Source organism: Hakea prostrata, chromosome 5 (genome assembly GCF_041222555.1).
Source record: "Hakea prostrata isolate BN-2017 chromosome 5, UWA_Hpros_2, whole genome shotgun sequence".
Classification (NCBI taxonomy): domain Eukaryota; kingdom Viridiplantae; phylum Streptophyta; class Magnoliopsida; order Proteales; family Proteaceae; genus Hakea; species Hakea prostrata.
The window spans coordinates 3643998-3700000 of NC_142604.1; the positions used below are offsets into that span (position 1 = coordinate 3643998).

The 56003-nt window shown below is 39.3% G+C and overlaps 2 protein-coding genes, 2 long non-coding RNA genes and 1 pseudogene across 15 annotated transcripts; 1 reads left to right on the forward strand and 4 right to left on the reverse strand.

The window, feature by feature from the left end:
• Positions 1 to 3545: 3545 nt before the first annotated feature.
• On the reverse strand, positions 3546 to 4509 carry LOC149014447 (WD repeat-containing protein 55-like). 2 transcript variants are annotated; one of them, XM_089157283.1, is made up of 4 exons: positions 4231 to 4509; positions 4114 to 4146; positions 3916 to 4003; positions 3546 to 3793 (listed from the first exon to the last, which is right to left on the reverse strand). In XM_089157283.1, exons 1-4 carry the CDS (start codon positions 4313 to 4315, stop codon positions 3706 to 3708), a joined length of 294 nt encoding a protein of 97 aa, XP_089013409.1. In that variant the 5' UTR covers positions 4316 to 4509; the 3' UTR covers positions 3546 to 3705. The 2 variants fall into 2 exon arrangements, 1 of the variants encoding a protein (XP_089013409.1); XR_016173674.1 differs by lacking the exon at positions 4114 to 4146 and having other exon boundaries at positions 3546 to 4003.
• A 1257-nt stretch (positions 4510 to 5766) lies between these two features.
• Positions 5767 to 9279, forward strand: LOC149014448 (uncharacterized). 2 transcript variants are annotated; one of them, XR_016173654.1, is made up of 4 exons: positions 5767 to 6530; positions 6636 to 6855; positions 7150 to 7260; positions 8482 to 9279. It is a non-coding gene; the product is annotated as an uncharacterized LOC149014448 (long non-coding RNA). The 2 variants fall into 2 exon arrangements; XR_016173655.1 differs by having other exon boundaries at positions 5789 to 6530; positions 6793 to 6855.
• A 2118-nt stretch (positions 9280 to 11397) lies between these two features.
• Positions 11398 to 28677, reverse strand: LOC149014449 (mRNA-capping enzyme subunit alpha-like). Of its 10 annotated transcripts, XR_016173383.1 has the most exons (15): positions 27429 to 28655; positions 27274 to 27326; positions 26801 to 27079; positions 21625 to 21945; positions 21472 to 21521; positions 20071 to 20159; positions 16254 to 16416; positions 16028 to 16165; positions 15678 to 15800; positions 15483 to 15581; positions 14706 to 15190; positions 14405 to 14467; positions 13053 to 13168; positions 12453 to 12960; positions 11398 to 12343 (listed from the first exon to the last, which is right to left on the reverse strand). XR_016173383.1 is itself a non-coding variant. In XM_089154908.1 (12 exons), the coding sequence occupies exons 3-6, from the start codon at positions 26926 to 26928 to the stop codon at positions 16070 to 16072; spliced, it is 489 nt and encodes a 162-aa protein (XP_089011034.1). In that variant the 5' UTR covers positions 26929 to 27079; positions 27274 to 27326; positions 27429 to 28677; the 3' UTR covers positions 12639 to 12960; positions 13053 to 13168; positions 14405 to 14620; positions 14706 to 15190; positions 15483 to 15581; positions 15678 to 15800; positions 16028 to 16069. The 10 variants fall into 10 exon arrangements, 4 of the variants coding, with proteins under 4 accessions (XP_089011034.1, XP_089011036.1, XP_089011035.1 ...); XR_016173384.1 differs by lacking the exon at positions 20071 to 20159; XR_016173382.1 differs by lacking the exons at positions 21472 to 21521; positions 21625 to 21945 and adding an exon at positions 23234 to 23332 and having other exon boundaries at positions 11402 to 12343; positions 27429 to 28645.
• A 3498-nt stretch (positions 28678 to 32175) lies between these two features.
• On the reverse strand, positions 32176 to 35951 carry LOC149014450 (uncharacterized). The gene is made up of 5 exons (XR_016173503.1): positions 35813 to 35951; positions 33844 to 34044; positions 33670 to 33754; positions 33416 to 33482; positions 32176 to 33281 (listed from the first exon to the last, which is right to left on the reverse strand). It is a non-coding gene; the product is annotated as an uncharacterized LOC149014450 (long non-coding RNA).
• A 15539-nt stretch (positions 35952 to 51490) lies between these two features.
• LOC149014451 (elongation factor 2 pseudogene) lies at positions 51491 to 52961 on the reverse strand (annotated as a pseudogene).
• Between the last annotated feature and the right edge of the window lie 3042 nt (positions 52962 to 56003).

A 56003-nucleotide genomic window follows, 5' to 3' on the forward strand; every position in this document is an offset into this window, starting at 1 on the left:
AAGGTGGTTTTGGGGTGCCGGCGGTTTGTAGGGTGCCCGAGGGTATGAGGTGGCGTAGGGCTTAGGGTATGAGGTGGCGTAGGGTATGAGGTGGCGTAGGGTATGAGGTGGCTTAGGGTATGAGGTGGCTTAGGGTATGAGGTGGTGTAGGGTATGAGGTGGCGTAGGGTATGAGGTGGCTTAGGGTATGAAGTGGCGTTAGGGTATGTGGTGGCGTTAGGGTATGAGGTGGCGTAGGGTATGAGGTGGCTTAGGGTATGTGGTGGCGTTAGGGTATGTGGTGGCGTAGGGTATGAGGTGGCGTTAGGGTCTGAGGTGGCATATAGTATCATAGTTTCATATGTATTATGTAATTGACTTACTGTAAATACAATTATATGGTTTGAATATGAGATCATGGACTTCACTCAAGTTAACAGTTCATCATTTGAGGTAAAGACTTTTGGTAAATTTTCTGAGTACGTGTGTGAACAGTGGTGTTAAAATTGAAATTCCATTCTAAAACTTAAGAGGTTCTCATATGTATTATGTAATTGACTTACTATAAATACAATTATATGGTTTGAATATGAGATCATAGACTTCACTCAAGTTAACAGTTCATCATTTGATAAGTTTATCCATCTTTGAATCAATTCTAGAGGCAACGGTTAGATAACTTCCAGAGCTTCAGAACCCAAAGCCTCCAAACTAGAGGGTTCATTCATCCACGTTCAGGATTCAGTGATTACTGTCTTTGTTCCTTTTGTCTGAGTAATAAATGGCTTTCTACTTCCTTTGCTGTTCTTTACATGCATGTTGTTAGGTCCATTTGCTCAATTCCTTCATGAACAAGGCATTCCACAATATACCATGCTAAGAATATCACCTGATCAAAACAATGCAGTTGGACGAAGGAATAGAACATCGATGGGCTTGTTATGGTAGAGCTTAGCTCTCATGTGAGTGTTTGGGAATTGAAGTTTTTGTGGTGTAGCTTTTGTGTGAATTTTTTGCTATTAATGCTGGGCAGATTATTAGTCTGTAATGGTTCTCTGAAATCAATGAAGAAGCATTCCCATCTTATTCTGCTCTGAGTGCTGTTTTTGTGTGTGATTGCTACCAGTTATCCAGGGTGTTAACAAGTTCCATCTAAAGCGATGCCTAAACCACCTTTTAAGTTTCACTGATTTCTGCTTTTAGAGTATGGATCACTCTTTTTTTTAATTCTTTAAATTCTTTTAAGTAGTTTGGATCTAGTATAACTTTCCCATGAAGTTTGCATGGTTGAGTCAGAAGCAGCTAACAAAATACAAGAATCATGCATGCTATACTCTTCTCTTAAGCATCTTGACATTAGGTTTCAACTACAAGGTTGGGCAAATACAGAAACAAAATTGTTATGGGAAGGTGACTTTTGAATTGTTTTGGCTGAGCTTTGGGCATGGAAACCTTCCTTCACTCATCCTTATTCCAATTCTTTTAAATCACATGCTTCAATGAAATAAAATATAAAAATAATTTTAAGATTCCAAACCAAACCACCAAGAATGGAAACAAAAGAAAGAGAGACTTAAGTTGAAATAATGGTTGGAGGTGAAAGGAACGTATATCTAGCAATCCATCAGTTGCATTAAATTGCATTGCAAGGTATCCTACATCTAAATGCCTTTTCCATTAAGAAAATTTACTCCACCTTACTATGATCTCATAAGATGATTTCCCTACTCTGTTACAATAATAGAAAATTTACTCCACCTTACTATGATCTCATAAGATGATTTCCACCTTACTTTGTGACCTGAAATGAGTGGCCCTAAATACTTCGTAGCAGATGATAAAGCTGATGAGAGATGGTTTCCTCTTGTAAGCAGATGATAAAGCTGATGATGATGGTAATGAAGGTTATGATAGTGAGAATCTGTAATTATTGTACCAAAAAGTATGAGCTTCTATTGTACTCTAGTTTGATCTACTTGCCTTGTTACTAACTTGTTTGCAGTTCTACTTAATCTTATAGACTTTGGGAGCTCTGATAAGGCTCTAGATTTTGGTATGATGTGCATGTTGTTTGAGTACAGTGAAATTAAATTAATGAGTCTTATGTACATGTAGTAAGTTGCCCTTAATTTCCTTCCCTAATTTAAGCTCTGCTGTGGTGGAAGTTGAGTACTATTTCTGATTGCCTCTCCACCATTGATGGTAATGTTTTGCTCAAATTTCAATATGGTACTCTGGAAACATAATTTGAAAGCCACTTGTTGATGAAGATTATGGGATTAGTGGACAACTTAGCTTTTGGATTAATAGGTATGGGCATCAGTTGGTAGATTCAGGTTTCTAAGTGTGTATAGGAAGCTTGTTTCCAGTTAAGCCGGTGATGGAGGCTGTAATTCATGCAGGGTTTTTGGGGAAAGTTGGCTCTTAAATCTCAAAGTGGGTCTAGCTAGATATAAGATATCTTTTGAAGGGTGTCACACTTTTAAATGTCTGGCTTGATACAGCTTTTCTGATCTGCTGCTATACCAATGTTGAATTTCAACTGCAGTTTTGTGTATTCCCATAGTAATGTTTTTGGGAGAAACCAGAAATTTAACATCTCTTTGGAACGGGGACAAATTGACTCAATGTTTCACATAAATTATACTACCCAGGGATTGAAGGAGATGATAAACGTACATCTAGATCAGTCATGATTCAGGCGACCTACAACTCCTATTCATGTGAAAATCATTATTAGATACATCTTTATCTAGAGACATGTAAGGAAAATAAGGGTTAATGAAAGCAGAAGACCTATGATTTATTCACCCAAAAAAGGAAGCTGAGATTTAAAGAAGCTAAAAGTAATGTTCGTTTATCCCAGAATTATGAATCAAACTGTCACTTATCACTGTGTATCCAAACCTAATCTCCAGAGGGCCTCCTTGCCTTGGTCCATAAATTCTTTGAAGTGTGCAGGTAAGTAGTTTGGAACAATGGATGATCCCAGCATAGTGGGCATTGCCTTATATACTAATGTTGAATTCCTCTTCACATGTTTGTTTATGTAGTAAGATGGACATGCAGACCTCTTAGGCTTATTAGCTTCCCAATCTGCAACTCTACTAGTAAACTAATTGTTGTAAGAATCAATCACAACGTTACTTAAAAAATGAAACAGAAGAATTCATGCTATCTTCTCATACAAACAGAAGAGACTCTCACATGATTTTAGTCCTCAAATTCACTGCAGCTTCTGCTGCTGGGTTCCTGAGACAACCGTGCTGACAGATTGTCCTGAGCACGTTCTCCATTGGTGTTGCACGATTCCAAGCAGAATCTACGTATGTATTCACCACATTTCTAAAGTAAACCAAGATATATTCATAAAACTCCACTGAGCTCAGCTGAGTCAAGCACTGAATGTCTTACTCTGTAGCATGCATTTACTTTTGCTAACATTTGCATCTCATATGACCATGAATAAACCAATAACTGTCTAAGCAAAGGTAGGAAAATGCATACTAATCTAACCCCCCCCCCTTCAATTCCCAATGAACAGCATGATCTTGACCATACCACTTGCTCAATTTTGCCAACCTGAAACTCAGTTAACTATTTAACTAGCTTATCTTTATGTTCCCTCGAAATAAAATAAAAACCCACAGTAGAAGGAAAATACAGATACGAAATAAAAAGGTACCTTAATACTATATCCACAAGAAATGAAAATTTGTGATATAATTAACTGCAAGGCACCTTAATACAATCATCATCATCTCCTGAGGCAATAGTAGTCTCCATCAGGTTGACCAAGCGGTTCACAGCAGCACTGTTCATGAGCAAACACATCAGAGTCAATTTTCAAGCAGCTGAGAAGACAAAAGACAAAATGGAAAGGCCTGAAGAAAGACGAAATTGATTGGGATTTGGTGGGATATAGAAAAAGCATACCCATGCGCATCTTTCAGGCGTGCAATGGTGGAACCAGTTTCTACATCTGTGGCCAGAATGGAACAATCTGGAGATCCGGTCAAAATAGCTGAATGCATATATCCCATCCAAACCAAATTTAAGTAAGTTACAGGCGAAGAAAAAAAATTGTTTTAAAATTTGACTGTTGAGTAAAAATGGAAAGACAAATAGCAATACCACAGCCTCCATTGATGAATCGAACAGCCCTACCTGATTCACATGAATTTCTTGAAAGAATGGGAATAAGGAGCATAAGAAAAATGAAGACGATGTAGATATGCAATCGAAACTCACCAAATCCAACCATTCTTGAAGACGAAGAATCGCCGAGGGCTGCTGACCTTTGAATAGGTGGGAGAATCGTTGGGTGGAACTTCATAAAGGATAAATAAAGATTGTGAAAAACCGAAACGAGATTTGACAGACGGGATACCTCGAACTCAAAAAAACCGAATGAAGTTCTTGGCTTCTTGCAAATATGGCTTCAACGGCGGGCACCGGAGGGCCCTGGTTTCTCGGAATCGTGCTACCAGCAGCGTCGGTGTGAGAAGAAAAAATAAAAAGGGAAAGGGTTTTGGGTATCGGGTGAATGAAGGAGTTGATATTGTAAATTAATAAAAGTTAATCCATTCAAGTGTGAAAAAAAATATCAATATTTACACGCAAGGCCTCGTTGTTTAAATCTCCACCGCTCATTCAAATGTCGAAGAGGTGGCGAAATAATGGCCGTCGGCAGCAGCTGTCAATAGCCGGCGGTCGGAGGAGAGAGAGAGAGCGGAAGAACGGTCTTTGGTGCTGCGTGCTAATCACTTCGTCTCGTTCGTCTGTGAACTGGTGCGGAGTGAAGAGAAGAGGACAACATGCCGGCAGGTCATGGTATGAGATCTCGAACTAGAGATTTGTTTGCTCGTCCCTTCAAGGAAGAAGGGTTACATCTCTTTGACTACTTACCGGAGGACCTTTAGGAATGGTGATTACGTTGATATGAAGGTTGATGGAGTCATTCATAAGGGTTTGCCTCACAAGATCTACCATGGCCGCACTGGCAAGGTCTGGAACGTAACTGGATTTCATTCGCTGTACCACCGCTCATGCCCTTTGATAGCTCTCAGAATCACTATTTGTCTCTGAGGCAATGTCAGTTAAGAGCAGCTCTTTGTTTCTTCTTCTTTCTTCTCCTACTTGTCTATCTTTTCTGTTGTCAAGGTTTTTTACATGCTTTTACCTGCAAGAGAAGTCCCAAAAGGTTTCGATGCGTTTGAGATCAAAACGGATATATTATGGATTCAAAATTTTTGGGGTTTTTTTCATATAAGACGCTTTTTAATCTGTGAGAGAGCTTCTTTCTGGAAACCTACCTTGACTACAGGGGTTCGAATTTTGGTGGTTTAATTTTCAAGGTGGTGTTGGGTTCCGGCGGTCTTGAAGGTGGTTTTGTAGGGTTCCTGCGGTCTTGAAGGTGGTTTTGTAGGAGTTCCGGCGGTGTTGTAGTGGTGCCGGCGGTGTTGAAGGGGTTCCGTCTTCGTCGTCGTTGGGGCTGCCGGCGGTTTGGGGATGCCGGCGGTGTTGTAGGGGTGCCGGCGGTATTGGGGTTTAGGGTATGAGGTGGCGTAGGGTATGAGGTGGCTTAGGGTATGAGGTGGCTTAGGGTGTGAGGTGGCGTAGGGTATGAGGTGGCTTAGGGTATGAGGTGGTATGAGGTGGCTTAGGGTGTGAGGTGGCGTAGGGTATGAGGTGGTATGAGGTGGCTTAGGGTATGAGGTGGCTTAGGGATTAGGGTTTAAGTAAATCTCACCAAATAAAATCTCAACCGTTGAAGATCACATGTGCTCTTGTAACCCATTTAAGTAAGCAAAGCAAACCCAACCCAGCCTAACTCGACCGGACCGAACCCTCTCTCTCAAATTGAGATTTCAAATTCGCAGATGAGAGGGAAAACCCTTTTCGTTCGTGTTCTTCATTCGATTTTGATTTGTGAACGAACGAAAACCTAAAGAGAGAGAGGGGAGACGAAGGGCTTCAGCGACGAACAACAACTTGTTGCTTTCTGGAAAACGAACTATAGCTTTCGTCTTTTTCATTCGACTTCGACTTCTGTGAACGAACGAACAGAGAGAGAGAAAGAGAGGTGGGTTTTGAAGGGGAAGGCAAGGCGAAGGGCTTCAGACGACGAACAAGAGAAACCGTTTCTTGCCTTTCTGGATGTGCTTCCTCTTCCGACCTTCTCAACTTCACCAAATCTCAGGTAAATTTTTATGTGCAATTTCGTTTTTTCTGCTCTGGTTTATCTGAAATTCATGGCCAATTCTTCCTCCGGTGTTGAAATTTCAAGTAAATTTCATGGCCATACTTGGAGACTCTTAGTGCTCTCTGAACTACGTTTGAACGAGAGAAAGAGAGAGAGCTCCGAAAAGGTTCCGACGACGAGGATTCCGACGACAACCGCGAGTTCTTGCTTCAGAAGACGACGAGGATTCTTGCTTCAGATGATGACGAAGGTTCTTGTTTCCAGCTGAAACCTGAAATAGTGCGAAGAACTGCGAAGGAGAGAAAGAGAGAGGTTAGGGACAAATAACAGAGAACTGCCTGCAACGGTAAGGACGAAAACAGAGGTCTTTATCTCATCAAAGTTTGAGGGTTTTGATCTCCCACTGAGTTGTTTTAACGATTTGGTTCCATATTTTTTCTTTTTTTTTTAGTGAAAAAAGAAGAAGAAGAAAGTTTAGGGCTTCCCGCATTTTGCTTCCTTGTCCTAGAAACAGCTGCTGCTCTGATCTTAAATCCTTCAGACCCGTCTCTATTCTGGTCTTAGTTTTTCGGATAAAACCGTGCTGATCTATTGCTTTGAAACTGCAGGTATTCTTGGGTTCCTTAATTTCCTTGTGATGCTTTGTTTCGTTTGGTTGGTACAAAACCCAGGTCTGTTTTGATTATTGATTCCTCTCCATGGTCTACATTTTAATGATAATAATAATAATGTCAAATCCGGTGTCTTCATATTCTACCGATAGATTATTTTTATCCTTTCAACTTGGCATCCATCTTTGAATGTTTTGATGATATACCATTTTGTGTTAAGTACAAGCATACAGGCAAATGTTGATTTAAAATAGTGAGTGAAGCACAATGAAGAACAAAGATCTTGGGTTATCATTTTCCATTATGGGCTAAAATATTAGTATTAATCATATAACAATTGCCTTCTTTTTGTAGGATTCTTTGGTAGTGATCATTGCCCTGTGACCCTCGAGCTTTCGCCTTCAAGTACAAATTCCAACTAATGCTGATTTTGACCTAGTAAGGTTGCATGAGATTTAGGGTGAGGTAGCCATTTTCCTATATATCTATATTTGTCATCTAAATTATTTTGTGAGGAATTGCATTATTTGTTTACTTAATGGGTATTGGGGAGGGATGTTTGCCTCTTCCTGTTGGTATTTACCATAGTTGACATGGCACAGGCAAACCCTAAATTATAGAGTTATATATGTGGATTCTTCAAGTTGGAGCTTTATCCACTAGCTATGGATGTAGTACTACAACTCCTGCTGACCTTGCAGCCCAAGAAGATGGTGTAACTGGGTAGTTTTGTATTAATGTAGTTCTCTGAGTTTCACCTGTTCTTATGAACTTCCTTGCCCTCCCCCAAAAGAAAAGGCTTGGGTGGGGAGGAGAGAGGTTATATTCTATGCATGACCTTATATCAGTCTCTATTGAATACACTATAATAGGACCAATGCGTGTTATAAATGAAAACATGCAATTTAATCATTTTTTGTCAAGGAAAATTGGTCTGATGCGTGAAGACCTATCAACCACAGCCAAGAATCAACATGTTAAATCACTCTAATTCTGTGTTGCTTTCCAGCACCCTAGGTTCCGCAACTTTTACCATATGGAATCAGATTCTGGATTTGAAATACCCCTATTGTCATTGGACTCATCAACTTGTTTCGTCCACTTCAGTTCAGTGGGATACACCAGAACCTTTAGACTACCAGATTAAGCTATCTGCTCTAGATGAATCTAAATCCTCCAAAACCCAGACCAAGTCAATTTGGCTTTCTCTTCTACTTTTATTTTTAAAATTTTTTTTGGTAAGAAAGTTTCTTTTCTGTTCCTTATTAATTGACCTTTATTTTCTTCTTTTGAAATAAAGATATGTTTGTGAATTAGTAAGTGCTCATGATGCATGCGGTGGGTTGTTGTCGAGCACTTGTGAAGGTTTCTAAGATCTGCCATCACTATTTTTTTACTTTTCCATACTTACACTTAACATTAAATTTTTTTGGGTCACTTAAGAAGAGAAGAGAATACCACCATGAGTCTCATAATTAGCTTTCATCCTCTTTGAATGTGGTCTAAAACATCCCTAGTTAATTCCTTGTAAAGGTTGTAATTGCTAAATGTTGGTCTCAGTGTTGGTCGTCTGACATCTGTCACTTTCAATATGGTTTATAGAATCTGGCACTATCTGAACAGAGAATGCTTACCTTGATTTTATTTTTCAGTGAATTTTCTGAAGCTATTGATTTTATGTGCAAGGTATATGAAAAACAATAGAGATGGCAGCAAAGAGTCAAGTATGAGATGATTGCTCGGATGATCTACTGGGTTTCACTAATCATTAGATGAACTTGTTCTACAATTATTCTTCCCTTTGTTATGTATTAGTCCTTATTAACCGTTATGCACTAAGCACACATAATTGAGTCGCTTGACAAATGGTGGAATTGCAATTCAGAGATTTTTCTGTATGCCTGGATAGTAGGCCTACCTGTATTTGGAACAGTTCTCGTAACTCCTTGCATCAATGATAATTACCCTGCTAAGTTGGTTTCATCAATTTTTTGTACAGTAGTATTATCATAACTCTCTCAGCCCCCTCGCTGTCCCACACCTCACTTCTCTGATTATGGTTAGAAGCAGAGGCATGTATATGTAAGGATTTGAACCACTGAGCATTTAGAGAAACTAAGAGATTATCCATATCTAGATTATCAAGATTAGATTTCCATCTAGTAAGACTGGTATATCATATCTATATTATCAAGATTAGGTTTTGATTTAAATCCATAGCAAATGATGCTTGCAATGCAGGAAACGATACTATTTTTCAAACCAACAATTTGCTAAGAAGATATGTGATTCATCCATGGCAAAGGAGGGGGAAATTTTTGAAGAAAAAATGAAAAGAACAAATTTAATTTGCCTTCACCATTTAAATGATGCGCTTACGTAAACCCTTTAGAATTTGAAACGGTATGGTGCACACGAATCTGATGGCATATTTTTAAACCAACACATAATAGAGGAGCGAAATTTTTTTCCCAAATTGAAACAGCATGGTGCCGTTTCACTGTCCTGCAAGACGGTACCATGCCGTTTTAAATTTTAAAGGTAGGTACAGTTCATTTAGTGAAACGACATGGTTACATTTCACGATTTACGTAAACGGCACCATGCTTTGTTTGCAGGACCATGAAACGGCACCACACCGTTTCAAATTTTAAACCGCAAGTCGTTTGATAGCTTTCTTCATGGAGCCAGCACAAGCAGAACACGTTATTCCAACAACAGAAAAGAGAACCTTAGCTTCAGAGCCTTCGATGCTTTCCTGAACAGCAAAACCCTCGGGATATTTTGGCATCTAAGGGTAATGTGGTCGAGGAGACAAATCTTTATTTTAAAAGGGCATGGTGCCGTTTCGCAGGGGTGTGAAACGGCACCATGCCCTTTTAAAAATTAGGCATGTAACCCTTTAAATTTTAAAAGGGCATGGTGCCGTTTCAAACACCTACAAAACGGCACCATGCCTTTTCATCACAGTGAAGAAACGGCGTGGTGCCGTTTCGCAGGGGTTTGAAACGGCACCATGCCCTTTTAAAAATTAGGCAGGGACCCTTTAAATTTTAAAAGGGCATGGTGCCGTTTCAAACACCTGCAAAACGGCACCATGCCTTTTCATCACAGTGACGAAACGGCGTGATGCCGTTTCGTAGGGGTGTGAAACGGCACCATGCCCTTTTAAAAATTAGGCATGGAACCCTTTAAATTTTAAAAGGGCATGGTGCCGTTTCCAACACCTGCAAAACGGCACCATGCCTTTTCATCACAGTGACGAAACGGCGTGGTGCCGTTTCGAAGGGGTTTGAAACGGCACCATGCCCTTTTAAAAATTAGGCATGGAACCCTTTAAATTTTAAAAGGGCATGGTGCCGTTTCCAACACCTGCAAAACGGCACCATGCCTTTTCATCACAGTGACGAAAGGGCGTGGTGCCGTTTCGAAGGGGTTTGAAACAGCACCATGCCCTTTTAAAAATTAGGCATGGAACCCTTTAAATTTTAAAAGGGCATGGTGCCGTTTCCAACACCTGCAAAACGGCACCATGCCTTTTCATCACAGTGACGAAACGGCGTGGTGCCGTTTCGCAGGGGTGTGAAATGGCACCATGCCCTTTTAAAAATTAGGCATGGAACCCTTTAAATTTTAAAAAGGCATGGTGCCGTTTCCAACACCTACAAAACGGTACCATGCCTTTTCATCATAGTGACGAAACGGCATGGTGCCGTTTCGCAGGGGTGTGAAACGGCACCATGCCCTTTTAAAAAATTAAGTATGGAACCCTTTAAATTTTAAAAGGGCATGATGCCATTTCCAACACCTACAAAACGGCACCATGCCGTTTCAAAAAACCCTTTATAATTTAAAACGGCACCATGCCGTTCTGTGCAACTGTGAAACGGCATGGTGCCGTTTGTCTTTGCCCATTAAAATTTGAAACGGCATGGAGCCGTTTCACCATGCCAATGATGAAATGGCATGGTGTCGTTCTGTACAACTGTGAAATGTAACAATACCGTTTCACTAAATGAACTATACCTATCCTTTAAAATTTAAAACGGCAAGGTGTCATTTTGTAGGACCGTGAAATGGCACCACGCCGTTTCGATTTGAAAAAAAAAAAATTTCACTTCTCTTTTATTCATTGGTTTAAAAAATGACACCGGATTCATGTGCACCATGCCGTTTCAAATTCTGAAGGGTTTACGTAAGCACATCATTTAAACGGTGAAGGCAAATTAAATTTGTTCTTTTCATTTTTCCTTCAAAAATTTTCCCCTCCTTTGCCATTGATGAATCACATATCTTCTTAACAAATTGTTGGTTCGAAAAATAGTAGGTCAGTGAAAGCGGCACCATGCGGTTTCACAGGTCCTCGGAAATGGCATCATGAGCACCATGTCTTTTTGCTGGACTGTGAAATGGCACCATGCTATTTTAATTTGAAAATTATTTTTGTTCCTCTAGTATGTGTTGGTTAAAAAAATGGCATCGAATTCATGTGCGCCAGGGTACCTCCATCGAAGGCTTTACTAAGTTGCTTCCAATTCATGTAAATTGAAAGTGTATTTCAAGTACAGCTAAACTATTTACTAAGTGCATAAATCACATAAACTAGGTGCAGTGCATAAATCACATAAACTAGGTGCATAAATCACATGTACATAAAGACCCTGCTTTAATTGGCAAATAATCTCTTTATCAAATACGATATGAATTTTTAATTTACTTGTAGGAAAATGATCTAATCTCACGTGTTACGTACAAATATATTACAAAAGGGATGAAGGGATAGTTGAAATTTATTTAGGGGAAAATTACACATGAATGGAATGAGACAACAACAAATCCTCCAAATTTATAATTCCTGAGCTACTTGTAACAACTACAAAGAATCTATATTTACAGGTTCAAAGTAATGGTATAAGTAATTAGATCTTGTGATGAAGCTCGTCTCTTAGGAGTCTTGCTTTAGCTTCTACTCTTGCTGTGAAACCAACTGTAGTTCAGACTGAACTCTGTCGCACCATATGGGAGTACTCAGGATCTTCATATTGCCCTTCTTTTCTGATCCATTGAAGAATCTCATCATAGGGGAAAGAATTGTCTCTGAACAGCACAGAATGTGAAGTTAGGAAAGAGACTAGAGATGACTACAAAAAGTGTGAGAAGCCAAAAGGTGGGAGCAGTAGCACAGGCTTCAATGAAGACTTTATAAGCAGTGGTGGATGTACCAGGTGAAATGTTTCCATAAACCAAAAGGAAAAGATACCACACAAGGATTGAACCCCCGATGTGAACACCTTGGTTACTGTTAAGGTAACTTACAGAAATAACCATCTGGCAATTCACAACCCAGATTATACAAGTGAACATGGTTGCCCCCCATGATCTCTAATCCAACGACCTCACCTCCCACACGGAAGGCCTAGAGTTCCAAATCTTTTTTGTAGAAGAATAAGATGATTACAGCACTTGAAAATGCATTCAAAATCCAACCCAACATTCGAAGCCAGCTGACGAGGACATTCTGCACACCTTCTTGGTACAATAGAGTGAACTGCACATCATATTAAAGGGAGGTCAGTTTTAGGGTTGAGTGCAACTAACTAAATTGACCATAAGTGAATTTGAAATAACAAATCAATATTCAAATCTAGGAACTTTACCCAACATTAGTTGCAGTCTCCATCTTATCTCCAGTCAAGACCCATATTTTAATTCCAGCCTGAGCAAGCTTGTCAATGCACTCAGGAGCCTTTACAGGAGAGACAAGTGATAAAATCTCGATCAAATCTCTAAACAAAATTCTTCTTGTGTGGCTTTTCACAGATAAGAATTCGTTTTCCCATAAATTAATAGTAGTTTTTTTTTTTTTTGGAGATCATTAACCAACTCAACCCATGTTGCAATTTGTCCTCAACAGCAGTAGCACCAAGAAGAATTAAATCCTTCTCGATCTTCTCTGCCACATGATCAATCCTTGCATCCCTATCTGCAGTGACCCAATTCCTGGCCTTTGTGAACTCCTCTTTGAACTCTTTATTCTTCTTCACTGAGCTCGCAAAAAGCAAGCACCAATGTTCTGAATCCTGCATCAGCATACTCATATTCATATGCTCCTGAGTTTGCTCTTGAAACTCCCTTCCATTATCTGCTAGCCTTTCAAATATAACACTGCAATCATCCATGGAACAATTTTGATATGAGAAAGCTTTTGATATACAAGCATATAAGCTTTCCCTTGAGATGAAGTTTTATTTACAAACCTGTCAGCACCTTTACTTAGTAATAGTAGCTTTCCCTCCTCATTCCTTACAATCACAGACATCCTCTTCCTCTCACTATTAAATTAAACTCTAAAATATTCAGAAGTTTATAAGTCCTGCAAAAGAGAGATTACCAAACTAATTAATGTTGGGGTTCGGTAAAAGTAATGGTCTAAGGACTCGAGCACCCTCTCCTTAATGGCTAGCTTTTGAATACAAGTTTGAGTCAGTAAGTAAAGGAAACCAACCTTTCAAGACCAGCAGAAATCAAAATGCATTAGCCCAATAGACAACAACTGAAATTTGAGCAACCTAAGGTCTCTAAAATTGAAGATCAAGTAGACTCTCAATTTTCGAGCTTACTACAGTAAAGAAGTCCTGTAACTGTGTTTCAAACTCCAAAACATAATATAATATCAACAAATCAATACAACCATTGAATGGATAACTCATGGTCTAAGCCACTGAGGTATCAAACCAACCCCACCCCTCACTCCACACACATAATCCGCAAAACTCAGTTAGTAGCTGAAACTGACATATCAAGCTCCCGAAAAAGAAAAATCAATTTTCAAAATTTTCTTCTCCTGTTTATCCACAACATCCAAAAAGCGTACAGGCCCAGCATTACCATCATTGAAGGAAATGACCAAACTCCTATCTGCAGGAATTCAACCCACACAGCTCAAGAAAGCCCGAAGAAGGATGAAGGCCTACTGGAACACAACACCCCCCATAAGAAAAGAAAAAAGAAAAAGAACCCTTCACAAATCAATTTGAAAGGACGAGGGATTTTAGAACCATCAAAACAAATCCAGCACTATAGGGTGGGGGAAAGATAATCCTTAAGACAGCAAAGCATCAGAACAGAAGAGATATACATTGTCCCAGCAGGACTGATATGAGTGAATTCATTATTTCTCGGATTATCAGCCATTTTAGAGGAAAAAAGTATTTAATAATATTGATTGTGAATCAACCAATTCCAAATTTATCAATAATACTGCCATTCCAGATCAGAGACTAATTATTTCGGGAAAAAAAAAATAGCCATTTGTGTGTACACAAATAAATCAAAGCAAAACAAAAGAAAAGGGACACTCTTGTGGCAATTGATTGATTCATGGTATAAGAAATAAATTCAAATACTTGATTCATCCCAGCATGAAGCCACATAACTGTGCAACAAGCCCTAACAAATGCATACGAAAACATCGTTACAGCTACCATGGTATGTTTCCAAGTTGAAAGGATAAAAATAATCTATCGGTAGAATATGAAGACACCGGATTTGACATTATTATTATTATTAAAATGTAGACCATGGAGAGGAATCAATAATCAAAACAGACCTGGGTTCTGTACCAACCAAACGAAACAACGCATCACAAGGAAATTAAGGAACCCAAGAATACCTGCAGTTTCAAAGCAATAGATCAGCACGGTTTTATCCGAAAACTAAGACCAGAATAGAGACGTGTCTGAAGGATTTAAGATCAGAGCAGCAGCTGTTTCTATGACAAGGAAGCAAAATGCGGGAAGCCCTAAACTTTCTTCTTCTTTTTTCACTAAAAAAAAGAAAAAATATGGAACCAAATCGTTAAAACAACTCAGTGGGAGATCAAAACCCTCAAACTTTGATGAGATAAAGACCTCTGTTTTCGTCCTTATCGTTGCAGGCAGTTCTCTGTTATTTGTCCCTAACCTCTCTCTTTCCTCCTTCGCAGTTCTTCGCACTATTTCAGGCTTCAGCTGGAAACAAGAACCTTCGTCATCGTCTGAAGCAAGAATCCTCGTCGTCTTCTGAAGCAAGAACTCGCGGTTGTCGTCGGAATCCTCGTCGTTGGAACCTTTTCGGAGCTCTCTCTCTTTCTCTCGTTCAAACGCAGTTCAGAGAATGAAGAAGAAGCGGGGTTTTTCTTCGTTTTGAAATTTTCAGTTGCCTCGGTTCGGTCCTTTAAAACTGGTTCGGTTCTTTAAAACCGGTTCAGTCTACCGGTTACTTCACTTAAAACAACTAAAACCTCACATGGCAGAAATCAACGGTTATTATGCAATTAGACTTCGTGGCTGCATCTGGTCCGTTCGCAGCTCAGCGCTGCGCATTTAATGCGCAGCGCTGAAGCAAAACCCCATCCCTGGCAGAGAAGGTCAATCAATAAATAGCAATAAAACCAAACAAAGAGATAAATTTAATAAATTGTCTAGTTATCTTTAGTGTTGAATTAAACTATTAGTCAATAAATAATGAAAAAGCAGGGTCCAGAAATCAGTTTTCATGTAACAAAATGAGCTGGGAGCTATAATTGCTGTGTACAAGAATATATCATGCAGTCTTAGTCCACATCTATGGACCACATATGTGTGTGCATGTATGTATATGTATTTTACACCAAGGTATTGCTTGATGCCGAAATATACGATTAATACCTGAAAGATAAGACCATCTGCATCATGTGATAGCCTTGGGATAAATTCCTTTAAAACCTTGTTAACTGTAGATAGCAACCAAAAGTCCTTTCTCCTCACCTGATTCCATAGGCAGTCAACAATACCCATTAATAACGACAAGGTTGGGATGAAAACCACATCAGTAGGTAGTATAATTTTAGTTCTACAACATACTCTGAACGGTTCCAGGTCATATCTGTAGTAATGATATCTACTATGATGTATATGCTGTCGTTCAACATTTCGAGGTTCAATCACTTCTTTTTCAAGCATCTTCCACCTTTCATGGAAGGGCCGCTGCATGATATTTGAGGATCATTACTTTGTAGTTGAAGAGCAAAAAGCAGCAATAGAAAATAATCACCAAAAAGGAAAGAGAGAAATCTTTGCAAGTCAAAGAACACTTAAATTATATAATACCAAAACTGAAAAAGCCATTTAGTGTTTTAAATCCATTCCAGTGAAAAAGCCTTTGTCAATTTTGAGAATTATTGTCAGAGTAAGTTTATATAGATATATCTAACCTCTACAATAGACACCCCCGTTAATTGCCATCATATCATAGATCAAGTATATTCTCTCCTGGTTCTGGTATTTGGAAGAGTGTCGATTATCATCTCACCATGAAGCAATGTTAAGTCGTGAGTCTTCTCGGCTAGACCCTAAAAAGAAAAATGTTATAAATTAGATTAAGCACAACTCTCCATTACATAACATAAATTTCAATTTCTCAGGGCAGCAATTTACCACCTCGTTTGTGCTTCTTGTTGGAAACCGCATTTGCACCCTTCGGAAACAGAAATTTCTATCAATCAAGTAACATCCATCGTATGTTAAAAGCATCACGTAGCGTGTCCCATCAGCTTTCCATGTTGCATAGTAATAACGTTGCCTTAATAACTGTAAATTGTCCCTGAATAATATAAAACAAAGACATAAATTATATGTAAATCAGTCGAATATACAGATGTCCCTTACATGATTGATTTATAGGGAATCATTAGAACACAAGTATACATCAGAACCTTGAAAACTAACCCCAAACAAATTGTGTAATAAAATGAGCAGTAGAAGAATGTTATACTAGGTAACTGAATTGAGTAGATATTCATAAAAAAATGAAGCTAAATCTTAGCACAAGAGCAACTGTACAAACAACTATTCAGAAGAAACAATATCTGAATAATATCCAAAAGGATTGCTTGTTTGGCAATGACCAACACTTTCAAAGAAGAGGCCATAATTTCAACTATCCTTCGCGCCAAACTACCAAAAATACAAGAGCAATAATTTTGTATACTCAGCAAAATGAAAATTTGTGTCCTGTAACCCAATAAGAAATCTGAACTGGCGCAGCAGCACATAGTTTCTCCATGTTTGAGGCTCTGCTTTTGCCTTTGGTTCAGTACAATTACTACCTACTACCTATCCTTGCCTTCCTGTGAAAAGCTTATGTGCGAACATTGGAGCTACACTTTTTCTCTTCTTCTGGGGACATTGGAGTTGCATGTTTATCTTCTTTTGTGGAAATTCCTACCTAATACTTCCTGTGATGCAACATTTTTGAGACAATTGGTAGTTAATGAGGATGGGGTTCATGTTCACTGCTGCCTATTGTCCTCATTGTTGGGCGGTCCGTTCAACATGAAGAATATTCAGTTGTTGAATATCTCTGGGAGTTCTCTCAGTGCTCTACTACTACTACTTGCGCTCAAGATTAGGAGAGGTCCTTTGATATATGTTCTTGTTGTTCCAAGCCGGAGCATTTGACATGTATACTCCAGCTTGAGGGTGTGTGTTAAGATATGCATGACTTACCATTTTATAAATGGCAACCACATTATGTGGAGTCCACCCTAGATTGGATAAGATCTGATTTTATTCTGATCAGACTTTATTCACTTTCCTTATTGTTATAAAAGTGCATCCAGAATTAGGAAATATCGTTAATCTGGATTGTTTTCAGCAACTAATAAAACAGCACGTGAGAGGTAGAGCTATCAATGTAACTCTCCGACCTCCTTTTCACTTCTCTTCTTCACTTTTTCTTCACCTTCACCTTTGGTTTTGCACTTTCTTCACCTCTAATTTCATGAGACAGCTCCTCCAAAAATTTATATCCTAAATTTAGGTCCACCAAAACTCACACTGTTAAATTTATAGTTAAAAGGTCATTCTGAAATACATATTTATATTCATAATCTTGATATGGGTATTCTTTTACATGTAACCCCCTTGAAAGATGTGTCAAACTTGTGGCACCCCCTCAAAAAACCACACCTTACATTTAGGTTGTCCAACACTCACATTTTGTAAAGTTTCAATTAAGAGTTATTGTCAGATGACCTTAACCTTGCTTGTTATGTGTATAATTGAAATTACAATTTTGCCCTTCAAAAGTTGGGGGGGGGGGGAACCAAATTTTCCTCTTATCATTTATTTTCTTATCCATCCTAGTTTTGCCACTCGTCCATCTTAGCATCCTCATTTCCGCTACACTGACTTTATCTATATGATTCTTTTTAACAACCCAACACTCTACACCGTACATCATAGCTGGTCGGACAACGGTCCCATAAAATTTTTCTTTAAGCTTTAAGAGAACACGCCGATCACACAACACCCCGGATGGTCGTCTCCACTTCTTCCACCCTATTTTAATTCTTTAGGAAACCTCATCCTCTAAATCACCTCTTTTACTATGATTGAACCTAGGTACCTAAAACAATCACTCTGAGGAATCTCCTTATCGTCAAGTATCACCACCTCATCGTCTGCCCGATCATGACTAAAGTTACAAACTAGATATCCTGTCTCCGATCTACGTAGTTTAAAGCCTTTGGATTCCAAAGCTACTCTCCAGGATTCTAAAATGGTATTAATCCCCACTTGGGTCTCATCAATCAATACAATATCATCAGCAAAAAGCATACACCAGGAGACCTCATCTTAAATATCTTTGGTTAATTCATCCATTACCAATGCAAATAGATATGGGCTTAACGTTGATCCTTGATGTAGCCCAACTGTTATTGAGAAATCATTACTTTGTCCCCACTGTTCTCACACTAGTGACCGAACCATCATACAAATCCTTAACAATATTTACTTACAACACTTATTTTCTCTAATACTTGCCAAATTAACACTCTAGGGACTCTATCATAAGCTTTTCTAGGTCAATAAATACCATATGATCCAAGTACAATACTACAATTACAGTAGAAAATTCTGAACCACTAGCATCAATTCAAAAGTGTAATAGTAAAAGCAGATAAACCACTTAGCGATAACGAAGAGCACCAACCAATATCAAAGAAAGAGCCGTTAACCAGTAGTCTAGTAGTATGTCCCAAAGATCCAAAAAGTAGCCATTAACAGAAAATTACTACAAAACTAATGATTATTAATATTTCCTCCAGTAGAAGAATAACAAAATTGCAGTTGATTCTAGTAGACAGAGAAGCAGGGAAAAACGTGGCTGCAGTAATGAAATAAACTCATGCCGAATTCCTATTTACCAGAAGAAAAGAGGTTGTGGTTGATAATGGTGAAAAGGATATTAACCACAAGAACAGCATAAATAACAACTGGGAAGTAGTAACAATTACAATCCAAAAGCATCTTATAAGTATGTAATCCATAGTACATTGCAAGCCGAGAGTCGAGAGAAAAAAGGAATGGTAGCAGGTTCTTTCCTTAATTTTAACAAACAGCTGATACACAATATATCATCACAGAATCCTTCCACAGTAGTAAGAGGGAAAACAAAAAGTTCTTTCCAGAATTTATAGAGTAAATGAAATAGTGGCAGCATTATATGATCCAATCAATGACAGTTTTCTATTTATTAGAAGATACAGGATTGCAGTTGATTATGATAACTAGCAAGCGATACGAAGGGCAGGGCAGGGCGGGGCGGGGGCAGCCGGGGGGGGGGGGAACCAGCAACACTAGTCACAAGTATATGCAAGACATCGCAACAATAGCAAGATGGGACCAGTAGTAATAAGTAAAAAATGTCTCACAGTAGCAATTTGCAGGAAAAGAGCTTCCCTAAAATATGAGTAACTGTCAACGCAGGTTGTGCAGAAGATTCATACTCCATTGGACAAAGTGAAAGACACCCTAGAGACGCAATCAGTTCTCAGAAAAGTGGAATATTTTCCTTGGATCTTGTATCTCTAGTAGATAAAAAACTGAACAAATAATGGCAAGAAGAATTTCAATGGATCTTATGTCTCCAAATCACAAACTGAACATATAATTGCAGAAACAGCTTTCGTCCTATGGGCCTTCAATAGCAATATTAGATAGACAAAGATCATGTCCTACATTGGTAAAGAAGGATCTTAATTACATGGATAGAGGTAGACACAGGAGGAAAGAAAAACTGAATAGTCAAGAGAAGAGAAGAAAAAAAAAATCCCTAGGCTTATTAAACCTGCTGAAATACCATGTTAGAATTGCAATACCTATAGGAAGTGAAAGGATATTTCGAAAGAAGAAGAATAAAAGAAGACTAAAGAAGAAGAGAAGAAGAAGAACCAGCAGGTTAGAACATCACCTTGCAATTCTGGATGAATTTCCGAGAATTATAGGCTCTTTATCTACACACTTCAATTCTCAAATTACAGTCCTGTAAGACAAATAATTCTGTCCTCCCAAAAAAAAAGGAAAAAGACAGAAATATTCAGTCCAAAATAGAAACAACCAGAAATAGAAAGCATGGAAAAAGGAAACTCCAAACTCTAACCATCCAATCCTTGTGCAAATCTAACAACTTTATTTATAGCCTCAAATAAGGAAATAAAAAAGGACTCTATGTTAGAAAACCAATTACAACTCTAGTTGACTAACCAATTCTAACACAACTACTAATTGACTAAGACATTGACTCAAATAAGAAAATAACTAACTCGAGAGGACACCTATCCATATTCTGAGAATAGAAATGGAGTCCTCAAAATAAGGAGGATTATACTAGACCCAAGTTAGGGGATTCCAACATAACTGTTAAACAAGGGCTCTTAAATAACTTGCAAAATGCTGATTAGAAGAAGAAAAAAAAAGTAAAATATATCTGAGGTCCAGACACTACCGTAGACTCTATGGAACCCAAGACTAGTTATCACAAGTTGGGCAAAATTACTAAACAACTCCTGGTTGAATTAGGGGTCCTAAGGTTTGGGGCATAAGCCTAGGACGTATGGAACCCCTGGAAATAATTAACATACTCTTCCCCTCCTTGAAAGCATTCATCTCTTGATTCATGTGCCTATCATATGGCTCTAGATCAGTCCTCTGAAAATTTTCAGTGGGAATACATCCTCGCATCTTGCGCGCTTTTATTTTATTTTTGGTGGGGGGGGGGGGTAGCAGGTGTGTTGCTGATAGCACTACTACTAGGCAAAATATTGAAAAAGTAGGAACAGTAGGGATCAAATCTTCAAGTCTAGGGGCTTAACTTTCAAAGAACTAAGGGGGCATAATGAAGTCAACATGTTGAAGTTCAAAGTCATTAACTATGCCCCGGGAATCTTCTTGTTCCATGAATGCTTTCAGGATTACCGTCTTGGCAATGGCTTTGTGAACTCCTCCATATACTTAATGACCTGGGGAGGATTCTCCGTTATATACTTAATGTCTTAGGGAGGATTCTCCTTGACATACTTAATTTTCCACTCTGGATGAATATATGGCTTAACAGCAAGGGCCCATAATAGATAATAGGTCAACTAGCTACACCACTAAGTTTGATTGAGGCAATTTCTATAGTGAAGAAATCAGCTAAGGACTTTGAATCAGCCACTGACAGATGCAGACCCAGCAGTAATAAACTAGAGACCAGAGGAAGAAGCAATGCAAAGAGATCTAAACCTACAAAGGTTGTCAACAGCCAAGTAAGTAGATGCAAAGTAATGGTAATAGTAAAAGAAGAAACTCGAAAGAGTCAGAAAAAAGGAACCTGATATGCAGATTTCAGACTGCAGAAAAACATCAAAATTTTAGAGTTCCCTACAAAGGTTGTGAACAGCCAAGTAAGTAGATGCAAAGTACCGATAACAGTAAAAGAATAAACCCCAAAGAATACAAACTGATTGAGTCAGAATAATGGCACCTGAAATGCAGATTTCAGACTGCAGAAAAAATCAAAATTTTAGGGGTTCCGCCAGCCATATTGGGGTACTTTTTTAAATGAATCCAGAATGAGGCAGCTTAAATTACGTTTCAAGTTCGGCCAACATCTAGTAGAGTAAGTCTTCAAAAACTCAGCAAATCTCACTACCACGATGAGACTTGAAGACACAGCAGATTTCGAAAATAAAGATTCAGCTGTCTCAGGCATAAGGTAGATACAGAACCAGACCTAGAAGATTCACAGGGAGCATATTTCCTACTGTCTGATTAGAAGTAATCACAGGGAGCATGGCAGCAACTGCTGCAATAGGCAAAAGGAGAAAAACCAAAAGAAGAGTCAAATATTCGGACTGCTATCTTAACACAAGATCAGAGTTCAAAGCTTGGATTCCAAGTAACAGCAGCAATACAGAACCCAAAAAGCAGAGAAAAGATGGAGGGACGAGAGGGAGACTGAAGAAGAATATGTGAGGAGAAGGAAAAGGTGCAGAATTGCACATCTCCCCTACACATCTCATAAATAGTAGTATCAGGTTCAGTTTAGGATAGTTGCACAACCAAATTATATAACAAAATAGAAAGATGTTACTATATCCATGGTTTTTAAACTAATTACATAGGAAATTTAGAAACATGTCACTATATCAGTAACATCTCAGACCTGCGACACCTAGCTTCATGCAATGACACTCAATTAACTGAAGGTAAAACAATAAAAAAGTAGAAAACTACTTTTAGCCTTTTTCACAGTAATATCATTAACACAAACCATCACATTCCTTATTGGTTTCTTAATCCCCCCCCCCTCCAACAACAAAAAAGAAAACACTTGCCATGGGATATAATTTCTTTCTTTTTTATTTTATTTTTTTGTGGCAGAAGCTGGAGGAGTGATAAAACAAAAATCCATTAGCAAGAACTAGCATTCAGACGCAAACATCTAAACTTATATACACAAAATTATCTGCTACACAGAAAATCATTTCTCAAGTTTGAACATGAGTCCCTTTACGAAGTTCCCCAGAATGAATCAACAAATTCATGTTTGCATCTAAAAGGCAGGTGTATCCGTAGATGAATGTTTAGTGAGAAAAAATCTAAATTCAACAGCTGACCAAGAAGTACCACTATGCAAATAAAGGAGAACTGTATATTGTACTGAACAGTACCCAAAATATAAGCAGAGACCAACCATTCTGATTTTGCCTGTAGTAATGCCATATCGACCCAGGCATGAATTTAATTTGCCACGTAAACCAAAATTGGGTAAGTAAATCATGCATGTATGCATGCTGAAGCATGAGTTGCTGCAGCAACACAAGGATTTAAATTACAATATCAGCAGTTGGATAGGCCACTAGTGGGTACTCATATGGATGTTTCAATCCGAACAAACACGATCTAGATAGCAGCTAGAACACGGACCAGTGGTACCAACACAAGTTCGCAATACCCATATGATTTCAATTCTTCAAAACTGGGGGGCAAGTTCTATATAACAGGCCAAGGAAAAAGGGACAAAAAACCTCTAGTACACATAACAGTATATGAGATGACAGCCTACAAAATTGGAAACCCAGAAAACCAACTTGGATGAACCTGTTGGCATCACAATAATACCATGCTTTTCCAAGAATTGGCACAGCCTCTCTAGTGAGATTTTTGAGGCCTCTGAAAAATTAAAAAATCTGACAAAAAAAGGAAAAAGAAAAGGTCAAATCCCCATAATTATTGGACCAAGAGCGCTAGACACAAGAATTTACAGCATACTTTGGTAGAAGTCTAATAAATACGGTACAGCAAAATGCCAAGATTAAGATGAGAATTATAAGCTCTGTAAATATGAAAAACTAAAAATTGGATTAACTCAGAGAGGAAGCCCAACACAGATTGAGATCTATAACAAGAAGAAATTTTGAATTTAAAAATTACAACTCACACTGCACTCTAAATAAGTTACAGCCAAGTCAGCGAAGTTGCAGTTGCAATTGTTTCAAAACTCATAATGGCAAGACAAATCGAGAACATCAATACAGTCTCAAACAATACATTTGTTTGTGAAAGGGACGACTCACAATATTGGTCTCTACCGAATCTATATCCACTTTTATTGGTCTCTACTGAATCTATATCCACTTTTATCCCTTTGATTTGATTCAGTCGTATGTGCAGAAAATCAAAGCCAACGAATTTACGAAACCACATAATTCACCATTAAAAACATAAAGTCATCTTAATACACACACAATAGTTGTTAGGAATAGTTGAAGACAAAACAAAGCATCCATTGGAGTTATGTTTAGCATATTACTTAGAATAAGATCTATACAGACTCACACGCACACAGAGACATCCCCACACTAATTATAGCCTAATTATAGATGATATGAGTGAAAACAGAGGTTTGGAGCAGCTGTTCAGGAGTGCATACTGGAGTGGCAGCCCAAACCTTTCTTCTGCCCCCTTTTGTTTGACATTTTCTATCTCATGCTCTTCCTAAGAAGATGATAGGTGTCATTTCATATTGTTGTTAACCATCAAGATATGGGCCCCACCAGCTAATTCAACCAAATAAAACTGAAACTGAACTGACCATCAGGCAAAGAGCCAGATCTTAGGTTTAACCTGATTGACATTCAGGTTGAGTTTGGGTTCTGCTAGAGGCCTGTTATCTTGGCTGGTTTTGATCAGCCAAAAAACTGTGTTGTTTGAGTAAGTTGGCAATTCCTTGGTTGAGTTAATGTTTATTTATTTATTTATTTATTTTTTAATAATTCCGGCCACGGTTGCGAGGCCCACGGGACCTAATCAGGTAATGAAACTTCCAAGACAACCACCCTATAAACATTGGTCAAATCTTTAGTTTCCTAGCAATCTGACCGAAATTGTGGTCAGCTTTGACTGAGATTAGTTGATGGTGAAAAAGTGATGGTTGCAAGAGACAACTAGTTTAACCAATTCACTGCGTTTGGTTTTTCTGATGCTGAATGACATCTTATGGTTGATGGTGCCTTCCAACATACTGGGTGTCCTGGACAGCATCTGAAAGTCTTTTGGGGTCATACCACATGATGCTGCTGCTCTTTCCTTTGATATTTTATGAGTATTTTATTTGTACTCGTTGGCCTGGTTTCAAACCCAGCCGGTATGCCTCATGCTGGGTCAACTGAGATCCCCTGGCACCTATCTAAGGAAATACAAGGATATTGCCCTGTTGACCCCTGTTTCGCCCTAACTTGGGCAATCTAGGCCCAAACTTGGTTGAGTTGAGTAGGGAACAGATCTGATCAGCATATCCAAGCCATCCTTAGAATTTTGTTAAGGAATCTGGATGATCTTATTTTTCAGTCTACACCAGTGTCTACTAGCAGTTAACATATGTTTCTTGTGTTTTGGTCTCATGCAGCCTCACTTGTTGAATTCAGTTTCATTTCTACTAAAGATGTTTTTATTCTTTATTTTTTATTCTAACCATTAGTTCTTGTGCTTGCAGTCGTTGCCGAGTTATTTTGTCAAAGAATTCCTTCCGAAAAAAACCAGGAAATGATTTTGTGGGACTCAAATGACAAGGCATGGCCTGTGAAATATGTTTATGCCAATACACCAATTCTAAGAGGTGGACTTAGTGGTGGTTGGATCAAATTTTCAATGGCCAATAATCTAGAACTGCATGATGTCTGTGTCTTTGAGCTTATCAAGGCAAAGGAAATGAGACTTGATATTTTCAGGGTAAAAGAAGACGTGACACCACTAATCAGGGCTTAAAATGACAGAATCTTGAACTTGTTTGTTTTATTTGATGGAAGAAATCAGTTAAGTGAATCAGGGCAAGTACTGTCTCAATATACCATCAGGAATTCCAATCTTAAAGAGTTCTTTTCCTATTATAGCATAAAGGATGATTTAAATTAGATTAGGACACTTAATAGCTAAATAAATATTTTCTGCATTTATTTACTTTATTTAGTCTTTTAGAGTTTTGGTTCCGTGGAGCAATGCATATAGGGTATTCACATCCTAAACCTGATTTCCTCTCTTCTCTGTTCTTCCTTCACAAGAACATATTCAGCAATTCAAGCTGCAGTTCAAGAAGATCTGCAGTGGTAAGTTGAATCATCCCTAATCAAGGGTGACATTAATTTTAGGTGCAGAACCCCGCTCCAAAAGAGATTTGAACTGTTGACCTCTTATGAAGAACCAGTTCAATTCACATTCCAACACGGTTGAATAATATTATTGAAATCAATCCTAGTGTTTTTTGTGATAACAAGGAGGGGCTCTTAATCAATAGAATTGAGATATGAACCAAACGAGAGATGAATTCAGAATTTGAAGTGCAAAAACCAAAAGGAAGTTTACAGGGGTCAAGGAGGAGGTTAACAGCCTCTGCTACCACTATCTACCAAACCCAATGAAGAGAAAGAGTGTGCAGTTCCTCTCTTTTTTCTAACCAGTCTTTGAGTCGCTTTCATGGATTCTGGATGGAGCCTTTTGCAATAAATTAGCTTGTGACCTTAAATCATGTATGAAAATGCAACTAACTACTATTTGTAGTGTTTCAATCTTCTATTTTGCATTCCCTGCTATATTTGAAGTACTTTAGTCTTGTACTTTGCATTCCCTGTTATAAGTTTTCGTCCAAACAATGAATGTGTACAAAAAGGAAAGGAATAAGATAAATGAGTGGAAATTCATTCATCCTGCACATACACTACAGATTATATTTTAACTTAAAAAGTTTCAGATTCTAATGTGCAATGAACTCATCTGCCATAATCTGCAACAATGAAGGAGATGGTACAGAGATATACAAAGAGCATTTCCATGAGATGAAAATTCAGATTCTTAATATAATGAAATAATAGATACAATCTGCATATTCCTAGTGAATGGGTCAATGACAACAGCAGAGGTGTATCTAGATCAACGAATCTACAATTCAAAAGGGAGGGGGGGGGGGGAGAAAGAGCATAAGATGAATAAACTACCACAAAAATTCAGGGGACTACCACATATTTATGCACCAAAGACATAGCAAGCATGCAAATAAATACATAAGACACAGACACCACTCCAGGGAGACACAGTACATGCATTGACCTTTTAAAATAAAAAATAAATAGAAGGGATGACTAAAAAGGGAGTGTGATACTTACCTGAAGCAGCCAAGCCCCGCAGCAAGATGACCAGCAAAACCCATAGCAAGTCTAGTCTCAACCATGCCTCCAATCATCAAACTCAAGCCTGATCTTCTCACTACCTCAACGATTTCAAGGGCTCCCATAACCCCAAATTTTGCAAGTTTAATGTTGATGACATCAGCAAGATTTCCTTAGTTTCCTAGCAATCTGACCCAAATTCTGGTCAGCTTTGACTGAGATTAGTTCATGGTGAAAAAGTGATGGTTGCAAGAGACAGGTAGTTTAACCAGTTCACTGTGTTTGGTAGATTTCCAAGTTAGCTTCAACTAGGAAATGCAAAGAATAATAGAAATCGGTAAAGAAACTGAAAATATAAGTCCAGTTAAATAGAAATTCAGAGTAAAATAAGTATAGGATTAGTATACAAAAACATTCAGAAATATTGGGTAAAATTTAGGGATGAGACAAGTTGTTGAATGGAGCCTTACCAAGTAAGCAAAATGTAGGAAGCCCTAAGCTTTCTTCTTTTTTTTTCTTCCCCCTGAAAAGGAAAAAAACGAAAAGATGTGAAACAAAATCGATAGAACAAACCGAATTTTGAGAGATGAAAACAAGAATATTATCCCTCTGTGTTTGTCCTTACCGTTGTAGGAAATCGTTCGCAGCTCTCTCTCATTCGGTTATTTGAGAATGAAGAAGCAGATGCCTAACCTCCTTCGCACGATTTGAGGTTTCAGCAGGAAGCAAGAACCGTCGTCGTCGTCGGAACCTTTATCGGAGCTTTCTCTCTCTTTCTCCCTCGTCACCGTCAGAACCCCACCCGTTGGCAAGGCGGAATGAAGAAGAAGGAACCAAAATAAACGGTTACTTCACTTAAAAAAACAAAAATACCATATGCTCAAAATCAACGGCTATTAGAATTTTGAACGACACGGCTTCATCTCCACCATTCACAGGTCCCGAAAAAACACGCACCAGTGAGAATGAAATTGAACGACTAAATTAAAGATCGAGAAAAGCATACAGAGAGAAGGTGTAGGATTTAAGTTGGGTAATACCAGAACAGCTTCGTCAGTAGCGGCGGTCGGAGGAGAGAGAGAGAGCGGAAGAACGGTGTTTGGATTGCTGCGTGCTAACTTCGTCTCGTTCGTCTGTGAACTGGTGAAGTAAGCGATTCCATTTTTTGTTCGAAGAATTTTTTATTTTCTGTTGAATGTAATGTTGTGGTTTGGTTTTCTTTGGTTTTCGATGTTCTAGGGTTTGATCGTCAAGCTTTTGAACAAGCCTGGAAAGTTATATTGGGTTTCACCGTAGATATAGAGTGGAGAAATGGAAGAAACAGAAGAAGGTCGAGCTGATGTGATGCAGCGACTTCACTCGTCGTCTTCTCTTCCAAAGCAGCCATCCATCAACCGATTCGAGATTCCCCATTTGAATACTTCGTTAGTTCATCCTCCGCTGAGGCATTTCTTGCCGAATTTTATTCCTGATAGCAATAAGAGGCCTGGTATACCTCCCTCACCCTCACTTCCCTCCTGCTTCTCTCTATTCACAGATCCCGGTTTCTCGCCCTGTTAGTTACTTTCAGAATTTTAGCGCAGCTCCATCTCATTCAGCAGTCTTGCCTTCCTTACCTGCTACACCAACACCGCCAGGAGAGATTAGGGTTGGTGGTCAGTTGGTGACTTTGCATTTTCATCGCCTCGCCTGTGTGAGAGAGTAGCGCCGTTTCTTTGCTGGGGTCTTTCACAAATCTTAACCCTTTATTTGGTTATCTTTTTCGTCACTTTTCTTTGAACTTATATGTTTGTTTCTGAGGGCTTCTTAGGATCTGTCTTTGCATTATCCTGGCAAAGCGAAGATTTTGGCAGTGTTGGGTGTTGGGTTTTGTGTTCCGGCGGCCGGCAGCATGGGATGGGGTGTTGGGTTTTGTGTTCCGGCAGCCGGCGGCATGTGATGGGGTGTTGGGTTTTGTGTTCCGGCTGTCTTGGAATGGGGTTCCGGCTGCCGGCGGCGTTGGGGCAGCCGGCAGTGTAGTAGGGGTGCCGGCGGTGTTGGTGCCGCCGGCAGTGTTGTAGGGGAGCCGGCGGTGTTGGGGTTTAGGGTATGAGGTGGCGTAGGGTATGAGGTGGCGTAGGGTATGAGGTGGGGTATGAGGTGGCGTAGGGTATGAGGTGGCGTTAGGGTATGAGGTGGCGTTAGGGTATGAGGTGGCGTAGGGTATGAGGTGGCGTAGGGTATGAGGTGGCGTAGGGTATGAGGTGGCGTAGGGTATGAGGTGGGTTAGGGTATGAGGTGGCGTAGGGTATGAGGTGGCGTAGGGTATGAGGTGGCGTAGGGTATGAGGTGGCTTAGGGTATGAGGTGGCGCATGGTATGAGGTGGCTTAGGGTATGAGGTGGCGCAGGACGGTAAAGCAACGGTCGGATGCACTCTATTCAATCCTAGCCGTTGATCGCAGTTGGAAGGGTTAATGTGTAAACCGTTTGGGTTGTGTCCATAAACCGAACTAGCGCACTGGACCAGACGAACCAAATTGTACGATTTTCAATATGAAAAACACAAAACCGGGGCATATCCTGCTTTCGTCTCGGTAACGTGATTTCGTCTCTAAAGATATGCGGTCGATTCCTCTTCTTCCTAATCTCCCAACTCTTTTTTTGAATATCGTTGAAGGGAAACTTGATTTTGTCCTCTTCCATTTCATGGAGATAAAACGAAGAACACGGAAGTAGTATAATCCTTGCTTGTGAAGAACCAGCGGAAGGTGAAGGATGCTCCTACCTGATTTCGTCTTCTACCCTGATTTCAATAGAAGAAGATCTGAAGAAGAAGAAGCTCTGAATAAGGTATACATAGATTTGTCTTCCACCTTGATCTCTACTCTACGTTTGTCCTCTCTCTCTCTCCTCTCTGTTCTTCCATCGTCCTCATATGTTTCTGCTTTATGTTAGGGTTTTGATAATTTTTTTGGAGATTAGAATCCTATCTGAAGCTCGCTGTATCTTTTTTCTAGTTTCATCCAAAAAATCCCTCAACTAGGTGTTATTTTTCCCTTTCTCGTTTTGCCATAGCAAATCAGTTTTTTCTGACTAAAATGCTGGTTATAGTAGGTGCATTCTTAAATGTATTTACTGTTTTCTCTGGACTTCTGTTTGATGTGTATCAGTGAAGCATTTGATTGTTAGAAGATGATATTTTGAACAATTTATTTTTCCTCTTATTTTATCTTTCTTAATTTTTTTAATTATTAACTGATGGCTGAAAGTTAAGGTGTTTTGTGTAAAAACTGCATCTTTTTCAGTGTTTTCTTCAGATTATGTGGTTTAATCCAAATCGCATTAATCTGTTTTGCAATTTGGTGGGGAGGTTTGGGTGAGATCGGTTGAGTTTCTTGAGACAGGGGAGAGTGTTGTATTTCCTTACCTTAGAATGGCAGGAGATTGCCTGCAAATTCTACGTTCTTTCAAATCTTGGGTTTTCAGAGCCATGCTTGCTTCTCACCCTCATGTTTTCTCTTTGTGCCTCCATGCAGAGGAAGGATTCAAGAACTTTAAGCTAGCAATGGAATGGAAAGACAGCCAATTATGTTCTTCTATATTGTCTTCTAGTGTTTGTCCTTCAGCTCATTGTGGTATTGATTGGGGTTGGGTTCAACAGTGGAAACTTTATTCAGAAGATGCCCCAATCATTTTTAACAACTGTTGTGCACCACGATGATGTTGCCCTTTGCACATACCCTTTACTGAATATTGTTGTTCTTGGGCTTTTTTCCATTCTAGTATCTATTTGTTGTGTCTTGGAAGGCAAATGGCTTATCAGTTAATCAACAAGGGGCTACACAAGAGAGTTTATTGGTTGATCTTCTCTGTTTCAGGTATTTCTGAGGGTTCTTTTGCTTGGTTTATCTGTTCTATCTCAGGTAGAGCATGTTTTGTTTGAAGCTCGTCTTTCTGGCGTTTCTTGTTGTTTTATCTTGTGCTGGCTTGGGTGTCACCATGCTTGCCTACTACCCAGTTGCAAATTCTTTAGCCTTGAGGGTCATGAGGGATTTTGAAGCGGAAGGAAGGTCAGATTACAACAATGAAACTGATCTTATTGCTAGCCAGAGCCTTCTTGAAACTATTTCAGGTAGTGTTATTGGTAGAAACTCAGAATTCCATTAGTTTGGCCTAGCAAAGTGTGTACGTACCTGTAAACATTAACATCATAAACAAGAAAAACATAAGAGAAACTTAAATAGACTAGAATATCTACCTCTGTAGACTATGAAATAACTAAACTAAAATTTAAAGGTATAATATGAACTCACAAGTGAAAAAGAGTTGTTAGATTGGAAAGTTTAGGTAGAATTCTCCCAAAACTGAATTGTTGTTCAAGTGGCTACAAAGAGATTACAAATATTACAAATGACCAGATTAACCACATTGAAAGTACTTAGAAGTCCTTTCAAACAAGAGATGACCATTGGTTCCCTCCCACTTCTGCCATAGCATTCCCCAGCCCTTTCCTTCTTACCTAAATCAACCCCAACCTAGTCACAATTCACCCTAGCATCTTCCCTTCCCGATTCTGCAACTCCAGCCCCTCTCCCTCATCAATCATAGGTCATCCCCTTCCTCCTCTGGTTTCTGTGCAAGCAGCTGCACCTCTCCTTAACTAAGCCCACCTCACCAGCCCTTCTTGAACCCTTGTCTCCTTCCCTAGAGTTGCACCTAGCCATAGAATAGAAACCCCAAGTCAATTGCCCATTCCACCTTGTTTTCCCTAATCTGAAATTTTCTGCAAGTCTTTTTCAACCTTGAGATTCTTTAGTGAAACATTTGTGTTCTGTTGATGGGTTTGTGCAACTCTTTGGGTATGAAAGAAACTATGCTTTTGTGGATTTGTGGTGAAACATTTGTGTTCTGTTGATGGGCTTGTTGCAACTCTTTGGTATTAAAAAGATTGTATGTTATTGTGAATTTGTTAATAAGAAATTTGTGTTCTGTTGTTGGGTTTGGTGCAGGAGGACACATTAACCTGGCTGTAACCTTTGGTTTGTTCTTGGCAAGGAAATTGTCTCAGACTATGGCTCTGTTCTACATGGTGATGCAATGTCTTGGGGCGATCTGTGGTGCTGGTGTTGTCAAGGGTTTCCAGAAATCTGAGTACCAGATGTTTGGTGGTGGAGCCAACGTAGTGAACCATGGATACAGGAAGGGAGATGGTTTGGGTGCTGAGATTGTGGGTACCTTTGTTCTAGTTTACACGCTTTTTCTCTCGCAACCGATGCCAAGAGAAGTGCCCGTGACTCTCATGTTCCTCGTAAGTAGAAACCCAGAAACTAATGATTTTATTTTGTTCTTGAAGACATAATTGTTCATCACAAACTAGCTTCCTGGTTCTGATTGTCTGCTGGTTCTGCTGTTTTGGTTGTGCAGATTTTGGCTCCATTGCCAATAGGGTTCGCAGTGTTGTTGGTGCACTTGGCAACTATTCCAATCACAGGAACTGGAATCAACCCAGCAAGGAGTCTTGGAGCAGCCATCATCTACAACAGAGACCATGCCTGGGATGACCACCGGATCTTCTGGGTGGGTCCTTTCATTGGAGCTGCAGTTGCTGCTGTTTATCACCAGATCATCATCAGGGCTATCCCTTTCAAATCCAGGGGCTAAAGCAGCTGGTTAATTAAAGGAGAGAGAGAGAATCATAATTTAATCTAGGTCGTTTCTTATTGTGAAAAATATTCCCTTTTTCTTTTGTTGCTTTCTCCATCTTTCATAACTATCATGTTCATCTCTTCTTTGCTTTCTTTCTTTGTTTCATGAGTGTTGTAAATTATTATTAATATTATTATCTGTGGATGGTGAAGGGTATCAGTCGGAGTGTGGGGATTGGTGCTTGCTTTTCTGGTTTTGGTATATGGATCAGCTTTGGAATGGCTAACTCTGTTTCTTTAATTCTCCTTTCCAACTCAGTCATTAATTTGACTTGTTTCTCTTTATGTATAAATTTTAAAACAAAAGGAACCTGTGGGCTCTATATCAAAAGGGTGGAGTGTAATGGAGGAGTCAGTTATAATTAGGGGAAGGTGCTGTAGTGGAGGAGTTGATGCTGGGTGTAATAGTGATGGTGTTATAGTGGGTGGTGGGTCGCTATGAATATGAGTGATTGTTTTTCTGTAGCTGTGAATAAAGGAAATTTTGTTACCTGCAAGGCTCTTGGGGCATAACTAGTACTCTACTAGGGTTGCAAGTAGTAGGGTTGTAAGTTTTGAGATTTTTGTCCGCTCCGGTTATGACTCCCTTCAGTTTTTACTAGGTAGAGATTGCTGTTTGGATTCAAGGAAGAGATTGGTGATGAACCTTCCAAGAAAGTATAGTAGCAGGAGTTTACCTTCGATTGATTAAACAATATTATATTTCTTCAGTCCCACATACAGTAACAAGTGATAACAAACACAGGCATGAACCAGTTAACAAGCTTTTGAACAGAGCCAAGAAACATCTGACCTGTAAACACACATGAATAAGAACACATAAAAACTCTACTTATTCTGTTAATTAAAACCACCAAACGATGGATGCAACATGAAACCCCTAATAGCTAATTGTTTTTTATCTTGTTCAGTCGGCTGATGGCTTACCAATAAAATGCATGATAGAATGAGCCAACGCCAATTGAGATCCTGATGGTGTTGATGGGAAATGTGACTGCCAATGGCCATGCCATATCAGCAAATTGTTGCAAGAAAGTTCAAACTCATTAAGAAAACCAAGTGCTACATAGCATCAGCTCTCTCGACTTTGGTTAAGTCCTAGAGAAAGGATGCGAAGAGGGTTGGCCTTAGAGAGACAAGGCTATGATAAAGAAATAAAGTAAAAGAGAAAAGAGAAGTACCATGGGGTGATAAAAATGGTCATGAGTTAGTGATAACAACCACCATCAGAAGTTGTGCTTGAATCAAATCCATGATCATCTAGCCCTAAAAAAATAGATTACCCCACATTACTCTCACTATAAAGGGACAAAAGCTTAAGTTACTCCCAATTTGTTCCCAACCCTATCACTTACTCTTAAAAATCTTCCCTGTCCACTTTGTTGATATGCATGAACTTCTCAAAACCATTGGTTTCCCAATAATCAGACTAGCCTTATAAGAAGACCAAAATAGATGGATTAACCAACATTTCAGCTTAGGCTCTTACTGGTCTTGTAACTCAAACCACCATGTCATTCCTTACAAAAGTCAAGTTTCCAAGATTGGCCATACACCTAAAAATCACAAAACAAATTAGTCATCATCGTCAAATGTAACGATCAAGTTTATTAACTCTCTGCAGCTCGATATTTTCTGCAAAAAGGCAACATATGTTCTACTTGAGGTCTCATTTAATTCTTGTGAAACACAGCTGTCACAACTATCATCTTATTGAAGTGTTTTGAAATATGTGTCGAACCAGTTATGTTAAAAACCAAGAGTGAGTCTGGAAAAGATTACATATTATTGAACTAAACTCTGAATTTCTTAACCTGGGAAAAAGAAAAAGAAGAAGAAAAAAATCCTCTTAAGAAAATTACATACTGACTTGGATCAGTTGCCATAGTATTCTAGATTTCATTTGGAATTCCTTCACTTAAATTTAACATGCAAAGATATAAAATCAGAATAAAGGAACCAAAACCCTTGCAGCCATGCCAGGTGAGGTCTTGGCTTAGCCGAAATACTTTCTGTTAGGATACCATGTGAAGGTAGTTTAAGAATAACCCATGTGGGAAGGGAAGGGAGTTCGTTGGGTCTCTGGGGGCTTGGGCCTATATAACAAGAGAGAAATCTACAGAATTGACAAATCAATTTAAATGCAAACAAAGTCAGATTTAGTTGAGGCAGAGGATAAATTTGTGATGACAAAGCCAGTTGGAACTTTGAGCACCCACCATCAATCAAGAGTCTTATCCGATCAATTTCAGTTAGGTCATGGCAGCGAACATCATTTAGATACCACAATTCCTTTGACATTACACGATCTGGTACTTTTTCCAAGGATATACACCCCCTAACATTTGTCCATCTCAATAAGGATACAAGGCCAAGCACCTCAATTTAGCAACTAACCAACGGAAGGATTAACCTTTTGGGCTACAGAATTTGGAGGCGTAAAAGACCAATTTCACCCCATGTTCACCAGCCTTGTTGAATAACCATGAACATAGTAAGTAGTAATATAGCAGCCCATGCTTTGGGGGAAAAAAGGTATATCATTTCACTTGCCACTATGCTTTGAAATTTAAAAGTTTATATCCACATACACACTTATTGACTGGAGAGTAATGAAATCTAATTGAAGCCCTTTTCCTAACAACTTCGTAGCTTTTGAGAACTGGAAAATAATTGGTATGCCAAATCATATTTCTTATGTTTTTAAAAGGTATGATCTTTCCTCTTCTTCTTTGTTCTTCCCATTTTTTAATTTTAACATTTCCCTCTAATTCTTCAACTTTTTTCTGATTCTGTTATCTCTTCATATATGAATTTGTAATGGAAACTGAAATTCTTCTTGCTAATCTGCATTCTATGAACATTAGAATAATTCCATATTTAAATCTTATATCTCATCTTTCCCCACAGGGATATATCTCTAGTTCTCAGAGTATTATTCTATTCTGGTCCAACAATGGTTCCATCAATTCAACTTTGATCTCAGACAATTAGCATCGCCAAGAAACAAAGCAAAGCTTATAAGCTTAAAGAAACTCAAACATACAGGAAAAAATTGGAAGAATAAGCATAGAGAAGAGTGTAAGAACAACATAAGAAATAAAAGGGAAGGAAGAGGAAACAATAACTCATAGTAGAAGGATAAGACTAAAATAAAGGTCAGCTGCTCAAGAAAACACACAGAAATGGCAGAACAGTCTAATATACAGATAAGATGCTAGACGATGGAGTAAGGCAGCAACCTGTAAACAATCCCAAAATGCACCAGTCAATATACATCAATTTCAAGCCAAAGCAAAACTGCAAAAAGGAAATGACTCTTACCCAAAACAGATAATCTGCTCTAACAAGTTCAACCGCATTTTCGTTTGGCATACTTATGTGGGAATATAAACAAATACCATGCTTTTCCAAGAATTGGCACAGCCTCTCTAGTGATATTTTTGAGCCCTCTGAAAAATAAAAAAATCTGACAAAAAAAGGAAAAAGAAAAGGTCAAATCCCCATTATTATTGGACCAAGAGCGGCAGACACAAGAATTTACAGCATACTTTGGTAGAAGTCTAATAAGTACGGTACAGCAAAATGCCAAGAATAAGATGAGAATTATAAGCTCTCTAAATATGAAAAACTAAAAATTGCATTAACTCAAAGAGGAAGCCCAACACAGTTTGAGATCTATAACAAGAAGAAATTTTGAATTTTAAAATTACAACCCTCAGTGAGTCTAAATAACTTACAGCCAAGTCAGCGAAGTTGCAGTTGCAATTGTTTCAAAACTCATAATGGCAAAAGACAAATCGACAACATCAATACAGTCTCAAACAATACATTTGTTTGAGAAAGGGAGGACTCACAATATTGGTCTCTACCGAATCTATATCCACTTTTATTGGTCTGTACTGAATCTATATCCACTTTTATCCGTTTGATTTGATTCAGTCCTTGTGCAGAAAATCAAAGCCAACAAATGTACCAAACCACATAATTCACCATTAAAAACATAAAGTCATCTTAATACACACACAATAGTTGTTAGCAATAGTTGAAGACAAAACAAAGCATCCATTGGAGTTATGTTTAGCATATTACTTAGAATAAGATGTATACTGACTCACATGCACACAGAGACATCCCCACACTAATTATAGCCTAATTATAGATGATACGAGTGAAAACAAAGGCTTGGAGCAGCTGTTCAGGATTGCATACTGGAGTGGCAGCCGAAACCTTTCTTCTGCCCCCTTTTCTTTGACATTTTCTATGTCATGCTCTTTGTAAGAAGATGATAGGTGTCATTTCATATTGTTGTTAACCATCAAGATATGGCCCCACCAGCTAATTCAACCAAATAAAACTGAAACTGAACTGACCATCAGCCAAAGAGCCAGATCTTAGGTTTAACCTGATTGACATTCGGGTTGAGGGCCGGATGGGAAAAAGGAAACTGCTTTATAACACACGCCCAAGATTTCATAACGATCAACCCTATAGCAACCGAGACCTCCATTTCTCCTATTACTTGGTAATCACAGATGAGTTCCTCAAAGCAAATGTTACCACCAGTTTTAGTATTCCATGGTGAAGGTTGCAAATATTCTAACATCCAAGATAAACCTAAACCTAACATCCATTTCTCTATTTTTCTTATATAAAATTTAATAATTTGTACTAAAGCCAAAGAGTATTGATATAAACCTGAGACAATCAAACATAAAAATAGTTTACCAAAGAGCTTCCTTTAGACGCTCAGTCTTACAACCAGGACAGTTCTCATAGGAGACCTTCAATAAGGGTTTCGTAAGACCCCCCTTGAACCATTAAAACCCACAAAGAGAAGTACAAGAACACGCCCTAAACCTAACATCCATTTCTCTGTTTTTATTATATAAAATTCAATTTTAACTAAAAACTGATACACTAGATCCATCAAACCGCAATAAGTGTAGTCAAATTCTTGACAACAATTAAAAGAAAAAAAGAAACACGAACTGAGCGCTGAACTCTAGGGCTCTAAAATCTATGGAAATATCATTTCTACTCAGCTAAGTATCACTACCGATGAGATTTAAAATTTTAAATACAAGAACTGACAGAGGGGAAATCACACTCACAATTTGCAACTCGATCGCAGACGAAACGAAACCAAATTTAGGTTGTGAAGCCGAAATGGAAGAAGAAGAAACCAGGATTCCTTGCACTGATATTCCAATAACTTGAAATCACCAATAAGAAACGGGTCGAATCTACGCCCAACGTTTTTCTGAGCTTTTTATTTTTCTTTTGAAATTTTGGTAGAAAGAGATGGGTCGAATCTCGTTGGCGCCCAGCCTTTTTGTTTTGGCATTTTCAAAATCGTTTGAAAAATGTGTTGGTTCGTTCGGTCCACTTTTTCAAACCGGTTTGGTCACTTAACCTAGCGATTCATTCACTAAACAATTCGTAAATCCATCAACGGCTATTATATCTTCAAAATAATCCAATGGCTGGCTGAATTATGTGCAGACTGAAGCAAACGCAGCAGTCGGAATGAAATTCAAATGCACTTGAAATGAAAGTTGAAACTAACGTTAAATGAAAGGCTACTTAAATTCACGCATAGAGAGAAGCTTCGGTTAGGGTTAGGGTTTTAAGTTGGGTATGAGTTAAAAACCTCAACAGCTTTGTCAATAGCGGCGGTCGGAGGAGAGAGCGAGAGGGAGGAAGAACGGTGTTTGGATTGCTGCGTGCTAAATTTCTTCATTTTTTTCTGATGAACTGGTTCAACAGTGATTAGGCCCGACTCTGAAATCAGCGCCATCATCTTTCTTCTAGCTTCACCCTTCTTCCAGCTTCAAGCTTCAGCAGTTCGCTATTCATTTCGAGACTTCGAGTTCAAGCTTCTCAGTTTGAGTTCAAGCTTCTTTGTGGGTGGATTGTGTTTTTTCTATTTTGGGGTTCTGATTTTCTATTTTAGGGTTCTGAGATAGGATAATGGCATTTCAGCAAGGAAAAAAGGTTATTTTATTATTTCCAGTGGAGGGCCTCCATTTTTCTTCTCCCGCAACCTTTGTTTGTTAATTTTTCCATGAGAATCCATTGATTTTCATTAATGATTTATAAGTTTATGCTGATTCTGCAACTCCATCACTGCAACCTCTTCACTCTGTGTTGTCCTTTTGGCAGTACCATGGAGATGCCAAGGCTTTATCAATACTCATACTCAACGCAGACATCATCAACGCTGGTGATTTGCAGATCTCCATGCTTTGCTTTCTATGATACCCAAGCACAGTTGGCTGACCCTATCCCCTCCCATTTTAATTTTAGCAATGACCTGTTCCATCCAAATTTCTTTGCAGAGTTCCTGATACTACCCTTCTCTACTAAATACCTGCACCAAAGAGTTGATGGAGGCCTTCAGGCTGGCGCTGATGCGAGCATGATCGGTGAATTTGGTGTCGGTTTTTACTCGGCTTACCTAGTTGCGGAGAAAGTGATTGTGACCACCAAGCACAATGACGAGCAGTACATATGGGAGTCTCAGGCAGGCGGTTCGTTCACCGTTACCAGGGATTCTGGAGAACGTCTTGGTCGTGGAACCAAAATTAGTCTCCACCTGAAGGAAAATCAGATTTGTAGGCCTCTGTTTTGTGAATTCCCTTTATGGATTTGCGTTGCGTTGCATCTGTCTGTAGTGTTGTAATAAGTTTTGTCTGATTTGGCAGATGGAATAGTTGGAAGAAAGAAGGATTAAGGATGTTGTGAAGAAGCATTCTGAATTCATCAGCTATCCTATCTATCTCTGGACCGAGAAGACCACCGAGAAGGAGGTCAGTGATGATGGTGGAGGCTACGTTGATTACTGCTCTTTCACTTGTTGGGTATGAATTTAAATTTAACCCTTCTAGCTAGTGTGTTCGATGTTACTTGTTTGTTATCTCTTTCACTTGTTGAGTATGAATTTCTGGTCTTTGATGCTATTTTTAGATTTCAGTGGAGAAAGAGACGCAAGATTTCATCAGTAAGTTTAGAAAGCAGCGTGACGATGTTGGAGGCAACGGTTACCTACTGATTACTTAACTCAACTTTTCCACTCTTTCACTTTCCAGGTACGAATTCCTTTGAATAATTTTCGTTCTTCTTGTTTCTGGTATTGGATGTATGAAATTAAGTTATTAACGGTGGATGACAACATTGAAGATGGGTTGAGGGTTTTTGGGGTTCCGGCGGCGTTGAAGGTGGTCTTTGGGCGTTGGTTTTGTGGTGTTCCGGCTACCGGCAGCGGTTTTTTGTGTTACGGGAACCGGCGTTGGTTTTTTGTGTTCCGGCGACCGGCGTTGGTTTTTTGGTGTTCCGGCGACCGGTGGTGGTGTTGGGGTTCCGGCGGTCGGCGGTGGTGTTGGGACCGCCATAAGTGTTGGGGCTGCCGGCGGTGATGTAGGGCCGCCGCCGGGGTATTGTGGCTTAGGGTATGAGGTGGCGTAGGGTATGAGGTGGCGTAGGGTATGAGGTGGCATAGGGTATGAGGTGGCTTAGGGTATGAGGTGGCGTAGGGTATGAGGTGGCGTAGGGTATGAGGTGGCGTAGGGTATGAGGTGGCGTAGGGTATGAGGTGGATTTAGGGTATGAGGTGGCGTAGGGTATGAGGTGGGTTAGGGAAATTTTTTTCTTGTATTTATTTATTTATTTTCAAAATATACGATTTTTCTTGACATAATTCTATCTGTTTTTGCAGTCTACTCAAAATGGAAACCAGCTGAACTTAACATGTCAACCCAATGGAAGGACCAAGAGTTACACATTGTCAAATGCATCGAGTCTCAGATGAAGACGTTGTATTTGCAATTATGTAGTTGATGTTAAGAATATATGTGCGGTTTATGCCTTTTTTCTACCATCGTATGTGGTTTATTGTGTAAATCTTGGGACTTGGAGTAATACTATCTGCATTTTCTTCAAATTGATCTCTCAAGTAAAACTAGTTCACTGTGTTCAATTGTCTTTCCATGCCCACCGTGACATCTCCATTAGGTATACTCGGATAACCTTATAGTAAATCTTGAACCTCCTTCGCTTGCAAAAAACATCTTCAACCATTTTGGAAGTATTAATAGTGGAACTTATAGAGTTAGTTTGAACAACTATTGGTAGTGATTAAAAAAAAAAAGTTGAGTTTCACCCCAAAAAAAAAAAAAATATGGAGGAGAAGAAGAAGAAGAGTGAATCTGGATTTGGGAATTTGAAATTTTAGGAGGTGGGTTCGGCTCATAATTAGGTTGGGTCGGTTATAATTCATTTGAACCGGATTGGGTTAAGCTACAAATCGATAGTTGCTCATGGGATGTGAAGTGGAATGTATTTGCACGTGGATTTGGCCCGGAAGAGAGAAAGTTAAATGTAAATTCATTCAAATTTAAGTTCATTGGGAGACGTTTCATTTCACTTTAATTTGGAGACGTTGAAGTTATGTTTCACGGGGGAAAACACATTAGGATTTCGTATACACTAATTAGAAGTCTTGCCGCCGATTCGTCCCCATCTTTTTCAGATCTTTTCATTTTCTATTATTCTTCTTGTTTAAGGGTATCCTCATCCGAAAATTTTCTTAGTAGAAAATATCCCTATCCGTTCGATAAATCATTCAGATAATAGAGAATCGGATCGAATAATGTCCGATTAGGATTTATCCGATTGTAATATATGATTTAATAATCCTAAACCGTGTTGCCAAAAAAAAAAAAAAAAAAAAAAAAAACAAACCTAAATCGGAAAACCTTGTTGAAATCCACCAGAAGGGCTAAATCGGTAATTTTAATATGTAAGCACTTATAAGTTATAACCATGGAATTATTATAAAAAAAACACTAAACCTAAACGGCTAAACATGAGTATAGATTTGAAAAGTCAAGATTGTTTTATTATTTTATTATTTTATATTTAACATTTTGCAAGAAGATGTCAGGTAGGGGTGTCAATTTTCAACCCAAACCGTTAAAACCGGACCGAATCAGCCTGTTATAGCCCGAACCAGCCCGAACCGATCCTTAATGGGCCGTAATTGGGGTTCTCCCAATTGATTTTAGGGATCTAGCTCAAGAGGCCCGAGATGTTCTCGGGGTGATGGTTGTTGGTTTGATAATTTGAATCGTGCACGTCTAATCTGTGTTCTTTATTGTGGCCCGGCCTGCGTTTGCCGGCCTGTTCTTTGGTCGCGGGCGCACCCGTAAGTCTTTTTTACATAAATAAAATTAAAATATTAAATGTAATTTTTTTTTTTATTGTTTAAATGTAATTAATTATCCATGAATTTCGGTGTTTGAGACGTTGAGAATCGAGTTTGAGTAGTTGAGAGTTGTTAATACGTTTAACGGAACAATATGTTATCCTAACCGTTAAATCTGATTTTATAAATATGGTGAAATCTAGACCGTTAGCGGGGTTTTAGGGTTTCACATCCTCCGCATCACTTGCATTTATAGGGTTAGGGTCTTAGTTGAATAACTGTCGCGACGGCACAACCGGTGTTGTTATCGCTGTTGCTCACTGCCATGGCCGTCGATGTGCTCACTGCCATGGCCGCACTGTGGAGCTCACCGATCGCGATTCGCTTGTCAAGTCCGGTAGTTGGTACTCAACTCTTATGTCTCCTCTTCTACCATGGCCGTGCCTGTGGAGCTCACGCTGTTCTCTCCGTCGTGGACCCTGCGAAACCCGATCTCCGTGACGTCAAGATCGTGAAGAAGCTCGGCGGTACTGTTGATGGCACAGAGGTTGTTAAAGGTTGTTGGCCTAACTCGTATCGAGAATGATAAGCTTGGTGTGGTGCTCCTCTATCTTCAGATCTGAGGAACAAGCACAACGTGAGGTCGATTCAAAACCCATTCTGAGGAATAGAACGTTGCCGTTATCGTATCGGGTAGCAGAAGAGAGTCTTCACCGCTCCGTCGAGTGTTCGTGGTGTGCTTCTCCTCTATCTTCAGATCTGAGGAACAAGTACAAAGTGAGGTCGATTTCTGTGAGGAAGGACGACGAAGTGCAGGTGGTGAGAGGAACTTATAGGGGCAGAGAAGGTAAGGTAGTTCAGGTTTACCGTTGCAAATGGGTCATCCATGTAGAGCGCATCACCCGTGAGAAGGTTAATGGATCCACCGATGAAGGAGAGATTTGCGATCCTTGTCTAGGTTGAGCTTTGTGCAACATGGGTTTAAATCTCTCCTTGTCTAGCTTGAGCTTTGTGATGGTGACTTTCGAGGGGTTTCATCTTGTGCCTCCCTGTATTTGTGTTTGTTTCTGGAGTCCTGAATCTTCTATTTAATTGTATCTATGATTGAGATTCCGTTAGTGTGCTCTTCTCTTGGTGTTACTAGGTTCAGTTCTTAGCCTCAGATCCACCAATTCAATCGATCTGAAACTTTCAGCAAAGATTCCTTCCCATGAGACTTAGAACTCGACTTTCTTTTCAGGCCTTTCAAGTAGCTCAATTCTGATCAAATGCTTTTCTCTTAAATCTGGGCTTCATTTCTGTTCTGGTACTGTTTTAGCTTCTTTAACCAGTATTACATTAGCGGCCTTGGAGAAATGACTAAAGATGAAGACTTTAAGCTCCTCAAGATCCAGGTTTCTCTCTCTTCTGCCTGACTTTTGAAGCTCTCTGTTTTTTTAAGACCGCTAAGGTGGGCGGTGGTTTTATCCTGACTGAAAATTTGCTTCTTGTTTGTGTTTGGGTATTTTTCAAGGTGAACATAGATTGTGATGGATGCAAGCAGAAAGTGAAGAAACTGCTTCAGAAAATTGAAGGTCCAAGCGTGTGAAGGAGTCTGAAGTGACCGAGGCAACTGGAGATGGAAATGAAACGATTGGTTTCGACCCAACTGATTTGCATGGCAGCTCTTCGATGCCAACGTTTGAACAGCCTGAGAGAATCGTCAGCAGTTGCACTATCCTAATCTCTCACTACTTCATTCTGGCCAGCAAGCTTATCAGATCAATCAACGCAAACCCAGTTACCTGATCAGGATTCGCCTCATGTCCAAAACTCGTTGTTGGATACTCCCCCCTCACTTCTTAATTCCACCCAGGAATCGAGTTACTTTCTTGATGATACGGTGAAGACTCCACCTGCTATGGAGAACAATGGGAGTTCTGGTGGATGCGAACACCTACTGTACTGCGTTGAAGGTGGTGTTGGGTGTTGGTTTTTGGGGTTTCCGGCTGCCGGCGGTGTTGGGGTTCCGGCGGCGGGGTGGGGGTGCCGCCGGGGGGTATGGGGTGCCGGCGAGGGGTTGGGGTGCCGGCGACGGGGTTGGGGTGCCGGCGGCGGGGTTGGGGTGCCGGCGGGGGGGTTGGGGTGCCGGGGGCGGAGAGGTGGCGTTAGGGTATGAGGTGGCGTTAGGGATGAGGTGGCGTTTAGGGTATGGGTGGCGTTAGGGTATGAGGTGGCGTTAGGGTATGAGGTGGCGTTAGGGTATAGTTGAGGGGGTAGGGGGAAGGGGCATAGGGTATGAGGTGGCGTAGGGCATGAGGTGGCGTTTAGGGTATGAGGTGGCGTTAGGGATGAGGTGGCGTTAGGGTATGAGGTGGCGTTAGGGTATGAGGTGGTATAGTCTCATTGTTTCATATGTATTATGTAATTGACTTACTATAAATACAATTATATTGTTTCAATATGAGATCATGGACTTCACTCAAGTTAACTGTTCATCATATGTATTAGAATTTTAAAACGGCTATCTTCGGTGATCTTATGGACATTATTCACTTAATTTCTTTAATTTGTTAGAATTTGCCATCACTATACACAATAAACGACCAAATGAGGACTAGAATGACCAAATCACATTATAAATAAATATATTCTGTTACAATTTCAAAACAAGATCACCACCCCACCTATCAAGTATCAAGTATCAATGATCAATACAAGGTGAAAAAGGCAACGTAAATGGAAAACTTAGATGAAAAAAGCAACGTCATTTACATTAGGATGTGCCAATTAATCAATCTTAGTCCTATATAATTTTCTACATTAGCCAAGTAAATCTTTAAATTTAAGCTATGAAGTTTCAACTTAGACATGGTAAGCAATGCTCAAGTTAACCGAAATTTGCAGTTAATACATCAGGCCTCCATTCTCCAACCATATAAATTTACAGGTATGATACATGGAAAGCATGAGGCAGCTTCTTCGAATGGTAGGTGTTGACTTGTGATGTGCAAAAGATGCGAAATCAGTGAGAGAAGCACACAGTAATGAGATTTTGGGTGGATGAGCTGATTGAGTCTTCAACATTAAAACCTATTAATTTTAACCCAATGACTTCTAGAAATGGAAAGACCTGTGAAAGCTAGCTCTCAAGCTGAATTCTAAGTCTCTCTCCATATTTTAAATCTCTCTCAATATTGTTGGATATCAAGTCTTCACAAAATTCTTTTTTCACCCACAACCAAAACTGAAATGATTTCAGAACCTTATTACCAAAAAAAAAATGATTTCAGAACCCCCACCAAGAAGGAAAAAAAATTGAAATAATTCACTCTAATCAGCATCAAAGATGACCTTAAATTACCATCAACACTATCTGTGAAAGCGAGATCAGAAGATTATGAAGAGCCACATGCATCAACCCTGTTGTCCTTGTATGGAATCTAATAATGGTGACCCTGTTTGCTCCTTACTTGAAATAAATCCAAACACTTGAAAAAAGCCTTCGGTGAGAACATGTCTGAAATTCTTTTCAAACAGAGTATTTCTAATAACAGATGTGCTTGCACATGTAATAGAAGGCCACCCATTTTTTTCTCCTTATAAATGAATGTTGGCTTCCCAGTCTCAGTTTGTCTCACCATGGTTCATCCCTAGCTTCCCAGCTTTCCTCTTCTCTAGCTAGACACCAACATTTATGTGTTTCTTCTACAAAAAGATACCTGCTGTTGATGTACATAAAAAGGAAACCTCCTTCCAATGGGAAAAATGTGAGTTGTTTTAAACTTGCACCTAAAGAATTTCTCTAGACAGGAACTAAAGTTTCTCAATGGAAGGTATATTACCTCCATACGGTCCATGGAAGATTTTCATAAACCAATGGGTGAACCATAGGTTAACTCTCATTCTAAGGCAACACCAAAGAACAGATAAACCAACCATAAATTAGAAATACTCTGTTATCATGCATTATAGATACAATAAAAGAATTTTTGTAGAATTGAATTCAATCAACCCTAGCTCCAAAACATAGCCCAACATTTATGTTTACTCTATTCCCAACTGTAGAACCATCATATTAAGCTCTAATCCCATAACCACAGGGTTTTAAAACCCAAACTTTACTGCTGGTTCATTCGAATAGGATCCTGAAGGTAAACCCTATAAGAAGCTATCACATAACCTGCAGATAAATATGAACAATAAATATGAAGAGTAGCTGCAATTAAGAAAGCACATCTACATTTCCTACTTTTTCAGATTTCGTTATGAGGCATCTAACTACAAAAAAGAGGTTTGCTGCATTTGCTATCATTTCATTTAAGCTTGGTTTATATAGAGGGCATGAGATCACTTAATTTTTTCACATGACTGAAGCAACGTGTATTTGGGATTTCCTACAGGCTCCCACGAATTTCCAAAAAAGCCATGTTTTATTTAGTTTGTAATAGCTTTTGAGATTGTAATAAGGAGTGAGGTTTAGGCCTAAGGTCTCACTACTTAGATTCCCAAGAACACTACAGAATTTTCAGAATTACTTTTTGCAATGCTATTAGCTGCTATTGTCTTCTTCTCCATCATGTGAGACCTTAGTTTAGTGAGTCATATCTAAACTAGAGGGATTGACTGGAGCAATTGATTCCCTGATGGTGTATACCCAGGAGATTTAAAACACCACTGCCCCAAAAACCTTTTTGTTGAATATCAGTTTCTCCATAAACCATGATGTAATTAATCGCCACTACTAGCCCATCCAACCATCAATTTTTCCAACAAGATTAAATAAAAATCAACAAATAAGATCATACAACATTTCTAATCCTGAGTAAACCACTTTCAATTCAATTACTTGAAAAATTCAAACAATAAAGAAAAATTAAGGGAAAAAAGAAGTAGGTGAAAATCCTTGTTTTTGGTTATTTATACATCTTAGAAGACACACATCTTGAAGCAGAGGAGTTGAGGATATTTACCAGTTTGTTTACAGCAACCTAGATGCAAAAATAACAATGCTTAAAATGAAAACAACAGGGATCGTAAGGGTGGATAGAGTTTATTTACAAGCATGAATGCAAAAACTTTGGTAGCATAAAACAGGATTCACGAACCTGTTTCTGTTTATTTACAATGTGTAGATTCCATCTGATTCGAAGGGAAATTTCCAAAATGTCAGCCGGGGCTGAAACAAACCAAAACAGTTTGGCAGAAAAGCAGGAAATATATGTTCCATTGTTTGATTTCTATGTAAATCCTATGTTGGCCATCATGATGATAATTTTCCAGTGAATTGTTAATTATTAAGCAATAATGTTCCAAGTAAAATAGTAAACAGTATAATACATGTAAATGCACAAAGTAAACTATAAATAATTTAAAAAGAATATGATGAGCAGATTATAGGCACCTTCATGACTACAATATATATGAAAAATGGACAGATTTTAATCACATTGAAATTTCTCAGAATCCCGAATAAATGAAAAGCATTTTTCCTGAATTAGAAAATCTCCTTAAAAAAGCATAAGTGTAAGAAACATAATAATCAAGAAGGAAAACATAAAATTAGAAGTCAGAACAGAAAAGGGAATGATGATGAATGGCATAACAGCATTTATCATACATTAATAATTAATATATAATTAATAAAAATAAAAATAGAAAAGATTAATATTCAAAATTAGAATCTTCTCCAAATAAAAAAAAAATTAAAACAAAGAATTACAAACAGATTCCAATAGAAATGTTGTACAAGAAAATGAACCGAAACAAAGGAAACGGAAGCAGATTAATAGATCCACCCATAAAAACTGAAAGAACCTTGTTATGAAGAGAGGAAAAAAAGCATACCCACAGCAGAAAAAGAGAAAGAACAAGAAAACCAAACAGAACCCAGAAAAATGGAACACCAAATATCAAAACTAGCAATACTTACCATCTCATAACGAAAGCTTCCACTTGACCTCTCCGTCGTGTTCGTCTCCGCTCAAAACCAAACGTAAAAATAAATATTAATATTTAGAAGCATACTCCCTTTATTTGATTGTGAGCCGTTCGTTCCCATCCTGATGACGCGGTGCGATCCGAGCCGTCGGCAGCAGCAAAAATCCGCCCTAAACCCTAATATGTATCGCTTCCTCACACCCTTTCTTCCTCGTTTTGGCGAGCGGCGAGAGGCAGATTTTGTTGAGCCTTCTTCAAGCTTCAGCAGTTCGGTCTTGATTTGGAGAGTTGGAGTTGAAGCTTCTGAGTTCGAGTTCTCTGTTCGTTCGTCACCGAACGATTTTGGATACGAGCAGTACATATGGGAGTCTCAGGCAGGCGGTTCGTTCACCGTTAGCAGGGATTCTGGAGAACCTCCCGGTCGTGGAACCAAAATTACTCTCCACCGGAAGGAAGATCAGGTTTGTAGGCCTCTTTTTTGTGAATTCCCTTTATGGATTTGCTTTGCGTTTCGTTGCATCTGTCTGTAGTGTTGTAATAAGTTTTGAGTGATTTGGCAGATGGAATAGTTGGAAGAAAGAAGGATTAAGGATGTTGTGAAGAAGCATTCTGAATTCATCAGCTATCCTATCTATCTCTGGACCGAGAAGAGCAGCGAGAAGGAGGTGAGTGATGACGAGGAAGAGGAAACAAAGAAAGAAGAGGGTGACGTTGGGGAAGTAGATGAGGAGGAGGAGACGAAATCCAAGAAGAAGAAGGTGAAGGAGGTTTTGGGGTGGCGGCGGTATTGGGTTCCCTCATTTTGCGCAGAGTGATAGTTAGATATTAAGCAGAGAAGTGAAGAAATGAGTAAAGAGGAAAGAGGAAACAAAATGGGTTCCCTCATTTTGCGCAGAGTGATAGTTAGGTATTGGGTTCCAGGTTTGTCTCTCTTCTGCCTGAGTTTTGAAGCTCTCTGTTTTTGTACGATAATGTTAGATATAGTAGAGCGGAGAAATGGAAGAAACCGAAGAAGCTTGATGCAGCGACTTCAGTCGTCTTCTCTTCCAAAGCAGCCGGACATCGAACAGAGCATTTTCGTCTCAGATTAACACTCAGACGACAATGCTCAGTTGTTGGGGTTTGCAGGGCAGGAAGAATGGGGTTGTATGAAATTAAGTTATCTCCGTTGTTCCATATCTCGGCCAAGGTCTTTCCACGCCAACACAATCGCCACCAGAAGCACCATCGTGCCGATGGTTGGGCCAGGCCAAACCACTGACATTCTCATCACCGCCGACAACCCGCCGCCCGCTACTACACCGCGGCTCGTGCTTACAACAGTGCTCAAGGTGCACCATTCGACAACACCACCGCCATTCTTCAATAGAAATCTGCGCCATGTTGCTCCACTTCACCATTCTTGCCTTCCTTACCTGCTGACAACGACACCAACACCGCCACCAATTTCGCCGTCGATTTCAGAAGCCGCACCAAGGGCGATGTTAGTTTCTGTTTCGTTACTTTTAAGAAACACAGGACCGAGAACAAGTGCACGTGTGAAATAACATCTGGTGTTTCTTCTCCTTATCCTTGCAGTAGTATTGTTCATCTTGTTTGTTATGATAACTTTTAAACTGTTTATCAATTTTCTCTGTAACTTGTTTATTTTGCTTGTTTCAGGTGTTGTCGGAGTAAAAATAGAGTTGATAACCAAGACTTTGAGGGTTTTTGGGTCTTGGGTTGGGGTTCCGGCATCCGGCGGCTGCCGCCGGCGGTGTTGGGTTGGGTTCGGTTCAGCGGCAGGCGGATTAAGGATTCCGGCGGTGTTGGGGTGCCGGCGGTCGTGAAGGTGTTCCAGCGGTGTTGTAGGGTGCCGGCGGTGTTGTAGGTGTGTCGGCGGTGTTGGGGCCGCCGGCGTTGTAGTTGTGACTGCCGGCGGTGTTGGGGCTGCCGGCGGTGTTGTGGGGCTGCCGGCGGTGTGGTGGCGTAGGGTATGAGGTGGCGTAGGGTATGAGGTGGCGTAGGGTATGAGGTGGCTAGGGTATGAGGTGGCTTAGGGTATGAGGTGGCTTAGGGTATGAGGTGGCGTAGGGTATGAGGTGGCTTAGGTAGGGGTATGAGGTGGCGTTAGGGTATGAGGTGGTGTAGGGTATGAGGTGGCTTAGGGTATGAGGTGGTGTAGGGTATGAGGTGGCGTTAGGGTATGAGGTGGCATAGGGTATGAGGTGGCGTAGGGTATGAGGTGGGATTAGGGTATGAGGTGGCGTAGGGTATGAGGTGGTTTAGGGTATGAGGTGGCTTAGGGTATGATGTGGCATAGGGTATGAGGTGGCGTATAGTATCATAGTTTCATATGTAGTAAGTGATTGACTTACTATAAATACAATTATATGGTTTCAATATGAGATCATGGAGAAGTGTATTGTAATAATGTATTAAGAAGATTATGGATACCATTCATCCATGAAAACGAAATAAAAGTTTTACTTGGTTAACAAAGCAAGCAAGAGATAGATCCTATCTAAATGCTGCCCATATCTTCAATTGCCCAAGTATTATCCAACACTGGTGCACTGGCAGTACAAGTTTTTCCAATGTAAAATATTGTACATAAGCAACACTATGTTTAGGTAAATATACTGTAAATAAGATACAGATCTTCACCCTTCAAAGAGGAAATGTATTGTTATTTAGCATTGGAGCCCATTCTAATTTTTGCGTGAGACGATGAACACTATATTTCCAATACGAACCTCATCATCAGTGGTAGGGCAGCGATAGCTTCCATGTTCACCCGACTTGCAAAATGATATGGAGAGAGGAAGTTGGAGTTCCAGCCGAAAGAGATAAATTTTTGGCTTTATACATTGACCTTCATGAGAGGTAAGAGAACAGCTACTTAATAACCAAGTTTGATGGAGGTAAGAGAACAGCTACTTAACGAACTTTGATCCTTCATAAGATATGATGAGCCGAGATGTAACATTGAAAACAATAAGAGTGGAGATCACTGTTGTCAATAAAGAAACCATTGAAGTACTTGTTTGTTCTGCTGAAAATTGCGAGCAGCTGTGGACATAATTAAGTTGAAAAGATCATTTGGACAGCAGCCAAGAGTTACATTTCTTGGAGCCTACATAATAAATATATAAAATAATAAAAAAAAAAATAAAGTCAACAGTTTTCTATTTACAAAATTAAGGAATAAACAGTCCAAGGTGACAGATTCCACACAGAAAAACATAAAACTGATTTCCAGATAAGTACCAGTAGATATTGCTATATCCATTGGCCCTTTTTCATCTTTCCTATTAAGCTATGAGATCAGATTTCAACTGCAAACTTGCAACTGTTTAACAAGGGTGTTGAGTGGAAAGTAATTGGCACTTTGATTGTGGGAGGAAGAAACTTCACAGTGAGGTGCTGGGCTAACAGGTAAACTGTTTTTTATCCATGCTAGGGGTGTCCCTGTGAAAACCATTGGAACAATAGGGAGCCAATATTGCAATGCCATGTGAAGAAAGCCGTACATGTAATAAAAGAAAAGTATAAATAAACTGAGAACAAAGTGAAGAAAAAGAATAAAGACCAGATAATTTTTCAATCTGAGTCTGAGACCAGAAACAAAATAAAGTAGGGATTCTTCACAAGTAATTTAACTTCGAGAGGGTGCATACAACATTTCTAAGGTTCTTGTAACCAAGGCCATGGATTTGACGGTTAAGACCATGAGTTCCTGGTTAGGATATCCAGTTAAGACCAATTCAGATCCATTACATTATCATCACCTGGGTCGTTCAACTTCAAGATTTATTATCTGGGATGATGTCGCTTCTCACACTTGCATCACTTCTTGCTTCTCACTTCACCCCATTAACCTCTGTAAATGAAATAAAAAACATAGGATCTGATTTGGCCAGACGTTTAAGACCTTCAACAAGTTTTGGCCAGACGTTTAAGACCTTCAACAAGTTTTGGAAGATCTGAAGCAACGTTGCATTGTACAGCCACACGCACAACAGGTGAGACGGAGAACTTCATAGCACGAATTGTAAGAGCATCAACTTCCTTCTCATTTGTCAGGGTAGCATTCTTGGTGATGAACTGGTGAAGACCAACAAGAGCAACTGTATTACCACAAGGAACATCCTCAACTGATTCCTGCTTCTTTCCCATCCAGATGACAGTCCTCTGGACACTCTTAACATTCAAGTCCTTCTTCTGGCCAGGTACAAAGTTTGGTCCCATGATTCTAACCTTCAAACCTGTAGAGACCTTGCCATCAAAGACACGACCAAAAGCAAAGAACCTACCTTTTCAGAGGCTAGAATCATCTTGGACACGTACAACATAAGAGGTCCTTCAGGATCACAGTTCCTAATAGCATTAGCATAGACATCATCCATAGGACCCTCGTACAAGTTCTCAACACGATAACTCTGGGTCTTGGAAGGAGATGGAAGGGGAAAGATCATCATTTCAAGTAGAGCAGTGGTAGCAGGGAGCCATGTTTGCATAACACGCTTCATTAAAGGCTTCCCAGCCAAGTCTTTCTCATCAGACTTCATTGTCACAGCAAGCTTGTGCAACATAGGCCACAGCTAGTCTTTTTGATCATTCATGCAAGTATTGAGATGGGTTCATAACAGAACTGAACAAACCCCCACTTGCAGGTGGGTGAACCAGTGTTCTTGCCGGTCCATTTCTTGGTAGCAGGGTGAAAATAATTCTCACCGCAGAGCCTCTCCATCATCTTTGACTCATCTACACCAAATTTGGATGCATACATTTTGGCAAAATTGGTCAAAGTAAAAGCCCAACCATGCAGACCTGCAGAAAAGGCAAGTGTTCCTTTCTCTGGGTAAACCTGAACATCCCCAAGAAGTGGATCCTCATAGGTGGCCATAATCACATTAGCATTCTCAATGACCCTCTGAAAGGTCTGATAAGCCTCTTCTCCATCCACCTGGAGCTCCAGGAAACATCTGTCCATCTTGTTTACAGTCAAGACAGGACGAATCCTCTCACCAAGTGCCTGTCGAAGAACAGTCTCGGTTTGGACACAGACACTTCAATACAGTCCACCACTACAAGTGCAAAACCACAACATCAAGACTTCTGATCAGTACTCTATTGACCAACGAATTAACGCCTTACGATCGAGTAACGACTCAGATTAATTAATTAGATCGATCACGTACATAAATTAATTAATTAAAGTAGCTAGATATATACATATAATAATAAGAAAATTTACAAACTAATCAATTAATACATACATACATACCCAGTTTCCAACTCAAAGGGAAGAGGGCCTGCAAAGCCAGGAAGATGTGTGACTGTAGCCGAGTAGGAGAACGGTAGCATTAATGACAACCACAGCTGGAGCTGTAAAAACAACCACCCCACCTGCTGCTTCCCCCTACTAGTACTACTCTTCTTCCTCCCATTCTTAATTAAAAAAAATAAACTATACCTTTGTTTCTGTTACAGGAACTTTGCTGCTTATGCTTGATACTTGGAACTATGCTGCTGCTTTGCTTTTTGATCAATGAAACAAATTCTGTTACAATTTCAAAACAAGATCACCACCCCACCTATCAAGTATCAAGTATCAATGATCAATACAAGGTGAAAAAGGCAACGTAAATGGAAGATGGAAAACTTAGATGAAAAAGGCAACGTCATTTACATTAGGATGTGCCAATTAATCAATCTTAGTCCTATATAATTTTCTACATTAGCCAAGTAAATCTTTAAATTTAAGCTATGAAGTTTCAACTTAGACATGGTAAGCAATGCTCAAGTTAACCGAAATTTGCAGTTAATACATCAGGCCTCCATTCTCCAACCATATAAATTTACAGGTATGATACATGGAAAGCATGAGGCAGCTTCTTGGAATGGTAGGTGTTGACTTGTGATGTGCAAAAGATGCGAAATCAGTGAGAGAAGCACACAAGTAATGAGATTTTGGGTGGATGAGCTGATTGAGTCTTCAACATTAAAACCTATTAATTTTAACCCAATGACTTCTAGAAATGGAAAGACCTTGTGAAAGCTAGCTCTCAAGCTGAATTCTAAGTCTCTCTCCATATTTTAAATCTCTCTCAATATTGTTGGATATCAAGTCTTCACAAAATTCTTTCTCACACCAAAACCCAAACTGAAATGATTTCAGAACCTTATTACCAAAAAAAATGATTTGAGAACCCCCCACCAAGAAGGAAAAAAATTGAAATAAATAATCACTCACTCTACATCAAAGATAAAGATGACCTTAAATTACCATCAACACTATCTCGGGGAAAGCGAGATCGGAAGGATTATGAAGAGCCACATGCATCCACCCCGTTGTCCTTGTATGGAATCTAATAATGGTGACCCCCCGTTTGCTCCTTACTTGAAATAAATCCAAACACTTGAAAAAAGCCTTCGGTGGGAACACATGTCCTGAAATTCTTTTCAAGCAGGAGTATTTCTAATAACAGATGTGCTTGCCACATGTAATAGAAGGCCACCCATTTTTCTTCTCCTTATAAATGAATGGTTGGCTTCCCCATGGGTTTGTCTCACCATGGTTGGCATCCCTAGCTTCCCAACTCCCTTCGCTGCTAGACATCCTAAGCTGACATTAAGAGTGTTCTTCTAACAAAGATACCGCCGTTGATGTACATAAAAAGGAAACCTCCTTCCAATGGGAAAAATGTGAGTTGTTTTGGGTTGTGAACTTGCACCTAAAGAATCCGTCTAGACGAACTAAAGTTTGTCAATGGAAGGTATATTACCTCCACATGCGGTCCATGGAAGATTTTCATAAACCAATGGGTGAACCATAGGTTAACTCTCATTCTAAGGCAATAACAAAGAACAGATAAACCAACCATAAATTAGAAATACTCATATCATGCATTATAGATACAATAAAAGAATTTTTGTAGAATTGAATTCAATCAACCCTAGCTCCAAAACATAGCCCAACATTTATGTTTACTCTATTCCCAACTGGTAGAACCATCATATTAAGCTCTAATCCCATAACCACAGGGTTTTAAAACCCAAACTCTATGAGGTTCATTCGAATAGGATCCCAAAGGTAAACCCTATAAGAAGCTATCACATAACGTGCAAAAAAAAGCCTTGCAATTAAGAAAGCACATCTACATTTCCTACTTTTTCAGAGTGTGGAGGCTCTATCTTTTCTTTTTTTTCTTCTTTATCTTATTTTTTTTGGGGGGTTGGGGGGGGGTGGGGGGGGGGGGGGGGAGATAAGAAACATGTGGAGGTCTGTATGAAATAGATAACTTAGAACAAAGATAGATTGGTACTCAATGTCAATACCATAAGAGATGAAGCAATTAAAATAAAAATAAAAAAAGAAGAAAATACTGTTTGCATGTACAGACTAGAGTAAAATATAACTAAAGAACAACTTAACCTAATTATGACAAGGAAATGATCTACTTTATGTGATGATGCCATGAATACTACATTCATGTTTAAATGAAACACTCTGGCATCTACATTTAAGTAGTCGAGTTGTATAACTAATGATTCAAGCTCCAAGCTCTCATTAAAGAATTTGAAAGAACACGCATTTTTATAAAATCCAGGGAAAAGTGGAGGAATGCCGCAATGAGCAAGAACAATTAAAATCGGGCAAATGGATTGAAAAGAGGAATTCAAAAACAGATCAGTTAAGTAAAGATCGGATAAGAACATAATTTCTACGAGATTCAAAGATATAATTTTTACCGCTGGCAAAAGTAAAGTTCAAAGCACGTAGTAGTCCAATGACAAGAAAATTCTAAATTCTCCGGATTATAAACAAACGAGAATCGACAAACATACCATATTTTGATGCTTCAGGGGCAATTTTTTGAAGATAGACTAAAGGATCCCGAAACTCCTCTTTTGTTGTACACAACAGGGGCATTCTCGGAATTTGATCAGTCCATTCCAGATTAGAAGTGTCAAACTTTTCCACCTTGCGCTTTAAAAATGCCTCCTTTTCTTTTGAAGTACCAAGAGATTGAAAATGGGCATCCGAACTTCCATAAAACTTCATTCCACACGATCGCAGACATTCTTAAACCGTCTCCTCCAAAACTTCTGGTCCATCATATTATTTCTCTTGTTCGGTGGTCTGAAGCCCTTCGCCTTGCCTTCCCCTTCAAAACCCACCTCTCTTTCTATCTCTCTCTCTCTGTTCGTTCGCTCGCCCGTGGGCGAAAAAAATGACGAAAGCTGTAGATAAAAAGGAACACATGATAAGAAAACCGCAAGGGCAAATAAAATTAACAATTGAAAGGTGAAATATTTGTAGAGAACATAGAGAGTTGGCGAATCTGGAGGAGACTCAAATAGTCAAATACAAAAGAAAGAAAAAGCAGAAAATCAGCTTAGTTC

Coding starts and splice junctions, on each gene's coding strand:
- LOC149014449 (XM_089154909.1), bottom strand. CDS start 26,928: ATGGGAGCCCTTGAAATCGTTGAGGTAGTGAGAAGATCAGGCTTGAGT. Junction 16,417..23,233: donor ATGCCAACAGGTTCATCCAA/GTTGGTTTTCTG, acceptor TATATTATTCAG/GGACAATTTACAGTTATTAA. Junction 16,166..16,250: donor CAAGAAGCACAAACGAGGTG/GTAAATTGCTGC, acceptor TTTTCTTTTTAG/GGTCTAGCCGAGAAGACTCA.
- LOC149014447 (XM_089157283.1), bottom strand. CDS start 4,315: ATGAAGTTCCACCCAACGATTCTCCCACCTATTCAAAGGTCAGCAGCC. Junction 4,147..4,230: donor TTCAAGAATGGTTGGATTTG/GTGAGTTTCGAT, acceptor CATGTGAATCAG/GTAGGGCTGTTCGATTCATC. Junction 4,004..4,113: donor ATTCATCAATGGAGGCTGTG/GTATTGCTATTT, acceptor ATATGCATTCAG/CTATTTTGACCGGATCTCCA.